The sequence below is a fragment of the Nicotiana sylvestris genome, chromosome 4, assembly GCF_000393655.2.
Source record: "Nicotiana sylvestris chromosome 4, ASM39365v2, whole genome shotgun sequence".
In the NCBI taxonomy this organism is placed as follows: Eukaryota; Viridiplantae; Streptophyta; class Magnoliopsida; order Solanales; family Solanaceae; genus Nicotiana; species Nicotiana sylvestris.
Window position 1 is genome coordinate 138518199 of NC_091060.1, and position 72089 is coordinate 138590287.

Below are 72089 nucleotides of genomic sequence, written 5' to 3' on the forward strand. Positions count from 1 at the left end.
TGGTCCAGATCCCATTCGCCGGAACTTTCAAATTTGGGCCTAAGAACGAGTCCAGTTTTCAGAACCTTGTAGTTGCTGAGTGTAGGACTCAATATCGAGTCCCCACAATGCACAAGCATATACAAACAACCTTTGGAATCATCTTTAACTGATCGATAGACAATTACACGCATTTTTAATAATACTTGATTTCGAAAGCAATGGAAAATCCAATTTTAGAACCTAGGTAGTAGGAAGCTGTAACTTTCAAATCTTCAACTGATTTGAAATAAAGACATGAAAATTTAACCCTCAACTAAATCGCTCTAATAGAGCCTATTCTACACAAGCAAACCAACAACTTGCCATTTTCAGCAAGCTTAAACACAACTTCACACCAGATAACACCAACTGATTTAAGCCCAAAGCTAAACAAGGTCCAAAATTCATAACAAATCAACATAAAACTTCTGCAACTATAACATTAAAAACACCTAACCGAATTCAAACTTACTTAAGGACTAAAGTCCATAGTTCACCCAATATTACAAAACAGGTTTAAGGCTAAACAGCCAAGAGTAAACATGATGAAGGGGAGATCAAACTACTCTACAAATCTGATGATTTCCAAAAGACATGAGTGGCATTTTATGAACAAAACAGAAATACAGCTAAGCTATAAAAATGAACAAATTTAATGCACTGCTTCAAAGTTCCCTGTCCATTTCATTCATCAAATTTGGATTCACATACTGCAGGTCTTAGAATAAGTACCTGGATATTGAAAGCAAAGAACAAAGTGAGGAGTCAGCAGCAGTAATCAGCAGAAAGCACCAGCACACCAATGCAAGCCAGAAAAATGGATACGAAGCAGTACAAGACAGTCTTAATCGAACAATAACCCAAAGCAACCTCAAACCAGACTTCAAACACCCAAAACTCAATTCATTTCAGCACCAGATTAATCAGAAATTCTTCAGAAGTTAAAAGTCTTCGAAATTATAGAAGAGAATGCAATGGAACAGTAATCTTTGTTCTTGAAGTCTATTAAAGTAGTAAAATTTTTGCAGTTTCTGTATTTTTGGATTTCCAGCACTCAAAAATCTCTGCCTTGAAAGGCAAGAAAAGAAGCTTTTATAGGCAAGGCACAAGGGCAGCTAAAGGAGGATCAGATTTGCACCTAGACCCTTTTGCAATTTTCATTTTTGCTTAGGAAACCTTAGTCTAAAAATCAGATCTTCAAAGTTAGCCCCCACTCCAGCTTCCTGGAAACTTCCTCAATCAGTTTTCAAAGATTTCCTAAACCAGAATTCCTAACTTACCCTTTAGGACCCCTGCTATTACCCCTGGGCCAGGCAGAATATGGGCCAAATTGACCCAATTTAGAGTGTTAATGGGTCTGTTAAAAAAAACCAATTCGATTCTCTTTTGGGTTCTCTGATTTCCCAACTCAAATCAAGACTGAACACCCAGAAAACTCTTGAATAATCAATTACAGAGTCTTAAGGATTGAAAAGTTTAGGCCCAACCAGAAACAAAACCTAACACCTCTGAACTTAGCACCAGAATACAAATAATAACTAAACATATCCCAAAACTAACATGCAAGTGGACGGTGTGAAGAAAATGACAGAAAGATGGGAAGTAAATTCAGAAAACTAACAGAACAAGTAGAAGAAGATGAGAAAAGAAAACAAAAATTTAAATAGCAAGAAGGTAAGGAATAGAAAGAAAAACGACCTAAACAAACCCGGACCAGTAGAGAATGGCGACGAGTCTTCAAATCTTGCACATTTCCAGGCTAGACCCAAAATTTCAACAGAATCTCGACTTGCAATTTTTAGGGCTCCTTTTTAAATCCAGATTCGATGAGTCTGGTGAGGATTCGAGGGAAACCAATCAGGGATTTAGAACTAGGGGGACGTGGTGGTCTTGTGGTACAATTTTGGAGTGGTTTGGGAAAAGTTAGGTTTTTGGTCTAGTTTTCGATTTAAGATTCGAGACGAACCAGTGGGATTCGAAGGACATAGGTTAGGGATTTGGGAAGAGAAGATGAAGGAGGTCTTGGGGTGTAAGTTTGGTGGTAGTTTGCAGTGGCTCCGCCACCGGCGGTGGAGGATTTGGGGGAGGCTAGCTAGGGTTAGAGGTTGAAGACGATGAGGATAGAGAGAGGGGGGTTCTGAAGGGGGTAGGGCTGTTTTCGGATAGCTTTATAGTCTGGGGGCAGTTCTCGATCCAACGGTTAAGGTGAGATAGGGAGAAACGTCGTTGTTTGGCTTAAAAGGGGGCGGGCCGGTTTTTGGAGTGGGTTTTGGGCCGGTTCTGGACGGGCAAGGGGTGGATTTGGCCCAAAAATTTGGGTCTCTTATTAAGACCTTTTGTTTCTTTTCATTTTTTCATCATTTTTTTCCTTTTTCTTTTTGATTTTCAGAATTTTATTAAACACAAATTAAAATAGAAAAACCTGATTTAATTTCAAACTAAACTAATTGTTTCCTCAAAAATTAATTAAGTCCTAATTTAAAAGAAAACTATGACAAATTCGAAAAGTAAAAATTAAAGATGCAAAGTGAACTATTTTTTGTGATTTTCCTTCATTTTTGGTAATATTAAATAACTAATTATCCTAATAAATATAAAATTGGGTCCTAAAGGCAAATGCACTATTTTTGTATTTTTATGAATTATATAAATTAAATATGCACACAAAATGCAAATAAACACAAAATCATGCAATTAATTCCTAAAAATCAAATAATTAAAATCAAAATCCTAATTTTGGGAATTCTGTAGGAGCAAATCATGTGAGGCAAAAATCACGTGCTCACAGCTACCCCCTTTGCTCGGAAACACGAAGAGTTTTCGTGCAAAGATAAAGTGAGCGTATATGAGCGATTTTTGCCCGTTTGAATACTCCGTGGGAAGCATTTTTGAAAGATTTGGCGGCACCCTGCTTCCAAGGTTGCCTACATATCCTTGGCTATAAAGGAATCAAGTCAGTGTAGTTCGGGAAGTTTTGGTAGATGGGACTACCATGAAGCTGTGATTTCACTGTTGCTGCTGCTGCTACTACTGCTTACTGAACCCCCTTATTACACCATGATAAAATGAAAAGAAGCTAGGCTAGACTATGATCTACGCTTTACAAAATCCTATCTAGATCTTCAAACTTGCTTTTGTATTTCTTGTTGCCTTGTTGTCCTCTATTCTCTCGATGACATCCATTTGTGCCACCTTGAATCGTAAGTTGAGATGTTTTCCCCTTCTTCAAGTGGGTGCCTGACTGCTGAACTTGATATGTATTCCCATGCTCTCCAGGCGGGCTCCTGACTTCAAAACGTGAATGTATTCCCATGCTATCCAGGCGGCCTCTTGACTTCGAAACGTGAATGTGTTCCCATGCTATCCAGGCGGGCTCCTAACTTCAGCAAAATAGACAAAACAAAGAAAGTTTTCTGGCCCAGTTTGGGTATGTGGGCCCATGTGTAAGTGTAAAACGAATCACATTACCGAAAATCAAAGAATTTTGAAAACCAAAACTTGAATTGTACTCCCTTGTTCTCCAGGCGGGCTCCTGACTGCTAACTTGAAAGTATTCCCTGCTCTCCAGGCGGGCTCCTGATTGCTAAACTTGAATGTATTCCCTGATCTCCAGGCGGGCTCCTGACTTCAACTTGAAATGTATTCCCTGCTCTCCAGGCGGACTCCTGATTGCTAAACTTGAATTGTACTCCCTTGTTTTTCAGGCGGGCTCCTGACTGCTGCGCTTGACTGTATTCCCTACTTTCCAGGCGGGCTCCTGACTTCAGCAAAATGACAAAAACAGAGGAAATTTTCTGCCCCAATTTGGGTATCTGAGGACATATGTAAGTGTGAAACGGATCACATTACCCACTATCAATAAGAACTTGAAAGCTAAAATTTGAATTGTACTCCCTTGTTCTCCAGGCAGGATCCTGACTGCTGACTTGAAATGTATTCACTGTTCTTCAGGCGGGCTCCTGACTACTGACTTGCAATTCTTCTCCCTATTCTCCAAGCGGGTACCTGATTTCAACAAAATAGACAAAACAAAGAAAACTTTTTGCCCCGGTTTGGTAGTTGGACATATATGTGAGTGTTAAAATGAATCATATTATCACATATTACTAAGAATTTGAAAGCTAGGTCCCATTATCCAGGAGGGTCTTGACAATTCTTACTTAAACGACAATTTTAAATCTAAGTTATATCTTCTAAAGGTGTAACCTACGCTAATCTTGTTATGTAAGAGGGTCTTAAAGCTACATCCCATTATCCATGAGGGTCCTGAAACTCAAAATCAAATCTTGTCCTAAAAAAAATAACACTTTTACGACTGAGTTATATTACCCTACGGCAGAGCTTACGATACATCTTGTGATCTAATGGAAATCTTAAAACTGAGTCCCATTATTCAGGAGGGTCTTGGAAACTCCTAATTGAATCCTATCTCAAACATGCAAACTCATAAGCTAACTTATATTCCTTTTGGGGTACATTTATGCTAGATTATGCTATTTCTGAACTTTAAGCTAGGTCCCATTTTCCAGGAGGATCCTGAAAATCAAAAATCAAACCTGTTTGGTGACCGCCTTTCTCCGCAGAGGGTTTCTCCAAAACAACCGAAATTTCCTGCCCCTGTTTTAATCAAAGAAAAATTTTGTCAGTTTATAATATGGTGGTTGGTTGATGGCATTCTTTGCTGAAGGTCTCTCTGTTGCATTGTTTTGTTTTGACTGGCTTCCCCGAAATGGCCCTGAATCGCTTGACTTTCCGACTGACTTTCAAAACCCATAACTTGAATGACCCGAGTGTTCTATCCCCGAAGCGTTGTTTCACATCTCTGAACCCTTTAACTGAACCTCTACATCTCTCATTAAATTACCAAATCATTTTGCCGATGGAAGTCTTGCTGGCATTTTATCCCCTTTTACATCATGCTATCTTTGGTATGCTCTGGCCGCACTGTGCTTTGCAATCTTGAACCTGGTAGTAAGCTTTGAAATTCCTTCTTATTTGTTTAAACAGAACTGACATTGGGAACATCTTAGAGAAATAAACCCAAAGAAATGAAATGCAATAACTTTCAGAGTTAAGGATAAGGAAGTCCAAAACTGGAGGACTATCTGAAGAGAAAAAGAAAAGAGACTTATCTGAGTGGAACAGCCGACACCAATGATCATGACATGAAATTTGGATTAATCAGCCCAATCTGTCCAACCAATCAACTTTCAGTTGCCATACTTTGTTGCCCTAGAATTTCCATAACCTGATTTCTTCACCTCAAATCCCAACCTTGTTCATCCTGCGGTGCCTTGAAAAGTTTCACCAGCAGACCTCTCTCATTCCTTCATCTGTCAACTCACTTTCGCCTTAAGGTGCCCGTGAGGGTTTTCACCAATAAGACTCTCATATTTTCATTTCTCTCTGCTCTCGTCGCCTTACGATGCCCGTGGGAGTTTCCACCAATAAGATTCTCTCATTTTTGGTTTCTTTTCCCTATTCAGACCAGAGTGTTGCCCCATGATATGAATCACCTTTACCTGCTCGACTTGGCATTTCTCTAGGACTGATCAGAAGATCTTTCTTTGGACCGTAATGTGGCTTTTGGATGGGCTTAGAAAGAAAGGGTATGAAAAGCTCAAAACAATTCGAATGGGTCCAAAATTACAATTTTCGGAATTAGATTTCTGATAACAACCACAACTTCTGCCCCAGTTTCTTACTTGGGGACTTTTGGATTTTTATTTTGATAAGACCAAACCGTGAGGCTGCCTACGTATCCTTAAAAGGAATCAGGTCAAACGTAGTTCATGACATAGGAATTACTTTGTCTGTTGTGATTTTTCTTCTCTTTTTCTTTCTCTTCTTTTCTTCTTTTGTTTTTCTTTTGTTGTTTTTTTTTCTTCTTTTCTTTTTCCTTTCATTCTTTTCTTTCTCTTTCCATTCTTTCTTTCTCTTTTCATTCTTTTTTTCTTTTCTTTCTATTTTTCTCCTCTTTCTTTACTTATCTTTTACACTGGTGTTTCTGATATTTGTTACTGATTCCGAAAGAGGGGTATGAAAGAAAACAAATAAGGCTCAAAAGGGGTGACAAGGGATAAAGTGCTTAGATAGCAGAACAAAATGTCTTCGTCATTTCAATATTCGAGACATGCCAAATACAAACAAGTACAATCAAAGACAGAAATCATATATAGTATCTCTTGACTACATCAGAATTGATAGCCATTTCTACACATTTGCCTTCTTCATCTGTCAAATACAATGCACCATTGGACAACACTCTAGTCAGAATGAACGACCCCTGCCAATTTGGGGCGAATTTTCCTTTTGCTTCAACTTGATGAGGAAGAATGCATTTCAACACTAACTGCCCCACTTCAAACTTTCGTGGACGCACTTTCTTGTTGTATGCTCTTGCCATTCTCTGTTGATACAACTGGCCATGACACACTGCTGCTAGTCTCTTCTCATCGATCAAACTCAATTGTTCTAAGTGGGTTTTGACCCACTCCTCATCATCGATATCAGCCTCCGCGACAACTCGAAGGGATGGAATTTCCACTTCCGCGGGTATTACTACTTTAGTGCCATACACCAATAAATAAGGAGTCGCCCCTACTGAAGTACGGATAGTAGTGCGGTAACCTAGCAATGCAAATGGTTGCTTTTCATGCCACTGCCTAGAACCCTCCACCATTTTTCGAAGTATCTTCTTTATATTCTTGTTAGCCGCCTCAACTGCTCTGTTTGCCTTGGGGCGGTACGGGGTAGAATTGTGATGTGTTATCTTGAACTGCTGACATACCTCTTTCATCAGATGACTATTGAGATTAGCCCCATTGTTTGTAATGATCACCTTTAGTATCCCAAGCCGGCAAATGATATTTGAATGCACAAAATCAACCACCGCCTTCTTGGTTACAGACTTGAATGTTTTAGCCTCTACCCACTTGGTGAAATAATCGATGGCTACCAGAATAAACCTGTGCCCGTTGGACGCTGCTGGCTCGATTGGTCCAAAGACATTCATTCCCCAAGCAACAAAAGACCATGGTGCAGACATTGTATGTAATTCAGATGGTGGAGAATGAATCAAATCTCCATGCACTTGGCACTGATGACATTTACGCACGAAACTGATACAATTTCGCTCCATAGTGAGCCAATAATAACCTACCCAGAGGATCTTCTTTGACGGCACATACCCACTCATGTGCGGTCCACAGACTCCAGAATGTACTTCGGTCATGATAGTCGTGGCCTGTCTGGCATCTACACATCTTAATAACCCGAGATCTGGAGTTCTTTTGTACAAAACTCCTCCACTGAAGAAAAATCCACTTGCCAAGCGACGAATTGTTCTCTTTTGATCACTTGTGGCTTGTACCGGATATACTCCCTTTCGGATGTATTCCTTGATGTCGTGAAACCAAGTCTCCCCATCGAGCTCTTCCTCCACCATGTTACAATAAGCATGCTGATCACAGACCTGAATATACAATGGGTCAACATAAGCCTTATCTGGATGATGTAACATCGATGCCAGAGTAGCCAAAGCATTGGCAACCTCATTGTGGATCCTCGGAATATGCCTGAACTCTATTGATTGAAACCGTTGACAAAGATCATGCAAGCATTACCGGTACGGTATGAGTTTTAAATCTCGTGTTTCCCATTCTCCCTGAATCTGGTGTACCAGAAGGTCTGAGTCACCCAAGACCAAGACTTCCTGGACACCCATATCCACAACCATCCTCAAACCCAAAATGCATGCCTCGTATTCCGCCATGTTGTTAGTACAATAGAACCGAAGCTGTTCTGTAATAGGGTAATGATGTTCTGTTTCAGAAACAAGTACCGCTCCTATTCCAACGCCTTTCATGTTAGCAGCCTCATCAAAGAAGAGTTTCCATCCTTGCCTTTCAATCTGTTCCAACTCATCAATGTGCATTACCTCTTCATCAGGGAAGTAAGTCTTCAAGGGTTCGTATTCTTCATCCACAGGATTCTCAGCCAAATGGTCGGCCAATGATTGTGCTTTCATTGCGGTCCTAGTCACATAGATAATATCAAATTCTGTGAGCAAGATCTGCCACTTTGCGAGCCTTCCTGTGGGCATGGGCTTCTGGAAGATATACTTCAACGGATCCAAGCGAGAGATGAGGTAAGTAGTATAAGAGGACAAATAATGTTCAGCTTCTGGGCTACCCAAGTTAGGGCGCAACACGTCCTCTTAAGCTGAGTGTACTTAACCTCGTAAGATGTGAATTTCTTACTGAGATAATATATGGCATGCTCCTTCCTGCCGGTGATGTCATGCTACCCCAACACACATCCAAAGGAATTGTCCAAGACTGTCAAATACAGAATCAAAGGTCTTACTGGTTCTGGCGGGACCAACACCGGTGGGTTTGACAAGTACCCCTTTATTTTATCAAATGCTTCCTGACATTCATCTGTCCACTTGACTGCAGCATCTTTCTTTAACAACTTGAAGATAGGCTCACAAGTTGTCGTGAGCTGAGCAATAAACCGGCTGATGTAATTCAATCTTCCCAACAGACTCATCACCTCAGTCTTGTTCTGTGGAGGTGCCAATTCCTGGATGGCTTTTATTTTTGACGGGTCTAATTCAATACCTCGTCGGCTGACTATGAATCCCAACAACTTTCCAGACGGAACACCGAATGCACATTTTGTAGGATTGAGCTTGAGATTGTACCTGCGAAGCCTTTGGAAGAACTTTCTCATATCTCTAACATGGTCAGACTACTTTCTAGACTACACAATCACATCATCCACATAAACCTCGATCCCCCTGTGTATCATGTCGTGGAATATGGTCGTCATTGCCCTTATGTAGGTTGCCCCGACATTTTTCAAATCGAATGGCATAACCCGATAGCAGTACGTTCCCCATGGTGTGATGAATGCTATATTTTCCGCGTCCTCCTTATCCATTAAGATCTGGTGGTAACCCGCATAACAATCCACAAAAGAATAAATTTCATGTTTGGCACAATTGTTGATCAATATATGGATGTTCGGTAGTGGGAAATTATCCTTGGGACTCACCTTGTTGAGGTCTCGATAATCAACACACACCCTGGTCTTGCCATCCTTCTTCGGCACAGGCACTACATTGGCTAACCAAGTGGGATACCGAGTGACCCGAATGACCTTGGCCTCAAACTGTTTGGTGACCTCTTCCTTAATTTTTACACTCATATCAGTTTTAAATTTCCTTAGCTTCTGCTTGACAGGGGGGAATGCCGGATCAGTGGGCAATTTGTGAACCACCAAACTAGTGCTTAGACCTGGCATGTCATCATAGGACCATGCAAAAACATCTTTATACTCGAACAGTGTTTTAATTATCTCCTCTCTGAGTTGTGGTTCAAGATGGACACTTATTTTAGTTTCCCGAACATTATCTTGGTCCCCTAAATTGATTGCTTCTGTGTCACTCAGGTTAGGCTTGGGTTTTTCTTCAAAATAGCTTAATCTTTACTAATCTCTTCAAAGGCTTCATCCTCGTCATATTCCGATTCAACATCACACTCTATTTCTAGAATTACTATTTCAGGATTAGATTGGCTTTTAAGACTGGGCCGGAGATTCCGCATGCATGTCATATCATTGAAGCCAGCATAAAAAGAACTGTACAAGGAAAAAAAAATAAAACTATCAGGAAGAGAGGAAAAGAGAAACTGCATTTCATTGAAATTAAAGATAACGGGGGTTTATACATCCAAACGGACGGAACATAGAATCTGAATTACAACCCTGGAATAATCCAGATAAATTGAAAAAAAATCAAAGCAAACTACCAAAACTCCCTCCTGGTAGGGAGAAGAGTAGCTTCCCAATTGTTAATCTTTGCACCGGGCCCAACAAATTGCACATCCGCCTTGCTAGAACCCTCTCCAGCTTCCAACACGTTCACATCGGTGAATATCCTCTCAAACCTTTCAATCAAATCTTCATCCACATCAACCACTGAAATGGGAACCGCCATCACTGGGCGCTTTCTGGTACCAAGCCTGACAAATAATCGAGAAAGACGCGGGACTGGCTTTGGAAGGGTCCATGCTCTTTGTTTCATTTTTCTGGCTCTTCTCACGTCTGCGACTATGGGCTTGAACCCCAGACCAAATGTATCCAAGTTCTTAGGAAGAGAAACCGGTTGTACGATACCCTGCAGAGATGCACCCAAACCTTTGCCCAGTACAAAACCATTTTTCAACATTTCAACTGCTACCATGACTGATGCAGCAGCTACCCTTGGAGTCGGCACGCACTTCCCTTTAGGAATTTTCTTTACCGCTTCCGTGTCAAAAACCTGATAATCCCACGACCCCTTGTCATCTTCAAACTCTATGAATGGAACAATGGCATCACTAGGAACACACAAATTGTCTTCGCCATGCACAACAATTTCCTATTGATCTCATTCAAACTTGACCATTTGATGTAGAGTAGACGGGACCGCTCTGGCAACATGAATCCAAGGTCGTTCTAATAGCAGATTGTAAGAAACAGCCACATCGAGTACCTGGAATTCCATAGTAAATTCAATTGGTCCTATTATAAGCTCGAGCACTATGTCCCCGACTGAATCTTTCCCTCTACCATCGAATCCCCGAATGCAGATACTATTCTTGTGAATTCTTTCATCATCCACCTTCAACTTGTTCAGAGTGGAAAGAGGACAAATATTTGCACTGGAACCGTTGTCAACAAGTACCCGCGTAACCACAAAATCTTCACATTTCACCGTCAGATAGAGGGCTCTATTGTGCTCGGTACCCTCTATGGGCAACTCATCATCAGAAAAAGTGACTCTGTTTACCTCAAATATCTTATTAGCTATCTTTTCCAAGTGGTTTACTGAGATTTTGTCAGGAACGTGGGCTTCATTCAAGATCTTCATCAAAGCCCGACGATGCTCGTCTGAATGGATCAATAATGACAAGAGCAAGATCTGAGCCGGTGTCTTCCTTAACTGCTCCACAATAGAATAGTCCTATACTTTCATCTTTCTCAGAAATTCTTTTGCTTCTTCCTCGGTCACCGCTTTCTTCACAAACACTGGATTATCTTTTAAGGTCTTAGCTTTTCTCAGCTCTTCGGGGGCAAAGCATCTCCCCGATCAAGTCAGACCATGACTCTCGCACACTTCTTCTTTAACCTCTTTCCCCTTGTAAGTCACTGTCACTCGTTCATAATTCCATGGGACTGCCTTGCTGTTGACTATGGGTAATTGAATTACCGGTTTGATAATGATAGGATCTGTGCGGGCTCCCTTCATAATTACTACAGGCTTGTTCGTCACTCCTGGCACAACCACTTTTGTTCTTTCATGTTTTCCTGCAACGTCACTTGAGGACCCCTTCTTGACCTTCACGGATGGTTCGTTATTTGCCCCGTTCAACTTGATCACAGACTTCTCACTTGTTGACTTTTCAAATGGCTTGGCTTCACTAGCCCGAATCATCATGATGGTTTGCGAAGGCTTCTTAGGCTCCCCTCCCTTATGCACTATCTCAATCATATTAGTCTCATGATGGGCCGGCAATGGGTTCTGGTTGATGTTGGGTGCCTCCGGGGCTTGGACTTCAATCCGATTAGTATCAATGAGCTCTTGAATAACTGTTTTTAACTTCGAGCATTTCTCTATGTCGTGACTCAGGGTCCCTGAACAATACTCATAACTCACCAAGCAGTCAAGATTTTTGGGAGGGGGATTCGGCAGTTTAGCCTCGATCGGATTCAACATACCCAACTGTCTTAGTCGACGGAATAGACTAGCATATGATTCTCCCAAAGGAGTGAAGGTCTTCTATTTTTGCAACCTCTCATTATTAAAGGCTTGATTTGGCCGGAAACCTATTCCAGGGGGATTTCTATAGGCTCTTGGGGGTGGATGAGCATTTTGTAGAGCTAGGTATGGACTTGGTGGAGCCGGTGCACGCCATTGTACGTGAGCGGAAGGTTGGGTATAGGTTTGTGCGTGATGGACGGAAAAGTGGGGATCTGGCGATGGGTAGTAGTGTTGTGGTGGGCTATATGGAGTGTGGGGGTAAGTTTGGTGATAGGGTCGAGGTGGGTTGTAGTAACGTGGAAGGTTCCTGGAACCGACCCAAGCTCTTGACTCAATTGTAGCAACATCCTCTTTCTTCTTCTTCCCGAGTACACCCCCAGTACTATTTTGAATAGCCTGGGTGGTCGCTTTGATTGCTAAATAACTCATGATCTTGTTAGACTTGAGTCCTTCCTCAACCATGCCTCCCATTTTTACAACTTCATTAAAGGACTTGCCTACTGCTGACACCAAGTGACCAAAATAAGTGGATTCCAAAGCCTGCAAGAAATAATCAACCATCTCACTCGCTGCTTGCTCTCTCCAACGGAATCTATATTCCCTGAAGCTCTCACCGGTCTTCTTCTCAATCTTTGTCAATGACAGACAGTCTGGGATAATTTCGAGGTTGTACTGAAAATGGCAGGCAAAGGCTTGGGCCAAATCATCCCATGTGTACCACCTGTTGTGATCTTGTCTGGTATACCATTCTAATGCCGATCCACTCAGACTTTGGCTGAAATATGCCATTAGAAATTCATTTCTTCCACCTGCTCCTCTCTTCTTGCTACAAAATCTTCTTAAGTGTGCTACTGGGTCACCATGCCCGTCGTACAGATCAAACTTGGGCATTTTGAACCCAGCTGGTAACTGAACATCTGGGAACAGACATAAATCCTTATAGGCCACACTTGCTTGACCTCCCAACCCCCTCATATCTTGGAACGATTGTTCAAAGCTTTTGACCTTTCTGATCATCTCTTCATGCTCGGGATTTTTGGGTGGCTTCTCGGTCTCGCCGAAAGATCAAGATGAGGGGTGTAAGAATATGGTTCTGGAACTTTGAAGGTGGGTTCATGGGGATAGTACTAGTTGTCGTGAGTTTGGAACAGAGGTTCACTGGAAGATCGGTGTAATGTAGCAGGTGGAGGTGCCACAACAACAGGTGTAATTGGTGGGGGAGGGTATGGGACTTGTTTGGGTGGTAGAGCTTGAGAAGTATGGGAAGTGGCACCATAGCATTGTTGGTAGAGGGGAAAGGCTGGAGATGAGTTCACAGTGGGAGGCTCCAGAGGCTGGGCTGATGGTGGGATATAAGTAGGGTTGGCGGGATAAACCGATGGTGGATGCCCCTTTGCCCACACTTGGTAAATTTCAGTCATCTGCTGCTTTAACTTATACATCTCTTCCTTCATTGCATTAACATCTAGTTCTTCCACCTCTTTTGACGGGTCAACAATACTTGTCTTCGGTTCTTGGTTGGCCATATTCAGCCTGTCTTTTGATCGGGTGTTGTATGAGTGAGTTGCTAGAATGCCAATCAACTAACCACCTGCCTGAACTCAACACATCAAACAACAACCTTGTTAGCGATTAGGCTTTAACAGATTGGTAACCGCACATTGGGCATAAATGTACCTAAGCAGTTAACCATCTCTATTATGTATTTGATCGGTTGCATGCGTCATCCCGGCCTTTTCTTACTTTCAATTGCAAACTTCCCCCTTTTTCTTTCTTTTTCTTTTCCTTCCTTTCACTCTTAACTCTGTCCGCTCTTTGTTTTTATTCTCTCTTGATTTCTTATTTTCTCTCTTTTCTTTCTTGTTTTTCCGCTCTTTTTCTTTTCTTTACTCTCTTGTTTTTCTTTCTCTTCTTCTTTGGTTATGGTCGAATCTTATGGAGATTGCCCACGTATCATGACCCCGCATGAATCAGACCAAGCGTAGTTCTTAGAGATAAAAAATAATAAAACATTTTTGGAAGTTTCAAATTTTTCATAATAAGACTCGGAAATAGACTTAAACAAAAAACTAACAGACTCTGATGAAAGACGAAATACAGACTCGAAAAACAAACAACCCACATATTCTAATAAAAGAAATACAGACTTCAATACAAATTGGCAGACCTTAACAAAAAGAAAATACAGACTCAAGAAATCATGAATACATCAGTGCCTCAAATGCCCCCGGGACCCGCGGGGCATCATTCGGCCTCGCCGCGGGCCGACTTGCTAAATCCCCTTGGAGGTGGTAGAGATCTTCCATTACCCGACGAACAAAAATCATCACAGTAGCGAAGAACATAGATCTAGTCATATGCTCACAGCTACTGCACTTCATCGCGATATAGTTGGCGACCCTTTTGACTCGCTCTCTTATGACGCCCTTCTTTTGCAACAAACGCCCAATCTGTTCGGTTCTGGCTTCCAAAGTTTGTTCGGCCACCTGGTTCTGCTCTTGGAGTTGTTGCAAGTCTTTTCCTAGCCGTGCCATTGCCGTATAACACTGTTCCCTTTCAGCCTTGAAGTCTTTCGCCTGTTTGATCATTTTGTTTTCTGTGGCGATGGCCCTTTTCTTTAATCCCGCGACCTCGTCATCGTACTTTTCTTTCAGCTGCTTAACCAGGCATGCTCGTTCATATGCATTTTTAGCCAACTGTTTTCGAGCCTTGGCTAGTTCACCTTCTACTTTGTTCAAATCAAAACTATAGTTACTCACTTTCTGCCTCAAGTTAGCTATGAGTTTCTCATCTTTGGCACTTCGGGCTGGGTTTTCTGCCGCTATTTTCATTTTCTAAATTTGGGATCGAAGGGCCTCATTCTCTATGGGTAGCTTTTTCTCTTCTCCTTCGTCCGCCATGGTTTGCAAGCTATTTTTAAACTGAAGGTCCCTGACTTGTTTTTCCAATTTGCTTATGGTAGCCCTATACTCGCTTTCTTTGGCCAACCAGTCCCATTGTTCCTCTGATGCCTCGACAAATTTTTGAAGATGGGGTCTTTTAGCCGGTCTCCCAAACTCAATTTCTCTCCTATACCAAGCAAGGTACCCTGGTGAAACCTCACCTTTGGATCGATCACGCACACAGGTATTGGCCGTTAAGTATTGACATTCGCTCCAGATTTGGCGGACTATTGCTTCATGAAATTGACCGTTAGGTCCGATCTCGACTACTTGGGCACTAAGATCTTCATCTCTCGGAACTATCTGGCATCTCCCCAGCTGCCTCAAAACCCGATATGGAGCATAAGGCTGGATACTCCTGAGTCCCATCAAGAGGAAATGAGGCCCGGTGGCTGGCATGTATATGACCTCATCCACAGAAAAACATCCAAACGTCCACTCTATTTGGTTTGCAGTGATGGAACGGAGGCACGCTTCCCACTCTATGACCCCCTTCGGCAGGCTGATCTCGTTAACCCTTGTGTAAAATTCTTCTACGCATGTCTTCTCTGTCGACCCATAGCTCATAAATTGAGGACGATGGCATAAGTGTTCGATCATCCACATCTGCAACAACACATTGTACCCCTCAAAAAAGTTTCCTCCGGCTTTGCGGGCTGTAAGAGCGCGGAAGATTTCAGCTACTATCATGGGTGCAAGGGTGTTGTTGGCCTGAATAAGTAAAGTACTGACAACTCCGGCTATTCGTATGTCAATATTTCCGTCTTTTCTAGGAAACTCCAAAATCCCAAGAAGACCACCATAAATGCGAAACACCTGTGTTCTTCCCACTTTAGGCGGTTTCCTTTGCTACAGATCTTATTTTCCGGCTTGTTGAACCCTCCTACATGACCATATCTATTGTATATAAACTGCAAAGTACAAAAGCCAGCTGCCAAGTCTAGGTTGTGGACCCCCTGCTTATTTTCAAAAAGTCTAAGAACCTGTGGATGGCTATGGCCCTTGGAGCAATCAGGTACTGGTGTCTCAGGGGAACTTTAGGATTCCCAATATATCCGGATATTTCTTCCAATATTGGGGTAAGTTCAAAATCTGAAAAATGAAATACGTTGTGGGTCGGGCCCAAAATGTAACCAACGCCTTTATGATGTCCCCCCTAGGATTAATCTTCAACAACCCAGTGAGGCCTCCCAAGTATTGATTGATCGTGTCTTGTCCCGATTTACCCAAATCATCCCACCATATATGAAACTCCAAAGGGATCTTATTCACGATTGTTATTGGCAAATTCCGACTTGTGCTCATTCTGCACATTTATTAGGGTGGTTAAGCAAAAATCACGATTCAATTGACTCAAAAACAAATTGACACTTTTTCATTTTAAAAATAAAATCCGGTTTTGTAAATACGGCCTTTCAGCACCTCGAAGTCGAAGATTTTAAGGCTGTGTTGGCTAACCGGTGATAACCTTGAAAAAATGACCACATGTGGCTATTCTTGCAAAAACAACCTTTCGGCGCCCTTTTAGGGACATTCGGCTATTTCTGACAAGAATGGCACCACCCTAATTATTTTTAAAATAAAAGCAAAATTTTTGTTCTTTTGGGCTATTTTTGCAAAAAAGGAAGTTGGACCCGATGGGGGTTGCCTACGTATCCCACATCCGGTGGAAATCAAACTGGCGTAGTTCGGACAAATTTGTCAAAATAAAACCAACTATTTTTCCTTTCTAAAACACAAAGATTTTCCCCTTTTTTTCTTTTCTTGAAAACTACAAAATTCTCTCTTTTTTTCCAAATTTCGGTAGAGTTTCGGTATGTTTGAGACATTGGTTTTTCAAAACAGACACTTATCCCTCTCAACCATCTCATTAACCCTTCTAATTTTCCTTATAAACCGGTCTACATGCAAATCCGAAATAAATGAATGCACAAGTAGCAAGTAAGATGCATCATAATGGTCTTTATATTTTGGGTACACCTGTCCTAGTCAGACCCAACCCCTGTGTTGAGTCTCCAAAGTCAAAATGCACATGATGCAAACAAACATTACTACTAGGGATCCGGCATGAGGCTGAGTTATTCTAGGTTCAAAACCTGGGTATATGTTCTAGACTGTGTACCCGAGCGGACAACTCGAGCCGAGGAGGGGGCTACGTACCGGGAACCAAGAGGCCATCCGGCTTAGTAACTTGTCCGAGCCTCTTTCTTATTTCAAGGTATGACACTAACAGAATAGGGAGTCTCGACCAGTGAGCACATCCCCGAAGATGAGAAGAGAAGGGTTTCGTAGCAGTTTATATACAGTTCAGATAATATCAAAGCGGTAAAAGCAACATTTAGCACATTATGCCCCAAAAAAATAAAATCAGATAATAAATAGAGCCAACTATAACAATTCATCTAAGCTCGAATTCTGAACCCTGAACCAGAGATTCTGGGTTCGGTCCCCAGCAGAGTCGTCAGAGCTGTCACACCTCCTTTTTACATACACCCCCCAGAAGGGAGTATAAAGGAGTTTTTTCCAACTAAAGGACAATCGAAACGGGATTACTTATTAAAGATTCAGAGTTGCCACTTGGGATAATTTTATGGTGTCCCAAGTCACCGGTTTAAATCCCGAATCGAGGAAAAGATTGACTCTGTTTAACAGTCCGCAAACCAGAAATCCGAGTAAGGAATTCTGTTAACCCGGGAGAAGGTGCTAGGCATTCCCGAGTTCCGTGGTTCTAGCACGGTCGCTCAACTGTTATTATTGGCTTAATTATCTTATTTTAATACATGTTTTAGCCTATGGCGCAATTTTAACTTTTTAACCGCTTTTGTTCAATTAATTTAAGAAAAATTCAACGTTATCAAAAATACGTCTTGAATCACGTCACATAAATGCACCCATAGTCCGCAACATATTTTATCTAACATTGTTGAGATTTGGATTTGGGTCACATAAATGCGCACCCGAATTTAGGAAAATAATTTTTAAAATAGCGCGCCTAAAGCAACTACGCACTTCCAACTTTGCGAGGGCCATGAAAAATTCGCTAAATGGCACGCCTCGAGGTCTAAGGATAAACAAGATTAATTAAACGAGGGCCATGCATTTGAGATTTTATTGGGCACGCCTCGACTTGCTCACTCTATTTTAAGGACTTCTAAAATTAGTTTCGAGGGCCATAGCTATTCGTGTTATCTAATATGGCTCACCTCCACCAATTAATGGGCCTAATTTATTAAACGCTAAATGCAATTAAGAGTTTTACCCAAACTAACTAAAAGGGTATTAAATAAAGAAAAGTTAATCAATTAAACAAGGGGGTTTGAATTAGCACAAATAACTAATGGCCCAACAAGAAATAAATGGTCCAGATCCCATTCGCCGGAACTTTCAAATTTGGGCCTAAGAACGAGCCCAGTTTTCTGAACCCTGTAGTTGTTGAGTGTAGGACTCAATATCGAGTCCCCACAATGCACAAGCATATACAAACAACCTTTGGAATCATCTTTAACTGATCGATAGACAATTACACGCAATTTTAATAGTGACTTGATTTCGAAAGCAATGGAAAATCCAATTTTAGAACCTAGGTAGTAGGAAGCTGTAACTTTCAAATCTTCAACTGACTTGAAATAAAGACATGAGAATTTAACCCTCAACTAAATCTCTCTAATAGAGCCTATTCTACACAAGCAACCAACAACTTGCCATTTTCAGCAAGCTTAAACACAACTTCACACCAGATAACACCAACTGATTTAAGCCCAAAGCTAAACAAGGTCCAAAATTCATAACAAATCAACATGAAACTTCTGCAACTATAACATTAAAAAAACCCTAACCAAATTCAAACTTACTTAAGGACTAAAGTCCATAGTTCACCCAATATTACAAAACAGGTTTAAGGCTAAATAGCCAAGAGTAAACATGATGAAGGGGAGATCAAACTACTCTACAAATCTAATGATTTCCAAAAGATATGAGTGGCATTTTATGAACAAAACAGAAATACAGCTAAGCTATAAAAATAAACAAATTTAATGCACTGCTTCAAAGTTCCATGTTCATTTCATTCATCAAATTTGGATTCACATTCTGAAGGTCTTAGAATAAGTACCTAGATATTGAAAGCAAAGAACAAAGTGAGGAGTCAGCAGCAGTACTTAGCAGAATTCAGCACCAACAACACCAATGCAAGCCAAAAAATTGGATACGAAGCAGTACAAGACAACCTTAATCGAACAATAACCTAAAGCAACCTCAAACCAAACTTCAAACACCCAAAACTCAATTCATTTCAGCACCAGATTAATCAGAAATTCTTCAGAAGTTAAAAGTCTTCGAAATTATAGAAGAGAATGCAATGGAACAATAATCTTTGTTCTTGAAGTCTATTAAAGTAGTAAAATTTTTGCAGTTTCTGTATTTTTAGATTTCCAGCTCTCAAAAATCTCTGCCTTGAAAGGCAAGAAAAACTGTCTTTATAGGAAAGGCACTAGGACAGCTAAAGGAGGATCAGATTTGCACTTATACCCTTTTGCAATTTTCATTTTTGCTTAGGAAACCTTAGTCTAAAAATCAGATTTTCAAAGTTAGCCCCCACCCCAGCTTCCTGGAAACTTCCTCACTCAGTTTTCAAAGATTCCCTAAACCAGAATTCCTAACTTACCCTTTAGGACCCCTGTTATTGCCCCTGGGCCAGGCAGAATATGGGCCAAATCAACCCCATTCAGAGTGTTAATGGGTCTGTTAAAAAAAAACAATTCGATTCTCTTTTGGGTTCTTTGATTTCCAACTCAAATCAAGACTGAACACCTAGAAAACTCTTGAATAATCAATTACAGAGTCTTAAGGCTTGAAAAGTTTTGGCCCAACTCGAAACAAAACCTAACACCTCTGAACTTAGCACCAGAATACAAATAATAACTAAACACATCCCAAAACTAACATGCAAATGGACGGTGTGAAGAAAATGACAGAAAGATGGGAAGTAAATTCAGAAAACTAACAGAACAAGTAGAAGAAGATGAGAAAAGAAAACAGAAATTTAAATAGCAAGAAGGTAATGAATAGAAAGAAAAACGACCTAAACAAACCCGGACCAGTAGAGAATGGCGACGAGTCTTCAAATCTTGCACATTTCCAGCCAAACCAGATACCGATCGTGTGTTCTTATAAAGAACACACGAACAAAATCATGCTAGACCCAAAATTTCAACAGAATCTCGACTTGCAATTTTTAGGGCTCCTTTTTAAATCTAGATTCGACGAGTCTGGTGAGGATTCGAGGGAAACCAATTAGGGATTTGGAACGATGGGGACGTGGTGGTCTTATGGTGTAATTTTGGAGTGGTTTGGGAAAAGTTAGGTTTTTAGTCTAGTTTTTGATTTAAGATTCGAGACGAACCAGTGGGATTCGAAGGACATAGGTTAGGGATTTGGGAAGAGGAGATGAAGGAGGTCTTGGGGTGTAAGTTTGGTGGCGGTTTGCGGTGGCGCCGCAACTGGCGGTGGAGGATTTGGGGGCGGCTAGCTAGGGTTAGAGGTTGAAGACGATGAGGATAGAGAGAGGGGGGTTCTGAAGGGGGGTAGGGCTGTTTTCGGACAGCTTTATAGTCTGGGGGGCAGTTCTCGTCCGTTGGATCTAGTTGATCCAACGGTTAAGGTGAGATAGGGCGAAACGACATCGTTTGGCTTAAAGGAGGGCAGGCCGGTTTTTGGAGTGGGTTTTGGGCCGGTTCTGGACGGGTAAGGGGTGGATTTGGCCCAAAAATTTGGGTCTCTTATTAAGACCTTTTGTTTCTTTTCATTTTTTTTATCATTTTTTTCTTTTTCTTTTTGATTTTCAGATTTTTATTAAACACAAATTAAAATAGATAAACCTGATTTAATTTCAAAACTAAACTAATTGTTTCCTCAAAAATTAATTAAGTCCTAATTTAAAAGAAAATTATGACAAATTCGAAAAGTAAAAATTAAAGATGCAAAGTGAAATATTTTTTGTGATTTTCCTTCATTTTTTGTCATATTAAATAACTAATTATCCTAAAAATATAAAATTGGGTTCTAAAGGCTAATGCACTATTTTTGTATTTTTTATGAATTATATAAATTAAATATGCACACAAAAATGCAAATAAACACAAAATCATGCAATTAATTCCTAAAAATCAAATAATTAAAAGCAAAATCCTAATTTTGGGAATTCTGTAGGAGCAAATCACGTGAGGCAAAAATCACGTGCTCACAATGACTACGGTCACAACGCTCCGACCAAACTCACGCAACTCGGGGACGCCTGACCGTTGCTATAAAATCACAGGCCTTCAAATTACTTCAAAAATACTTCGAAAAGAACCGGTTAATCGGGCTACCCTCGGCATAAGCAAAAGCGCTTCAACCATGTCAGCTCCAAAAAACAGGCTTCGAAACGATTCAACCATCAAGTAAAACCTCTTGAGGTGCTTATTTCTCGCTACATAACGACTTACAATCGAGGTTCTTATCGAACCGTTGAAGAGTCGGGTGAACACAAAAATTTCAAAAAGTCTTTAGCGAGGGAAAAATAAAGCTTACATAAGAGGTCGTACCGACCTAGCGCGTAAGAGCCCCGACACCAACCTATATTAAAGAGGTCGTACCAACCCAATGCGTAAGAGCCCAGATGCCAGCCTATATTAGAGGTCGTACCGACCCAACGTGTAAGAGCCTAAGAACTAACTTAAAATTCAAAAACTTACGGGTCAATGAGCTCGAGTCGAAATCTGACTCGAAGACTGAGCCCGAAACAGTTAACTAAAAACGCCTAAAGGCAAATGCGTAAGAGCCTACGAGCCAGCCCAACAAGCCTCAGGGCCGATTTGCACACCTAAGAGTTTTACCTCAAAGTCCAGTTCACTTGGCCAATCATCAACGAACATATAAATTCAAAATAAAATGTGCACAAGCAAAGGGAAATGCATGAAAGATGAAACCGGAAGGTTTCCTTTTATACGTATGCGTGAAAAAAATACAAAAGCTCTATTTACAAAGTTATCTAAGAACACTGTACAAAGAATCAAAAAGAAAAAGGTCTAATTTATTCTCCCTTAGGGGACTGCGGCCCCATCGGCCTCCTCTCCATTATCTTCGGCATCAAATACGAGGAATTGGCGTCGTATTCATCTGCCTTGGCCTATGCTATCTCTTCCGAGAGATCGAATCCCCTAACATGAATCTCTTCGAGGGTTTCCTTCCGAGATTTGCACCGGGCATATTCATCGCTTATGCTCTCTCAATCGGAAGCACCTCTCAACTCAGCCCGAGCTTCGTCAACGTCTTTTAAATAGACGGCCACTTTCTTGTCAGCCTTAGCCTGAATCTCTTCAGCTTCAACCCGGGCATCCACGACCTCGACCTTCATCTCCAAAAAGTCAGACTCGAGCCTTGCAATCTTGCTCATTTGAACCAAGTTGTTTTCATGGGTGTTTCGGAGCTACACCTTGAGGGCAGAAACCTTGGCCAAAGCATTCTTCTTGGCCGCAACATGGGCATCTATCTGAGCCCTTAGCTCGTTACACTCATACTTGGCATAGCCAACCTCGCCCCAAAGGCGTTCCAGATCCTTTGTCTTGCTCTGCAACTGAAGTATTAAAATATTAGCCTCCGAGGAAAAAAGAAGAAGCATGCATCCCCTCGGAGCAAAGGTTACCTATTTCTCAAGGTGGCTTACGTAGTTCATGCTTCGATTCGCCTTGTACCGAAGGTGCCTCAATTCTTTTCCCCTTTTATCACAAAGAAGCCTGAGGGATTCTCCCCATCCAAGGCTTTCCTCAACCTGGCTTCACAGCGGAGCAACTCGGACTTGAGCTTATCAAAGGCCTATTAAAAAGAAGCTCAATGAGAAAATGAAAATGTAAAATCAAAAGACCAACAAAGTCAACCAAAGCTCACCACAGAACAAATCCGCTGAGCCTCTTCAAAGGTTGGGCGTGCATCTACTGGCCTGGTCTTACCGTCCCCAGTTGAACCGATCTCGGTGAGGACATGGTTTCTCGAAACCCCGCTTGATTTAGGTGGCCCCTGGTCTCGAACATCCCTCGAGTACCTTCGATAGGAGGCGAGGATGACGGCTGAACACATGTATCCCTCGAAGTACCTTCGACGGGAAAGAAAGACGGCGGTAAAGGAGGAACCATTTTTCTGAGGCTAGAAGCCTCAGATGCCGCAGGCCCAGCTGATACATCTCTTTTGAGCCTCCGAGCAAGGCTTGCCTCACTATGAGCACCCTCGTCCTTTGAGGACTCCTTCCGTTTGTTATCAGTCCTCGACCTCGAAGCCGACGATCCTTCCTCCTACCCAAGGGGACACGATCTCATCTCAGAAAATTCCCCAATGCCTGCGATGACGGAGTTAATACACATAAAATAAAGTACCTTTCAAAGAAATCAAATCATACGGCACGTACCATGGTGTTTTGCCTCCCATCTACCCTTGGACAAATCTTGCCACTTACGCTCATCATAGTTCGAGCGGGCTGCCAGCTTCCAAGCCTAATCCGTCAGGTCGGGGACCTCGTATGTCATCCACAAGACTACTGCAAAAAAGAAAAGGAAAGTGTCTTTACAAAGTCCATCTCCATCGTGAGCAAAAACAATAAAAACACAAGTGTACCACTTACGTGTGACATTCCATTTCTTAGGAAATGACAGGAACTCTACGGGGATAATATCGACAGTCCTTACTAGGATGAATCGATTCATCGACCCTCGGTCCCCATCTTCTTCATCATCGACAACAAAGGGCCTGGTGGATCGACATCGCAAAATTATCAGGCCTTGGTGATGAAAGGACCGATACAACCTAATATGATGGCTAAGGGTGAATTCAAGCCCGGCTTCCTCCGCGAAGAACCTCATCATCAATACTGCCCTCCAGAACGACAGGTGGACCTGTGCTAGGGTAGCTCGATATCTTCGACAGAAGTCGAGCACAACTTTGTCAAGAGGGCCCAACGTAAAGGGGTACGTGTATACGTTCAAAAACCTCTCTACATGAGCCATGATGCTCTCTTCCAGGGAAGGTACCTGCAATACCACCCCTTCTCCCCATCCGCAGTCTCTCCTCACTACCTCAAGGTGTCCCTCCCCTATTGATGAAATGAACCTCGATGCATACTCCCAATGGCCCTGAACATTGGTAGGCCTCTCTAACGTAAAATCCCTCTTCGAGATAAAGCCTCTCGGTGTTATCTCACTGGATGCCAGCGGCGTACTACCAACCGAGCGGGAGGCGGAGTCAGAACTCTCCTCTTCTAGGTGAACAAGTTTGGGAGTGGCAGCCATAACTGTGGTGGAACAAGAGAAGGGAAATAAGGACTTAGGCGAAAGCTTCGAATTAAAGAGGTGAAAGAGCTGAAGCAAGGAAGAAGAACTCTATGAAACAAGATAGTTGCTCAAAGTAGTCCCCATAAACCTAGCCTCGAAGAGGTACCCTATCTCGAGAATCTCAGCTATTACAAGTGCGGGTCATTCACCCGATCCTTCGGCCCTCAGGCCACCTAAGTCCAAGTCAGTTCTCACTTGAGAATTATTCATAAAGCCTCAGGGATATCTCTACTTCGAGCTCGAATCGACGCCTACTCGGGTGTCCATTCAAATCGGTTTATCAATAAATCGAATCTATTATTTGTTATCGGTTTATCGATTTCGATTTCGAAATTTTCCTTAACGAGTTTTCGATTTCTATTTCGATTTTGTCTTCTTCGGTTATCGATTTATCGATAAACCGATAAGATATACTAAAAGACAAAAAAAATGTTTAATTTTTTTTACCCTTATTCTATAATACCCTTCCCTTTACCCTAAGTCCCTAACCATATTATTTCCTCTACCATATTTAAGGAATGATCATATTTAAAGCTCAAGGGAATGAAGTTCAAATTAATGGAAAATAGAATTAGCCGTGATTATGTTTTTTTTATACCGTTGGAGTGTTGGTGGCATACATTTGATCCCTTACTTTAGTTTCGTTGCATGTGCTTGTTGACACAATTTTTATGTTATAAACGGTATTCGTCTTATTTTAGCTTCTTTTTGTCCATATTAGTTAGGCATGTTTCTAGCGATATACTTTCCGTGGAATCCTGCAAATTTTTTTATTGGTGTAATTGATAACCAATTCAATAAGCCCCAAAAATCGATAAATCGAAATCGAAAAAGTCGAAACCTTATTGAAACGATAACGATAAGCATATGTACAAATCGATAATCGATAAGTAATTATCGATAAGGGTCAAAATCGAATCGATAAATCTAATGCACACCCCTATGCTCGGCTATTAAGCCCAATGGCTACCCGAGTTTGAGCCAATTCCCACTCGAGGGCCACTTGAGTTCGAATGCATCCGCGCTCAAGAACTATCTACAGCGCCTTAAGGATATCTTCCTTTTAAACTCAAGGCCAATTTTCTCTCAACTGGAGGCCACCCCAGTGCAAGCAAACTCTCACTCGGGGACTATTTGTAAAGGCCTAAGGGTTATCTTTATTTTCAGATGATTAAGCAAGCTCTCGCTCGAGGACTAACAGCGAGGCCTAATGAGGATAAGCCTCATTCTAAAGAAAATCGAGACCATGCTCTCACTCAACTTGAACTCAGAGGTTCCGACACCCTAGGTTCGTATCGAATCAATCCAGGTTTGGTCCAAAAGTTGGAAAGGAATTCTTAAGAACACCGTATTAATCACTCATGAACCAAAGGAATTCCTATGTCCAGGTCCAGTATTTGGATCGATCAATAAAGTCACATGCATGGATTTTTTCACAAACACAGGCAAAAGGGAATCCAACACAAGTCAAAAGCAAACTAAAGAAACTTTTGTATTAATTTAACGATGATTAGAAAAACCCACGAGGGGTCCTTACATAGAAACAAAGGAGCAGAAAACAACAGTCTAAAGCCTAGTCTACTATCGTAGGTACAACCTCGGGAGCGACATCTACAAAAACAGTTTCTTTGGGAACCCCATTTCTTCCAAACGACATTTTTTAGAATCTCCTCCGAAGAAGAAAAGATGAGGAAGCTAGGCTGTAGCCTATCAAAGAGCAAAAGCTCTCAACAGGCGGGGAAAATTGTGGCTTGGTGAAAAATTTGGCGAGTATGGGTCTCGCCAGCACTACTATTGGGAAGCTACTTCTTGAGATATTACACCGGTGTAGGATGCAAAAGTTAGCAGATGGCACCACCGCACTCTATGGAAAGTAAAAGGAGTGAAGTGCCACATCAGGTTGAAGTTAAGAGAGATGCAGAAGTTCATGGTCCACATGTCCTCTAATACGAGAATAGTTTGAAGCCCCTCTCTCATTATTTCGGGCCAACAATAACGACAACAATTAACCAGTACGATCCCACTCAGTGGGGAAGAGCTCTAAGAAAGAGCCATGACATAACTGGCGAGACCGCTGATGTATGACCTTACAGTCACGGGCTTGAAACATGGAAAATAGAGTTTGGATGAGGATGAAGAGAAGAAAAAGAGTTAAAGGCTGTTGAATAATGACTGGATGGAGTTTTGGTTCAAGGAAGCTCCCATTTATAGAAAGACGGTAGTGTAGCCGACGACGCAATCAATGCCTTTGGGAAACATATCGACAGGCGCAATCAATGATTTTTGGGAGACGGATCGGCAGCGATATTATCGCTTTGAGAAAATAAACCGACGGTGCATTGAACACTTCTGGAAAGATGAACCGATAGGACGTTTCAGTTATCACAAAAGCTTACATCATAAGCATGACGTCATCATGAGAGGCTCAAGGAAGTCGATGTCAAAATCATTTCATATCATTCTATTCTAAGAAATACGGGGACTATCTGTATACGCCTAAAATCGGGGAGTTCGATTTTGGGATCACCACAACTTCCCATGGCCCGTCTTCAGAAGGGCCCGAGGCACAGTTCGAGGCTTGACCCCGAAGGTTCTCAATGTTCGACCTCGGGGCAGTACAAATCAGTAGTTATGATGGAAAAAGGGGAAGTTCCCAAGGCACGTGATTAAGGCTGACCCAGTCTATTAGGCTAACACGAGCCCGTACCGTGGCATTAAATGGTTGTACCATCCATATATCTTTGTAATAAATGTATTTGTACTATGTTGGGATTCCCCCTCATATATAAAGGGGACCCTTGTTATTTTGTAAGAGGATATCCAGTACAACATTCAATACAAGAACATTCTCTGCTCTTTAACTTAAACACATTCTCCCGTGATTCTATTACTTACATGTATTGTGTTTCATTAATTGTTCTTTATTTATTACTCATTATTGATCATAAAGAGCTCTTATCAAAGCTCTCAAAACTGTTATTACTTCATTGACCGGGCACAACCTAACGCTTAGCTCTACCTCGAGGCCTCGTATAGGCCAGCTCGAGGCCCCGAATCCCATACACTCAGTTTGCTCGACACACTGCCTTCAAGCTCTTATCATATTTTCTAGTTTCACACTTAGCATCTACTGTCTAACAACTAGCATAAAAATAAATCACGTATTTTTAGAACCACAAAATCAAATCTAATTGTAATTACCATTTTCAAGGTAAACAGAAATATAACAATTCATATTGTCACGCATAATGTTATCAATAGTCAATACAAAATATTACTGTATAGAATAATTCATATGAATGAAGATGTTTTTAATTTGAGGGCAGGATGCATATAGTCTTCCAATTGGCTATACTTATTGCCTGGATACCATCATTGCTTCTTCTCGAGGAAAAGAAGTTCGCGACCCATGTACCTTTTACCTCTATGCGACACTGCTTCGTGAGTCTTTCGCCCATTTTCGAAAATTGTTAACTGCTACTAAAAGATTTTTCTTTGAAGTATTTAAAAGTTATTCAACTTGAGTTATGAGAGTATGAATAGTTTCTTTTTCATTTTTAGGAATAACGGAAAAAAAGATTTAGCTAGTGTTTGGTCATAGATTCCCAAATTTGTTTTAAAAAATCTGATTTGAGTGAAGTTTGGTTTGAAGAGAAAAATCTGTTTGGACATAATTTTTTAAAATATATTTCATTTTTGTTTTGAAAAAATATGAAATGTGACTTATACCCATAAGTTTTAAAAACTATCAAAAATACCCAACAACTCCAAAGAAAATTCATACAAAACAAGCGAAACAAATCTGAAGAAACTTCATACAAAATACGCGAAACAAACCTGAAGAAAATTTATGCAAACATTAGCAGATTTTAGCAAATTAATTTCAAATTTTATCTTTGCGATGGATTGCCACAGATCGGCACAACAACTTTGGTGAAAGTTTTCTTCTATTTATAGAGAAGGGCAAAGCCGCATGAGTTTAATAAAGAAAAAGTAGGTAGATATGGATTAGTTGGATGACTTGGATCATAATAACAGAAAGTGAGCTTTTTTATAAAATACAAAAGTTTAGGGCGATTTTTGATTTTTTTATAAAATCAAATAGTAATATTTTGAGCCAAAAATAGCTCTTGAGCTGGTTTTGGGATTTAAAAATTGTCAAAATATGGATAAAATCTATAAACAAATAGGCACTTGCCGAAAAAGATTGAAAAAAATTGCCAAAATCTATGGCCAAACGGGGTTAGTTTCTTTCAAAGTAGATACCTGAATGCCAAGATTTCTAATTAGCTATTTTTTAATTATTGCTAGCTTATTAATCTTATTGATTAGCGTACCTATTATATTTGGTCCTCCTGATGACGTTTTCCCGGGGGAAGGGGGTTCTAATTTGATAAGATTCGAAACTGAAGGTTCATTTAAATTTTGTGAGGGAGAAAGAGAGGAGATGAGGAAGGTATACTAAAGAGAGGAATTGAAGTATTTAAGTAGCCAATTGAACTAATATTGGTAGTATTTATGAGTAATTGGCTAATTTTGATAGTATTTTATGTTGATAGCATTTTTGCTATGATAAGCTTAAACAAAGTGGTTTTCTTTATATAATAGTTTGAAATTAGAATTAATTGAGTGACAAGATCATTAAAAATTCATATAATCAACCGTGAGGTTGAGGTATTGTCACTTTTTTTTGGTCGCTCTTTGTTTATAAAAAAAAATGATTATTTCTAACCCTATACCTATTTTTTTTTTTGTATCAATTAACTTTTCTTACATAGTAGAATAGAATGATCATGTTTGTATGCGCTTTTAGGGGCTTCCAAAAGTGATGAAGAAGTGAGGTCAATCAAAGTGATTAGTGTATATAGGTCTTCATGTTTTTATTAAGTTAGTGGTAGAATTCATAAATAGCATAAAAAATCATTACCAATATTTCATCAAAGCTTTACTATTCGTTCAGATTAACATTAATAAAAGTAGATTTCATTCCTAATCAACGTCATAAAAGTAAAAAATTATTGACTTTTGAGGGTTTTATATTTGGGTGAGTACATAAATAATCCTTAAAGTGGACGATTTTAAATTTTTGTTCCCATTTGCCCTATGGGCAGAATTTAAAGTTTAACAAGTGTTGTCCTTTGCTTGCCCTATGAGCTAACACTTTCAACTTTTAACCTTTATGCTCATGGGGCAAGCAAATGTCAAAAGTAAAGACCACCTAAAAAGATAGAAATGAGACCAAGTATCCACTCTAACAGACTTTATTTAGGAATCCTGAATTTTAATCTTCTAGCCAATGAATTAGCCAATGAATCCTGAATTTTAATTTTCTAGTTCAACTTTCAAGATATAAATATTCTGAAATTAAGATTTCGTTGAAATTTTAGGACAAAATAAATACTGACTAATCCTTTAAGAGTGGCTATTTGTGCACTTCGTCCCCCAAAAAGTGTCGTATTTTCTGCTTATATTTTTTACAAGCTCCAAAGCCTCAAACGGGTCGTAATAGCCACACGCAAGGCACGTGACAAACTCGACGAATTTGAATTCGTTCGGACCTAAGCGTCTTTGTTTCAAATTCAGTTTAATTTATTGTAACGTTGGGATCCTCATTTTGAATATATTGCCCTTCAAAAACATCACACTTTTGTTCCAACTTTTTTCAAACACCACACTACTACTCCCCTCTTCTCGAACCCTTAACGGGCATCTCAAATCTATCTTCTCAACCTCCGGACTGACTTCATTTGAATCTCTGATTCGAAATTTGTATCCAAATTCCTTATTATAATATTCACTAGGTTAGTTCTTTTGTGTTTTTGTATAGATGTGTGGAGGTAGAATTAGGTCATTTTTTAATGTGGTTTGTTTTGGAGCCTTAACTAGAAGGCTGATTTTTTTTTTTTTTGAATCTACGATTTAGCATTTTTGTGCTAATTGCTGATTTTAAGTTATGAGTGGAAATTGTTTTTGTCTTTGTATTTTTAGTGTTTATATGCGAATGTGTGGTAGGAAAATGTAGCTTTTTTTCTTAGCCCTACCTGGACTGTTATGATTTTTCCAGTGGTAATCTGCTTGAATATCCAATTGAACATTATCAGCATTTTTTATTGTATTAAAGAGTTCAAATTTGTCACTGTTAGATGCACAGAGGTATAATTTTTGGTTATTTATTCTATTTTTCGTGATTTATTGACTGCCGATAAGCAAAGGTGGTTTTGAAATTTTATTTGGAAATTTTGACTGTTTCAATAGGTTATTTTATCGAGGATCTTGTTTTTTGCAGATGTTTATATGTGGTCTTCGAACTCTAATTTTTGTTTCATTCCTTGTATTTATCTTCGGAGATTGAATCTCAAGTGAAAATTTATGCGCCTCCTTGATTGATTCATGAAATGGAGGTAGAATATTGGTTATTTATTGTAATTCTCCTGAATTGTCTGTTCAAAGATGGAAAATGTGGTTTGAAAACCCCAACTGTAACCTTTGACTCTTTCAATTGGTAATTTGTTTGAGGAACTTTTGTTTTGCTGCTATTCATTGTGTGGTCTGATTCAGAACTGGGTTTTTAGGGTTGGCATTGAGTGGCAATGGAGACTTCCGAGGGCAAGGACACATCACAGTGCGTGAGAGTTGCCGTGAACATCAGACCTCTGGTTACTTCTGAGCTTCTCATTGGATGCACTGATTGTGTTACAGTAATCCCTGGTGAATCACAGGTGCTCTTAATTAAATATAGATTGGGAATTCTGTCTGTATTGTACAATATTTATGTGCTTAATGGTCATTTGTTCTGATGAGCATTTTTAATTTTAAATAATTGAACTTATTGCATTTGCAAAAGTTTTAGTAGTTCAGTGTTGAATTATTAAATTATCATATTTGATTGTACAATGTGGTGGATTAATGAAGTTTAACTATCATATTTGATTGCATCACGAGTATGCTCTGTAAACTGATTTGGCTTTTGTTGATGTTCTTGACCACAAACAGGTGCAAATTGGATCACATGCCTTCACATTTGATTATGTATTCGGGAGTGGGGGCTATCCATCTTCACGTATTTATGATGAGTGCGTTTTGCCACTTGTGGATGCCTTGTTCCACGGCTTTAATGGAACTGTGCTAGCTTATGGTCAGGTAAGATGCCAGTAATTTTGCTCATTTCTTGGTGGTTTTCCTAGGTCTAGTCTTACTTGCATTTTATCTATTTTACACAACTCTATTTGATATGGTTATGTCCTTGGATTGAATGTACTATCTTGACATATGAGACTAACAAGCATGCATTCTGCAATGATGTGTGTTGAAGACGGGTTCTGGCAAAACATATACAATGGGAACAAACTTTAATGGTGAAGAGCAGACTGCCGGAGTAATTCCAAACGTTATGAATACTATATTCTCAAAAGTGGAGGTGATGAAGGAGTCTACAGAATTACTGATCAGAGTATCCTTCATTGAGGTGTAGAAAGAGAACTCTGGTATTTCATTAGATATATGTCCTCGCAAGATAAAAATGACATGCTGATCATCTTAAATTTTTTTATTCTTGCAGATTTTTAAAGAGGAGGTGTTTGATTTACTGGACGGGCCGGCTAGGGTTCCCATTCAAATACGGGAGACTGTTCATGGAGGAATTACGCTGGCTGGTGTGACGGAGGCAGTAGTTAGGACAAAAGAAGAGATGGCGTCCTTCCTGATGCGAGGATCCGTGTCTCGTGCCACCGGAAGCACCAAGATGAACAGTCAGTCAAGGTGTACATCACCTTACAAATGATTTTTTTTTGGTGGAAATGGATCCCACTTAAGTTTCTATTATAATAAATTTTGTGGTTTTCTTCATCTAGTCGTGGAGTTACATACCTTCTGTTCTTTTTCTTTCAACAGTCGATCTCATGCCATATTTACAATTACATTGGAACAAAAGAGAATGGCTAATTGCTCAATGAACGATGATGGTGATGACATATTATGTGCCAAGCTTCATTTGGTTGACCTTGCTGGTTCAGAGCGAGCAAAGCGAACTGGAGCTGATGAGATGCGTTTACGAGAGGGTAATGACAATTATATTTTTGGAAATTTGACTGAACTATTTATTTATTTTGTAACACTACCATTTGTGTTGAGACATTTCTGACTAGATGGATAATCTCTCATATAACCCCAGCTACCAGATTTTTGTTTCTTCAACTATAGCTCTCAAAATAAAATGTGCATATCCAGTATTCATCTTTCCGGTGCAGGTATTCATATCAACAGGGGATTGCTTGCTCTTGGCAATGTAATAAGTGCCCTTGGTGATGAGAAGAAGCGGAAAGAAGGTGCACACATCCCATACAGAGATAGCAAGCTGACACGTCTCTTACAGGCACGGATTTCTGCAGCCCTTGCTGGTTTCTGCTTTTTACTTCTTAAATCTTTAATTATACTATCAGTTATAATTACTTTCTGGAATGCCTTCTTTTAAATGTAATTATATACTAAGCTGAATCATATTGGGTGCCATCAGTCAGTAACCAACTCTTAAATCTGCTTGTCCGTTTGAAGACAAAGAACAATTGAAGATTTTTTTTTGGTAACACTAACAAACAAATTAATCAATACACCTAGGGAGCACCTAGTTCCACAACCATCTTCTAGCTGTAGGAAGAGTATTGTAAAACACTAGGCCTCCAATTGCAAGCTAATTACAAGTGATCCTCTGAATTATATTCTGACATCTACGAGCTTTTTTAGACAATTGAGCTATCCCTATTCTCTCTATAGTCTCCTCCTTTATCTGTGTCAGAACTAACTCTGTATTTACAGTTTTTCCCTTGAAAATTGTCCAGTTCCTTGCCTTCCATGCATGATATACCATTGCACTCCACTGAACTCCTGCTAGGAACATGGTAGACTTTTCCATGTTAGCAACAAGTCCTGTCACCTCACTAAAATGTGTTAATCTGAAGAGAAACCAAATGAAAGAAATATAGCACAAGAACTCTAACTCAGACACTTGTATAAGGAGGTTCTCCTCAACGAGCAACCGATACTATATGATTGCTAGTAATTGGACTTAAATGTTCTGACAAAGTAATTTGTGCATACAATTGTTTCAGGACTCACTTGGAGGAAACAGCAAGACGGTTATGATTGGTATACTTTACTATTAGAGGCAGTAAAATTTATTGCTTGATTTGTTTACTTTACTAGTTCTTCATTGTAGTTGTGTTAATATATGTTTGTAATTAATGTTGTTCTTGTTCTTCTTAAATGTATGAAGCTTGTGTCAGTCCTGCTGACAGCAATGCAGAGGAGACCCTTAATACTTTGAAGTATGCAAATCGTGCTCGCAACATCCAGAACAAAGCTATCGTAAGTTCCAATCTACTTAACAAGATCATCATAAGTTTCGTATTGTTTCTGAACGTATCCCTGTTTTGTAGGTCAACCGTGACCCAATGGCAGCCCAAATGCAAAGAATGAGGAGTCAAATTGAACAATTGCAAGCTGAGCTTCTTTATGTACGTGGAGACTGTGGTGCACCTCTTGAAGAACTCCAGGTAAAATATTCCTTAGTGAGCAAAGACTGGTGTTTTCAGCATTTCCTAAGATCATCTGTGCGTAGTGGAGACAATTAGTACTATTCATGACGTTTTACTATAATATCTGTCTGCTCCAACCCTTTCAAAGAAACAGGATAAGGGGCCTGGACGGATGTGCTTGGCAAGAGATATTTGACGTGTCAGTACTGTCCTTTGATAATGTTGAGTCTCTGTGTTTGTTGAGCAGATTCTCAAGGATAAGATTTCTTTGCTTGAAGCAAGCAATGTAGAGCTACGGAAGGAGCTTAAAGAACGTCGGATTAGCTGCGAACATTTAGCAAAATGTGCTGTTGATGCGCAGGTTTGTTTAGTTAACATTAGCAAAATATTTTAACTTAATTGTGAAATGGCTCGATGCTAGAAATGTCTAATAAGGATCTGCTATGACAGGTTGAAAGGGATAGACTAATTTTGAAGATCGAATCTGCAAAAAATGGTCGACCTTGGAATGAGATAGACCATTCTGATCAGGTTTGGCTCAATTTCTACTGAAACTTTTTTCGTGTTATTTGTAAATTCACAGAATTTCTGATTTGGGTTCTGGAGGTCCCTTTCTCCAGGATTTGGACTTGGTCAAAAAATATGTGACCAAAATTCAACAACTAGAGGCAGAGTTGCTTCACTTACAAAGCTCTAGTAGTTCAAAGCATGGTGAACCTGTTGACTATCTTGGATTAGACTATGCTGAGCTTCTATCCAAGGATTCATGTTCGGAGGATTCTGACATTAAAAGTGTAGATACTAGTGGTAAGCAGCTTTTAGCTAATGCGTGATAGGCAATAACCATTCTGAGTATTTTTCCCTTTGCTATATATCTTTGTCTTGTTTAATTCCAATAGTAATTTCTTTCTCCAAGCCCTATGAGGTAACTAATTGGCTGATGCCAAACTTGCTGTGTAAAGGTGAGGCTGAAGTCGAGGAGAAAGAGCTTGAACATTCTTCTCTTCAAGAAAAATTGGATATGGAGCTCAAGGAGTTGGACCAAAAACTTGAACAGAAGGAGGTAATTTTGCTAATCCTGATGCGGTTTTATAGTTACTTTCTGGCAATTCAGTAAGGAGCAGAACAATTTCTTTTGATAATACTTGCTCTTCTATTGCTGGTTCTTTAATTATGTAGTCTTTGCTAGAAAATCAAGCTGCCTAAGCTTAATACTTTGAGAAACTTCTGGGACTTAAGAGAGGGATCTCCCTAAGATGGTGAAAGCTAGAGAGATCTAGTAATGTCCTCAGCTGTTTTGACAGAACATTCTGTATGTGCCTAGTTTTGACTAATGACCTACTGTGCTTGAATATGTTGTCAAACTAACCTATCTGATAACATCATGATGATGCTGGTCTTTCTTAATTCTTAGTATCATTGTAATAGGTGTTATCTTTAAAGGAAAGGTGGTAGGACTTGACTAATTCGTACTTCTGTTTAAATCATCAGACAGCATTTAAGAGGGAGTAAAGATCGTAAAGTGGAGATAGGTTTATTCATTTATTAGTTTTGCAAGCTTTTTGTCCCTTTAAATTTTTTATTGGATGTAACTCTTGGGTTCTAGTGTGAACAACAATTTCAAAGAAATATATTCACTACTTGTCATTGCTGCTTAATAAAGTACTTTCTTACTTCCCTCTCCTAACTTATTGTCTCATCCACTAAAGGCTGAAATGAAGAGGTTCACGGCAATTGATACCTCAGTTCTTAAGGAACACTACGAAAAGAAAGTCCATGAGTTGGAAAAAGAAAAGAGCGTTCTGCAGGTAAAATGCTCTATCTGTTGACACCGAAAGTTTATTCATGATTTGCCCTTGTCTTACTATTGATTTTCCACTCTGATCCAGAAAGAAATTGAAGCTCTTCAGCGCAACCTTTCTAACATTTCATCAAATTCCGATGAAAGTGCTCAAAAGCTGAAGCAAGACTATCTTCAGAAATTAAATCTTCTAGAAGCACAGGTAGGCTTATTATATATATGCACCGATCAGTGAAGACATTAGCTCTTAGATGCGGCGATGGTTTATTATCTTTCTCTTCAACTCAATCCTCCAGCCACCTAGCAGAAGGGAAATAACAGAAACTGTGCAATGATACATACTGCCTCATAATTCATTGCATCTGCAGGTTGCTGAGTTGAAGAAGAAGCAGGATGCTCAATCACAGCTTTTGAGGCAAAAACAGAAGAGTGATGATGCAGCAAAACGTCTTCAGGATGAAATCCACAGAATTAAGTCACAGAAGGTACTAACTATTATATATATCAGGAACTTTTGAATGTAAAAGAACATTTCTTCTCATGCAGCTGACTCATTTTTCTGCATCTAGGTTCAATTACAGCAAAAGATAAAACAAGAATCTGAGCAGTTCAGGCTGTGGAAAGCATCAAGGGAAAAGGAGGTCCTTCAGGTATTATTGATTTAGTTATGAGTCTATAATTCATAATTTTATGTATGAAGCTTGCATTCGTTTTAAGCTGTAATCCTAAATTTTCTAGCTGCCCATGAAAATTCAGAAACACACCTTTCATAAATAAATTCGGTTCCTGCAGTTAGAAGTAGAATATCTGATCCTCTGCGTGTGTGTATGTGTGTATGTGTGTGCGTGCATGTGTGTGCATGCTGCCATTTTGAATTATACATTCTTTTTCATTGTTGGACTGATTAGGAAATATCACAAGTCTCTCTTATGTTTGATAGGTGTCTAACATCCCTATTTTATTTAATCATCTAATAGAGCATATTCTCTTTTAATTAACGTGCAGTGACTTTTTTCTTTGACTTTAATTAACGTGCAGTGACTTTGTCCTTCTATATGAGAAACTTTGTTCATTTTCTTGCTTTTCAAAGAAGATAGATATAGCATAATATCTTGTCTCCAGAGGGTAAACTTCCTTTTATTGCTGTGAAGTTCATGTTTTTGTGACTAACTTTGTCATGTGTTGTCTCAACAGCTTAAGAAAGAGGGAAGAAGGAACGAATATGAGATGCATAAGCTCATGGCACTGAACCAGAGGCAAAAGATGGTAAAGATTTCCTCTTGGAGTTTGTTAACCATGCAGCTCGGAAAGTATTACATGGCTTACCTTTAAATGGTATACAGGTGTTGCAGCGGAAAACTGAAGAGGCTGCAATGGCCAGTAAACGACTTAAGGAGTTGCTAGAGTCTCGAAAAACATCACGTGATATGGCAGGTCATGCTGCTAGTGCCGCAGGATTCCAGGTATCGGTGCCCAGAACATGTTTTTCATCATAAATTGTTTGCCATTTAAAACTATCTTCAAATCTTTCTACAGAGAATTTACAAGTCCATTCTTCTTGTTCATAGAATCTATCATCAAAGACCTTGGGAACCTAAGCTTTTGCAACCAGTTAATTATTTGTTTTGTAATACAGGCATTGATGCAAGCAATTGAACATGAACTTGAAGTTACTGTACGGGTGCATGAAGTGCGATCCAAATATGAGCGTCAGATGCAAGAGTAAGTTCGTCAATTCTTTATGATTGGATGAATTTGTCATACAAAAACACTAATTATCACTAACGAGGCTTTAATGATAATTTGTGAACTTTTTTAATCTTAGACCCTTTTATTATTTATTGGGTTTAACCGTCAAATTTTTCTATTTAGCACTTGAAAGTTTTTAGGTTGTTTCCTTTCTGCCCAGATTGTATGCATGTACTATTTTCAATCTTTTGCATTTAAGGGAATCCATTTTTTTTGGATAGTATCAATCAACTACTGGCTGATCTCACCATTTGATGCATCTTCGAAATCCTCCTGTAGTGGGAAGGTGCAATCAGGACATCAATGACTTATGCATAATATAGGTTTATAAATTAGAGTTAAGGTGTTGAGGGTCTATTGGAAACAGTCTCTCTACCTTCACTAGGTAGGGGTAAGGTTTGCGTACATACTACCCCCAGACCCCACATGTGGGAATATAGCTGGTATGTTAGATGATGTTGTTGTAAATTAGAGCTAAGGTGATGGTAGAGATAGTAGCATTAGGAGTTGTAGCATTTGAAATGTTCACAAGTGATCAATCAACTTGGCAGTTAGGGCCCCTAGGGCTTAGTTCAGGTCACAAGGGTTGAGGGAATTGTGACTTGGTCATAGGTTCGAGTTCTGTGCAGTGGAGAAGGATAGAGGGGCAGATTCATTATTCTCGAGTTTCTGAGGCTGCTGTTGGTCCTATCCCTAAACAGATTTCTCGGTTATTAAAAAATAATCAACTTGGCAGTTAGGACAGTTGACATCTTTATGTTTCTGAGAGCTAGCATTTGGTGAGTGGTGCAATGTCTGGGTTTATCATGTAAAGTTCATGGGATGATCGTTGGGACTGGGATTTGTTTTCTTTTTACTTAACACCCATATCACATAGTAATACCAAGATGATCTCTTACTTTGTTGGGGAAACAGGAATTGAATTGGCCTGTATTTGTTCTGTCCATGGGTATCTAAATGGACAAGATTCCATTCTTACCAACCACCCACTTCACCATTATACACGATCTTAGCTCCTTCTTGGTAGTCCGATATTGTTCTACTTATGTTCAGTCAATTACTCTCTCCTTGTCAAAAAATATTCAGTCATATTCAGTCAATTACTCTCTGCATTTGGAAACTATATCAAGTCTTAACTTGCCAAGATTGGTGCAGGATATGAAGGCTCAGCAATGGCTATGATCTTTGAATATTTCATGTTTTTTTTTTTTGTATAAATTTCATTTAGTGATTATAGATCAGTATATAAAAGTTAGATTCATAGTGTAGTATATTTTATAGCATTGACACCAAGGATTCAGGGATTCAGTTTCTCAACACACTATTTCATATTCCATATTTCTATTAGCAGTGGTATTTCTTCAGTATTTGTTACATAGCTTGGATATCAGAGATAGCAGTGCTCTTTATTAAATAAATAAACTAATAAAACAAAACATTAAAATTAGATATAGCAGTGCAACTTTTGTTTCTTTTGATAATTTTATGTGATATTTTGAACTGCAGGAGATCAAGAATGGCCAATGAGGTTGCAGAGTTGAAGTTGCAAAACTTGAGGTAAAACTTTTAATGGCAGTAATTTCTTTCAACTGCATTCGTTCTGAATTTATATTGTGTATGGCCTTATTAACATAATTACTCCTATGTAATTGCTTTCACAGTGATTGCATGTCTCCGAGTGTAAGATGTTCCAGGATAAGTGCACTTGAAAACATGCTTGCCACTTCATCTAGCACACTTGTTTCCATGGCATCACAGTTGTCGGAAGCAGAAGAGCGTGAACAACGTACCTTTAGTGGTAGGGGAAGATGGAACCAAGTTCGGTCTCTTGCTGATGCAAAAAATATTATGAACTTTTTATTTAACCTCACATCATCTTCTAGGTAAATGCATTTAAAATTTGCAGGTTTTTGCTGATGCTAACTTTCCTGAAACAGATTGTAACTGTTGTCTTGGTCTTGGTTTCCCCTAGATGCCAGCTAAGGGATAAAGAAGTTGAATGCAGAGAAAAGGATGCTGAAATCATGGTGTCGAAGGAAAAAGTCGTAAATTTGGTCAGACAGTTAGCGTCGCAAAAGAGTGAACTGAGACAGCTAGAGTTGCAAAATAGTGAACTGATTAAGCAGGAGAAGTTGATGGTCAGTACATTTTTTAATCGAATTAGCATAATTATTTATTTTTCAAGTCTAGGCACTTGCTTGACCTTAAGTATTGAGTTTATTAATTGTTGAATCTTTTACTAAGGCGAGTTTTAATATTGTCAAGGTTTCTTTAATAAGGAAAGTCTTTATGTTTGAAGTCCCTGCACTCTTTTTTTCTCACTATTATTTTCCCTGGGAGGTTTGCGAGATGTAAGCTATTTTTATACGGAGTACAGATGTTGAAGGATTATACATCTCTTGTTTAGCAGGAACTGATGAATATGAAAGAGTTTAAGTGGAGAATGTTTTTTGAGCAATGCATCGTCTTCATCTTAATTTGCTTAAATTTGCCGGTCTTTTTGCATTTGCATCAAACCAGACCTGAGTAGCATACTTTGTTATGTCTGTGCCAATTGAGTTACCAAGAAAACACGTTTACAATGCCTACTGAATAACAGGAACTTCATACTGTATCTTCCTACATGTTGGGAATAGGGGGACATGAATATAGATTATAATTCTACTTAGTAGCATACTAAGTATGTCTTCATCTTAATTTGCTTAAATTTGCCGCTCTTTTTGCATTTGCATCAAATCAGACCTGAGTAGCATACTTTGTTATGTCTGTGCCAATTGAGTTCAAGAACGTTTACAAGTGCCTACTGAATAACAGGGAACTTCATACTGTATCTTCCTACATGTTGGGAATAGGGGGACATGAATATAGATTGTAATTCTACTTCCTGTGCAAGTTGGTAGTCTTCAGAAAAGTATAAAAGTTACAGATGTTTGATTGGTGAATGTGCTGCATTACTGACAGAGTTGTTTTCTGCTCTTGATATGACCTTTACCTTCTCAATTGGGATTGTGACAGAATTTAAAAGCATAATATTTCATATTCCTGCATTAAATTGTTTTCTTGTTTGGATTGCTTACAGAAATTGGCATTAGAACACCACAAGGGAAGGACAAACAACTCCGGCTGTAATGTGCAAAGTAACATTGACGGTCATGGTTATGACCTGAGACAAAAGGCATATATCTCGGACTCTTGATAATTTATCAGTTTTGGGTGTTCACAAATTAGGAGTTGCTAACCATGTGTCTTTCTACAGGGAAACCGGAGTTCCTTACTGTACAGTGGGGGATGGAACCTAGAAGATATGGATACATCGGATTCAGACTGTGACCAGGGCAGAACTGGCACTGATTATGGTACATGCTGTTCGTGCAGTAAACAGTCTGAATGCAAGACATCTAGATGTGAATGCCGGGGTGAAGATGTTTCCTGTGGGGTATCATGTCGTTGTCTCCCTAACAAATGCAGCAACAGAGTGGTATCAAAGGAGGACAACCAATTGCCCTCTTTGGATACTGTAGGTGACGAGGGAAACACATTGGAAATTGATGAAACTGAGAAGCGTCAAATGCTGGCATCTCAAGGTGCCATGCTTCTTCAGAATGCCCTTTCTGAAAAGCCTACGGAGGCAAAGGATAAGGGTGAAACAAGAAGAAAGGCTCTATCAGATATTGGAAACACCTTGGTAAGCAATCCTGTAACTCTCTTTTTTCAGTTTTTGTTCTTGGCTAGAAGCATGTATTCAAGTTCCTTCTACAGAATAATGTGGATTCATGCAATTTACCTTTTCTTACTTTTGCAATCCTACAGGCGAAATCAAAAGCACCAAAACCTGACAAGCGGAAGAAATGGGGGAAATCTGTTATCCAACTTGTTCCTGCTCCTACAGCAAGTAATGCAGATGCCCCAATAAAACCATCCCAATCGGGCAGTGCTGATGCATCAGTAACAGAAAACAAGGTTAATGAGATTGATAGTACTTCTCCATTAAAACTACCTAGATCCATGCGTTCTGCGTTAACAAATGGAAACAACACTTTGAGAGAGAGGAATTCTGAGACTAGTGATCCATTTGACCAGATAACACATCCAGCTTCTGCTACAAGTCCTCACCGGCCGGCAAACACATCGGATGGAAAAGAAAATTGAGTGAATGAGTTCTGTATTTTTTCGACTCAAATTGTATGTATAGGTTGATTTGATCACGATGTTCTGCCACTTGTTTTTCTTTTTTAATGGCTAATCTTTTCCTAACCTGAAAAGGAGTTGCCTCAATTGATTGGGAGGTCTCTAATCTGAAGAGCGTCTCTGTAGTGATCCTCCAAACTTACTCCAATATTTAAGTGAAATTGATTGTTTTTTCAGTGTGAAGAAGCTCAAGTTTTATTTCACATGAAGCAACATAACACCTAGTTTTTGTGCATGTTAAAAACAAGTTCTGGATAATCAATGTTCGTAACATTATCTCAAGGGAAGTTAGACTGATTTCTAGTAATCTGATAAATTTTGTAGTTTTGACTTCTTGCTATCTGATACTATAGATATCCATGGTGAAGTATTGTAAAAAAAATCTGATTTCCAATAATTTATATCTCATACGGTAATAAAATTCTACTTTCTTTTTATATCTCTACTGATTTCCAATAATTCAATATTCTTTTTGCTTGCTCTCAATTACTAGTATTTCAAGTGAAAGATAATCACATAAATACATCTCTAGTGAGATTACAAAATTCTGTTAGGGAAACAGTAGCTATGATCGCTCTTCGACCAAGGCCTCCAAAATTCTTACAAGCTGCGACGAGCTCTCCAAAATTAACTCTCTCTGCTGATATTAAGCTTATCAATCCAGTAATCAAGCTGACCAGCAACGCATTCTGAACCAGTGGAGCCATATGATCTGAATTTCTTTATTGAATTTTCAACCCCCAGAAACTCGTAGACATCCTTGTCAAATACCGGACTTAGACTGTTCAACTCGTCAAGGCTAAGGTCTTGAAGCTCACAGTTTCTGGAAACACACAAAGCGACAGACCTCCCAACTATGTCATGAGAAGTTCTGAAAGGTATTCCCTGCAGGAAAAATCCCAACTTCATCATCATTAAGAGAGAAAAGCTAAGCTGAAGGATTTCTTATTCTACAAATAATTAACTGCTGCAACAAACTAGGAAAGAACCAACTAGTTCTACCAAGTGACGAGTTTATTAGTCAACCCAGAGGTATGTACTAATTTGTAAATCCACGAGGGGAACAAAATGCCAAGGCTACTCTTAGTTGGAAAAGGAAGGCCTATGTTTGATGCACAATTTGTAAAAGACGTTCTGGATACTAGAGGATGCTGAAAGGGGACTCCAAATGAAAACCTCGTATTCCATTATCTGAACTGAAGCCTCAATTTGAGTAAAGCCAAAAGATATTGATTCATTAGGAAAAATTTGGCAAAAGTTTCCTTCTGTCATGGGCTAAAAGCCACTTCAGCATAAGAACTACTTCCTTTACAATTGTCATCTATCTCCTGACAGGACTGTAGTTTTAGAAAGCCACTAATAATGATAGATCAAAGTAACAAGGGAAAACGTAGAAGTCAAGGATCCAAAAATCACTTGCCTTTTTCACAAGGTAATCAGCTAGTGTAGTGGCATCAAGATGACCAGCCGGTAGAGCCTTTTGTATTCTCTCTCGGTTAAAGGCAACATTCTGTGCAAACTCTGCTGAGACCTCGAGCATCCCAACTATTGTCTTGACACTGTCAAATACGGGCTCCTTATCTTCCTATTTAACATAAAACGAGGAAAAATAACTAAAAGTGAGAATTATGCAAACACAGAAAATATTGTCAAGATGTATATACATATGTGCATTCAGAGGGGAGACGTGGTGTAACAGGAACTTCCTAAGAAGTGAAACTGCTAACGGGATTTTTTCTGACCATCTATCGTTGGTGCAGAGTTTCCAGGAAAGCACTTTACCTGCAAATCCCGGTTGTACGCATGAGGAAGTCCCTTGCACAACACAAGAAGTGTAACTAAGTCCCCTATGACTCTAGCAGATTTTCCACGAACAAGCTCCATTGGGTCTGGGTTCTTCTTTTGAGGCATTATACTGCTTCCAGTGGAAACAGAATCACTAGGGGTCAAGAAGCCAAATTCTTCAGATGCCCATAATACCCATTCTTCGCCCAGGCGAGAGAGATGGACGGCAGTGATGGAATTAGCAGAAAGAAGCTCCAGCACAAAATCTCGATCTGAAACTGCATCAATGCTATTGCACATAAACATTGTCACCATAATTGAAAAATCCAGATGTCAATAGCAAGAAAGAAATTAATGTGATTGCAGATTAATCTAACACACAAAGTAATGGTAAGAAATAGAGAGGAAGATAGATGATGATATTCTTTTTTTTTTTTTTTTTTGAATTGGTAACTATTGTATATATTAAAAACATCAGTACATAGGTTGCACTGAAAACCAAATTTACATGGAGAGGATTAGTAGATGTTCTAATTCGAGACCTAGCAAGATCCTACTATGTCTATGATTGTCAATGTATCTTCTATGTAAATCTGTTTGCACCAAAAACAAAAAAGAAGAATACAATTGAGTTTGATCTTCTGCACTGGATTGCTTCTATCTTCAAAACATCTAGCGTTCCTTTCCCTCCAAACTGTCCACCAGATACAAGCCGGGACAGTCCTCCATCTATCTCTACTAGTTGCTTCAGCTCCAGCTTCTTCCCAGCTATAAAGGACATCTTTAAGCATGTATGGCATTGACCATGAAATACCCCTAAGACTAATAAAGATTTTCCATAGTTGGTCTGTAATCTTGCAATGTAGAAACAAATGTGTGACAGTTTCAGCATTTTCCCCGCACAGAAAACATCTTGAGCACAGAGAAATTCCCCTTTTTATGAGATTATCCTGGGTTAATACCGCCTCCTTTGCTAGTAGCCAAGTGAAGCAAGCTACCTTGTATGGAATCTTTGTTTTCCATATATGTTTCCAAGGCCATGGGTCCACCTGTTGATTATTATGATTCAAAATCTTATATGCATCCTTCACCCGGTAAACCCCTCTGTTGTGCCTCTTCCACCAAAGTGAATCAAAACCTTCCTGTAATCCTTTAAATGCTTCCAGCTCTTTGTAAAGGTCAGCTAATCTTGTTATCTCCCGCCATTGTGAGTGTCTTCCATTTAACTAATTGGAAGACCTTTTTCTCCTTATTACCTTGCCAAAGGAATGATCTTCGAAGTTTGTCCAATCTCTGTAAAATGCCTGCTGGAATTGGGAACAAAGACATCATATAAGTAGGAAGTGAGTCTAATACTGAGTTGATTAGAACTAGCCTGCCCCTCAATGATAGGTATTGTGATTTCCATCTTGACAGCTTCTTCTCACACTTTTCTATGACTGAATTCCAGATTTCTTTTGACTTGGATCTTGCACCAAGAGGCATCCCAAGATAAACAGTTGGTAGGGACCCAACTTCTCCTCCCAATATCTGTGTCAGTTGCTCCATGTTGTTAACTTCATTAATGGGAAAAATATTGCTCTTTCTCCAGTTGATGTGTAATCCTGAGACTCCCTCAAATAAGACCAAAATGATTCTTAGGAATCTAAGTTGGTCCTTTTCGGCATCACAGAAGACTAGAGTATTATCAGCATATTGGAGATGTGTGATCTCTAGATTGTTTGTCCCACTCCTGTTTACCTCAAAACCTTTAACTCATCCACTGACTTTAGCCGTTTTGATCATGTTGTTCAATCCTTCCATGGCTATAATGAATAGAAAGGGAGATAAAGGATCACCTTGTCTTAGACCTCTGTGTGAATGGAAAAAACCTTTAGGAGATCCATTTATGAGAATGGAGAATTTTACGGTAGATATGCAAAATTTCATCCATCTATTCCATTTCTGCCCAAAACTCATTAGTTCTAACATTCTGAGTAGGAAGCTTCAATTTACATGATCATAGGCCTTCTCAATATCTAATTTGCATAAGATTCCAGGTTCCTTCTTTTTGATTTTTGAATCCACAGCTTCGTTGGCAATCAACACTGCATCTATTATTTGTCTTCCTTTGATGAAAGCCATTTGTTGAACATCGACAATTTTCCCTACCACCCTCTTAAGTCTTTCGGTTAAGACTTTTGAGAGCAATTTGTAGAAGCTCCCTATCAGATTGATCGGTCTGAAATCTCTCAATTCTTTCGCACTTGTCTTCTTTGGAATCAAAGCTATATATGTTGCACTGAAGCTTTTCTCAAACATCTCCTGAGAATGGAAGTTGTTGAAGGCCGCCATGATGTCTTCCTTCAAAATGTCCCAGCACTTTCTTGAAAAACCCATTGTGTATCCATCTGGACCTGGGGCCTTGTCACTTACACACATCTTCAGACAGGTCAAAACTTCTTGTTCCTCAAAGTTACTCTGTAAAAACTCCCTTTCTGATTCAGAAATTCTTGGGCTATTTTCGAAATTGACCGTTGGTCTCCACTCTTCAGGCTCTTTGTATAACTCCTTGTAGAATTCAGTTATCTCAATCTCTATTCTGTCTGGATCCTCGACTACTTCATGTCGAATCATTAGTTGATCAATATTGTTGTTTCTATTGTGTGCATTTGCAGTGCGATGGAAAAATTTTGTATTCCTGTCCCCTTCTTTGAGCCACAGAGCTCTTGATTTTTGTCTCCATACAATTTCTTCATTCTTGAGTTGTTCCTCAATCTCCATTAGAGTAGCTGCTTTCTTCACTGATTCCTCCTCTGTCAGCGCTCTTAGTTGTTGTATTGTCTCAAAACCTGCTAGTTGACTTAGCAATTTTGTTTTTTGCAGTCCCAAATTACCTTCATAAACTCTGCTCCATTCTTTTAGCTTGCCCTTAAGAGCTTTTAACTTGCAAGCTAAAATGTAATCTGGTCTTCCTGAGAATTCAAAAGATGTCCACCAGTCTCTAATTCTGTCATCAAAACCTTCCACATTCAGCCACCAATTTTCAAACTTAAAGTATGATTTAGCTTGTTCCCACGCACCACAGTATAGAGCCACAGGTGAATGGTCCGAAATCAACCTTTGTTGGATAGTTTGCTTGATGTTTCTGAAGCTTTCATCCCATTCTTCTGAAATGAGAAATCTATCAATTCTTGAAGCGGCTGTATGATTGTCCCCTTTGAACCAAGTATAGTAGTCTCCTTCAAGTCGTAGATCTATCAACTCCATATCTTCTATAAAATCCGAGAATTCCACCATCGCTTTGGACCTCCTTGAACATTCCCGTTTTTCAGAAGGGTACCTTGTAACGTTAAAATCGCCACAAACCGCCCAAGGACCTTCCATCAATCCCCTCACTGCACCAATTTCTCTCCATACTATTTTCCTTTCTATTCTACAATTTGGGGCATACACTCCTGTTATGTGACATTGAAAATTCTGTAAAAGAGCCTCGAACTTGCAAGTCAAAGTGTATGCACCAGTCTGTAACACCTCCCTTTCCATACTCTGCAATCCCATAATAACAAACTCCCCCCTCTCGTGCCGCTAGCTTCTAAACTTGCATACCTCACCCATCTACCACCCCATATTTGACTGATTATTTCCTTAATATCCCCCTCCACTTTTGTCTCTTGCATGCATATAATGTCTGCCCTCCAGTTCTGCACTTGACTTTTTATGATCTCCCTTTTCTTCTTGTCGTTTAAACCCCTTACATTCCAGGAAATTACTTTGATCTTCATATTGAAATGATTGATAGATCTCTTCCCCTACTCCTTTTCCCGTCACTCTTGAATTTGACATCAAACGAAGTTAAACCTTTTAATTCCAGTGATCCTTTGAATCTTTGTTTCTTCACCTCCAACTCTGTCTCCACCCTTCTAACCTGTCTGCAACTGTAAATTTGCATTAACAACTCCAATGCTTCTTCTTCATGGCCTTGAAAATCTACTCCAAACATTTTCCTCAATTTGATCATATTTTGATGGACCCATAGTGTTGCATCCATGTCTTTATCCATTAATGGATTGTGTTGTTGAACTGCTATAGGATTCACCTCCTCGATTTCTCAATCTTGGATAGAGCTAAAGTGCTTTAGTTGTTCCAAAACACTTCCAACTTGATCTTCCCCCATATTTGTGTTTATGCTCTGCTCCCATGCCTTCTGTTCCAGTCTTGCTATCTTTGCTCCACCTTCTGGCTGACTGCAGCTGTTGAATGTTGCCTTTGGCATACTTTCAAGGTTTTCATTGGGGATTGGATCCCCTGGAGTGGACTCTTTTGCCCCCAGGTAAGAAGGTCCTCCCATTTCCTCAATACAAGGCTTCAGCCTAATATCATCAGAAAACTCACACGAGAGATCACTAAAAATGACTTGTGCAGCCAAGTCGGAGTCATAGGATTTCAGCTCGTTGTTTGTCACTTTACTGCTCTGATTCATCGAACTCGAACCTTGTGTAAGTTGCACACTTGCCTTTCCTTTATCAGTGTTTTGCAATATGGTGCACCCCACTTGATTGTTCAAATATCTCTCTATTTCAAAACATTGTTTGTTTTCTTGCATCTTCAGCTCATATCTTGTTTGTCTTTCAGCCCAGATTGGGATGAAAAATTTGATACAGTCTCTTTCAATCCCAACCTCATTGGGAGTCTTTCTGTCATCACCAACAATTTTAATTCTTGCCCACTTAAGATGATTTTTGAGATCAGTTTCTTCTTCAGTAGCTATCCATCCCCCACAGAGATCTCCTATTTCTTTGAAGATCTTTTGTGACCATAGATGTAAAGGAATCCCCATGGCTCTAATCCAGCATGTTTCCTCGATTTGTGAGTTTGGAATGCATCCAGCAGTATGACTCCATCATTCCAGATGAAGCTTGAACTTTTTCCAACTCCATTCTCCTTGCATAATCTGCTCCGCCATGAATCTGTTTGGAAATTCAAAAAGAAACATGTTGCCTGTCATTTCATACATGTTTACTCCATATGCTTTGTTCCATGACGCACTAGCCCATCGCCTTATGTCTGCTAAAGTGGGTCTCTCATTGATTTCTTTCCCAAAAAACCCGACAATGCATCTTTTTAGTAAACCAGAATCCTCGCTACCTGTCGGTTCCACAACAGAGATATCTCCATTGTTTATGCTGACCTTTGCCTCTCGAAGGGTATTGGATTGTCATTTACTCTCCTTGATTGCTTTGACATAAGGGTAGTTGTCCACCGTGATTCTAGGTGGGACTATGGGATTCATTTTGGGGGTCTGATGTATGAATCTTTCTATCTTAGCTGCTATGTCTTTCCAACCTGCATTCAAGGCTAACTCTGGAATTATAATAACAGACCTCCCTTCTCCCTTCAGTGACAGAATGCTCATGTATCTTCCATGAACATTGAATTTCCTGGTACAGAAATGTTCTGTCATATGTTCCTTGCACTTCCATCGCTTCACTAAATTCATTTGATCTTTCGACGCTTCTTTAAATACAAAACAAATCCATTCCATTACCTTTCTGCCCATGGATGAACGTCTCATCATGCTGCGGCTTCTCTCCACCCATTCGAACCATACCTCTTTGTTGGAATTCCATCTGGTGATGTCAAAAGATTTGAATCCTGCGTTGAAATAAATTTGGTTGTCTCCCATATTGTACAACCCAGCTGTTCAGGTTATGGAAATTATAAGGAGTATTTGATGGTCATCACAGTTGAGCTGTTGAGGTAAAAGAAACTGAAATTTGGGCCAAAACAGAGGTTTCCCGCTCCCGCAAAAATAAAAGTCGTCGGAAATCTGAAAAAATTGTAACAATCTGGTCGGAATTAGCAATAAAGGAAGCTGTCCAAAAATTTTTTTTTGAAAAGCTGCCGGAAATTGGCTCACGCGCCCGGCGCGTGGGGGAAAGGTCGTCGGAAAGGGCCTCGCGTGGCGGCGCGTGGAGGCTGCTTCGTCGGAAAAGATTCAGTGGAGTGGTCGGAATTTCGAGGGATGTCTAATGGTGTTCATGGAAAGCTAAAAATTCTTGTACTCAGGCTCCTCGGGGAGTGTGCCTGAGAGCTAAAAAGTAGCTTTCTATTCTTTCTAGGTACGGAATATTAAAGTAGTGCTTTTTATATGATATTCTTTTACTTAGCTGGAAAAAGTGCATAGCAGTGTAATAGTGTAATAGAGTCTGATTATCCATTTTTGACAGCAAGCTGGCTTGTAGCTTAGCTGTGGATACTTATTGGTTACTTGGTGATTGATACAATTTAGTTACCCAAAAAAAAGGGTACTACGTCAAGTCTATTAAACAAAGTCAAAAGACAGAGAGGATTTACAGAGGATAAGAGCAAATATTACAACAGAAGCACGAGACAACACTGTAACATTAAGTGTTTCTTCTTCCAAAAATCCTCATGGAAGCACACTGGGTTTTCCCATTGCTCATTAGTTTACTGACGTCAATTAGCTTGGGACTTTAGCTTATCAGGGCCAAATTCGGTAGGCCACTATCAGTTATATCTTGATTCCCTAAGTATAAAGATTAGTACAGTACAATTCCTTCTCTTTCCCCACCCCCTGCAGCAACCCTTCTGAAGAAAAGGAAAGAGAAAGAAAAGTACGTCTGTAACTACAAAGTAGAGGTTCAATAAAGGTTGCAAGTTCCATTGCTATTAAGCATGTAATTAGATGCAATATATCTATCATACATTAGTACCTGTTCCTCATTGGCGCAGCGAACCCCAATGAATCAGAAGTCATAAACCTATCAATGGGAAGACCAGTGCCAGCTAATGCACATGCACCTAGAGGGCAGAAATTCAGCCTTGCTCTACAATCTAACAAGCGGCCAGCATCACGCTCAAGCTACAAAGAAATCATTCTTCTGTCGTCAGCAATATGTAGGTTTAATATTCTTAAACTCCAGCACAGCTAAATGAAGCTATTGAACAAGCCGGCTCACATGAGATCCAAAGGGAAGAACAACAAAGCAAGTACAGAAAGCAGTGACATATACAATCAGCAAAGTGATATTTCTACCATTTGGCACTCAAAAGGATCTTCTCCTTAGGAGAGGGGAAAAACAAATGTCTTTAAAAATATCCAAAAAAAAAATTAGAAGGAAAAACAGGTAAAAAGAGAGAAAGAAAAGGAAAACAGCTAAAAAACAATGGTTGAAACAGTTTGCACAACATCATCAAGAAACGACCAGATACTTCCTTCACAGAAATTCTAGTCTGCAATTATGTTGAGGGCCTCATTGGAACAAGCAAGTGAGAGGTACACTTGCCAATGGAGGAAAAAGGCCCTCAACAAACAAGTAGGAGAAAATGCTCCACGTGGTACTGTCAATGCAAAATGGATTTTTCTTTTTGAAAGATCTGATACTCTGTCAGCAAGCTAATTCAAAATTTCAAATGGACAGGTTTTAACTATTTCAAAATAAATAGAAGTCTGTGAGGTAAAAAGACAATAAATTGCGAAGGGAAATGGATGTAAATGTTCGTGGTATTGTCTGAGGCTCCACTTGTCACAAGCAAGAATTTAAAAAAAAAAAATCTCTTTTCATGCATAAACAAGAGTTTCAAGTAATCGATCTATCAACACTTCTTCACTTACTCAGGCTTCCTATGATGATAAATGTAGCAAGTATATGACATTATAAATGATAATTGATAGGCAATTCTACTTACCTGTTCAACGTATGCTAAGAGAAGGTGTTGCAACAGAACAGGTTGTGCCCTTTGCAGATGAGTATATCCAGGAACAATAAGACCCTCATTCTGGAGAGCTAGTTTAACCAGTGCCGTCTGCAGGTTATGTTGCAATAAAAACATGAGTGCATAATAACTTTTCAGCACCACACAAACTGTTCAATTTTGCTGCCAATTCACCATTTCTTCCCACAATATGAAGAATCATGAGAATACAAACTCATGGTTGCTGACCATATACAGCATACAAACTCACGGCTATATGTTGAACTTAATAGTGTTCCTATTGGACCTCCAAAAGATAATAATTGACAAAACAGACAAGAAAAACAAATGACCTGAAGATTCCTAATGCGTGAAATGATGCTGTCAATAGCATCACGGCACCACAAGCGAAAGTCAGTAGCAACTTGATCGTTTCTACTCCTGGCAGTATGTAGCTTTTTGGCAGGTTCACCAACTAAATCAGTAAGCGCTGCTTCAATGTTCATATGCACATCCTCTCTATCCGTCCTCCATAAGAATTCACCTGCCTCTATTTGCCTCTCTATCTCTTCAAGACCTTTTAGGATAGTATCTCTATCACTATCACTCATCAATCCCTGCAACATACAAGTAAATTACTAAATTTGCATGCATATTAAGACCCCTTTACCCCTCACTGAAATAAAATAACACAATTAACCAGCTCGTCCACCCCCCAACCGCCAAAGTAAAAACATCTCTCTTTTTTCACTTCTTCACTTGATCCATTATTAGCTCAAACCTTCCCTAAAGAAGGAAAACAAAGGGATAACATACAGATACATAAACTGGTAATTGTAGTACTCAACAGCTAAATTATGGATGTTGTAAAGTAACCCACTTGATTTTCCAACAAATCAATCAACTTGTACAATAAACAGAAATTATTGTCAGCCTCTTCTATCATTTTCTCTTTTAGGATGACGATGGTGATTGCGCCAGTTTGTGCAAATCTCGATTATTCTACCAGATACCTGCTATTCCTCCCACCGGCACAGGTAGCCGATAAGTTTGTCCACCAAGCGTAGGCAGATGTGAATAAAACCACCAAGTGTTCTTTGTTCTCTGCTAGCATTTAAACCCGAGACTTCATGGTTCTCGTCAAACTTCATTGATAGTCTCTTCTACTTTTAGCTCACAACTTCCGCTAAAGGAAGAAAAACATACAAAAACTACGTATTTATAGTACTCAACTGCTGCTCTTTTATGTTTTAAAATAGAAAATGAGAACACAACATCGATAAACCACTTGATTATCCAACAAATTAATCAACTTTAACAAAAAAATTCAATCTCGATAGTATCCATTAAAAGAAAAAAAGAAGAAGAAAATTTAGCCTGTTTTGCGAGCATTGATGAATGAGCTTTACTACCCAAAAATGCTAAAGATTGATTCTTTTATCGTAAATCCAGATAAATTACAAAGTAACACACTTGATTATCCGACAAATTAATCAACTTAAACAATAAAAGAATTAATCTTGGCAATACACATTAAAAGAAAAATATACTATAATTTATGTAACCCACTTGATTATCCAACAAATTTATCAACTTTTACAATAAAAAAATCAATCTTGGCAATACACATTAAAAGAAAAGTTAAAAATTTAACCTGTTTAGCGAGCATAGAGGCATGAGCTTTACTACCCATAATATCCTGTTTATAAAGAGCCTTATCAAAGGAAATGGACTCAGTGAACTTCTCAACGGCATCTGTAACACTCTCCTCGAAACGGCCGCCCCATAATTTCACCTCCTTTGCAGCCGCCGTAGAGGGTGGTGGAGAGTTGTTCATCTGCTGCGCGGCGCAGGTGAGCAATGCTAGGCGAGCAATGGAGTTAGGGGAAGAGAAGGAGAGGTTTTGGGATTTAGGAAGAATTAGGGCGTGTTTGGTTGGAGAGGAAATGGGGGAGATTGACAAAGAGGAAGAAGAGGAGGCTGGGGAAGAGAGTAACAGTGACTCCATTGATTATCCCCCGGCGGCGCAATTTGACACCAACAAAACTATAACTGCAGTCACAGTCTATATGTATGTATAAATAAGTTGTGTTTTTTATTCCAGGTACAAACAACTTTGAACTAAATACCTTATTACAAGTACAAGAGTAAACATTAAATTTAAGAATAAATTATAAAATTTTACGTTTTTAAAACTATATAAAAAGTACAACCAATCTTAATTTTTCATTATTAAATTTTTTACAAGTGTTATACAGTCTTAATTGAATTAAAACTTTGGCTCCTAAAAAAGGTTAAGAGAGTCCTATAAGTAAGATTTGAGAAGTATATGCTATACATTTCATACTTCAGTTTTATTGTTATGATTCAATTTTCCAAATTAACAATCATTGCTACATGCATTTGTGCTATGCTCCCTCATCCCATGTATCAACAGTTTTTAGTAGGAAAACTTACGCGACTCAAAAACATACATTATATTTATCATTTATAGCTATACATTCAGAAAATTACCATTTGTATTCTTGTATATATCGAATAGAGACTCACTTACATGCATACACTTAGAGATTTTTAAATTTTATAGCAAATCCACATGTAGTGCTGAAACAAGAGATTAATTATTTTGAACTAAAACAAGATAGCATCGAGCTCTCATAGCCCAGTTGGTTAGAGCACCCACTTAGTAAGTGGAGGTCTTGAGTTCGACTCAACGAGAGCATTCTATTTTTCTGTATTTCATCTTGGTTGTATTCATGTGAATAAGATGATAACAATTGAATATTAGCTACGAATGATAATTAGGCAAATTATAATTACTTATGGTAGTTAGGCTCTAAATTGTAGTGTTTTATGAAAATTCCTATTTTTATTATCAATTTTATAATAGAAACCAATCTGATTTTTCTAACCGAAACTGAAGCATAGATATCTATCTATTATTAAAAGGAAAGAAGTCAACCATGAGAATTTGCCATGTGTCGCGTTAAGAAAATGCCATGTGGAAATTTTAGGAAATATTAGTTAAATTAGGTAAAAATAGTTTTTTCTTTAATTTGAATTTCAAAAAAATAAAATACTATTCTGAAACCAACACATAATATAACTCCTTACGCGTCTTTGACCTAATAAATATCAATTTCTACCGTTTTCGCGCTTCAGACCCACGATGCTCTGACATCGCAAACTCAAACTGCTTAGTAAAAACCGTTTTCCTCTTCCCAACAAAAGTCGATCTTTTTTGAACTCCCACTTTATCTGTCAAAATCATGAAACCACTTCATCTTCCTACTCATTTCTTTCAAAAAGACATAGTAATCCACTTTCACGGATTCTTCTCCATGGAGAATCAAACAACCCCCCTCCACATCAAGCAGATACATTAATCAGAAACGGCGCAAAAAAACTTCAATTACCAAAGGTTAGTTCTTTCATCATCATTACTATCTCTTAAAATAATTTTTATGTATTTTTTATTTGCAAGCAAATAACTATTCCACAGGCTCTATAACTTCTTAGACAAAGTGGATTCAACTGCTTTTCTTTTTCAAGCACAATAAAACTTCAAACTAAGTTCAGTTTGCAATTTGACATGGAAGATCAGAAAAAAATTGTAAGAAAAATAAAATAGATTTACGGAAAGTCTTAACTACTTTTTTCTTTTCATCCGATAACAATGGTATGAACTTTTGCCCTCTTTTTTCTTTGTTTGGTTTACATTAAATTTTTCTTCTGTAGTACTTTTTAGATATGTTCTATATTGCCAGGTTATGACAGAAATTATGAACCACAAAAATTTATGTCTAACATTTTCCCAAGCAGAAGGAGGTAGACCGAAACTCTTACCATGTAGGCATATAAGTGCTTTGTAACTGTTGGATATTGGGTTTGGGTCACGGGTCGCCCATATGGACTAACCATACCGATTTAGAGGAGATAAAACCTAAAAGAGGTTACCCAGGGAGTTAAATATAGATAAATAAAAAAACTGCTGCACGTTAAAAACATAATGGGAACGTGCAATTGTAAGAGCAGCAGTTTTTCCTTTCTTGAAATCTATCTCTCTCCTATATATATCTTCCTTCCTCAACAGAGAAAGATACGACGAAATGATTCTCCCTAAAAGAAAAGAAACACAGTGTGATAAACAAAGACAAGGTATTTAGTTCGTGAACAAGGATTTCATTTACAAGAGAGACGAAATTGGATTCGGGCAAATGAACAGATTCTGCAAAATCTTCCTTTGTTGTTAACAGGTACGCAAATTCGAGGTTTCTGTTACTCGATTTTAATTATCAGTAACTATAGCAATACTTAAGTGTTTTGTAACTATAGCAATATTTACAAAGGAAAAGAACTTTGTAATAGAAAGATTTTAACTTGAATTGTGTTTTAGTCCCTAACAAGAACAACCGAAACTTGATTAAGAAAAAATATAGTTTCTCTTAATTGTATTCACGTTCAAGCTCATTTTTTAAGAATGCGTAATCAATATCTTTTATTTTACGGAGAATGTTTGTCTCACAATTGGTAGAGGGAATGGTCTCGAAAAGGATAAAACAGTTCCTCCTTTGTCTGATATAATAAGTTATAAATGGTCAGTTTCAAATTACATATAAGGTTGTTAATCATTAATTCAAGTTTGCGTTATAACATGATTCCCTTAATTTTGTGATAATCATGAACAATTGTCAAGTCCAGAATAAGTTATTGTTTCTTCATCACAAGTCTTCACCTTCTTTACCCGAGAGTCTATCGGAAACAATCTCTCTGCCCTTCTAGGATAGGGGTGAGACCGCGTACATCCTACCCTATCCAGACCCCACTTGTGGGATTATATTGGGTGGTAGTTGTTGTTGTTGTTCATCACAAGTCACAACCACTTGCATATAAACCAAAGTCCCTTCCCCTACGATATTTACGAAATAGTTTGCTATTTCTTAATTTCTATCTAATTATTATCTATAATTATTTGGAAGAGCTAGAATCTTAAGTTAAATGAAAATCTTAATTTCTTTATCGCATACTTTGGAAGTTGTTCATCTTCAAATACAAAACACGGCAAGGGTAAAGGCCAGTTGGTTCACGAGAACACAGTTTCAACTCATTATGCAATATAAAACATTAAGTCTTAAAATTGCTACTTCAAAAGACCATTTAAGTTGTTTTGATAAGTGCTCAAATCTTTTGAATAATTTAAAATAGATTAACATAAATTTGTAAAATATAATTTAATGTAGGTGGAATCCAATAGAATTCTTAGTGATTGCCTTTGATTAAGACATTATTTTGGTAGAATAATCTTCAGAGTAAGATTCAAACTTGTGATTTAATTTTTTCTACACTAATGGGAGGAAAAGTTGATGTTTATGTCAACCAACGAAGGGACCGAGAACATTCAGAGTGTCTAGGCAGAATTATCATCAACTCGAAAACTTATTACAATTAGATGGATCTACTCCAAAATTTTCACAATTGTACATTTATGATACAAAAATGACATGAAAAATAGAATTCATACTATCAGGTTAGTAAAATCCAGTGCTAATTTTTTGTATGGATAAAGGCTTAAGAAGCCATTCTGACCTTCTTTTCTTGAATTCCCTTAACTGTGAGGATGCCTATTCTATTGGGTGTAGCACAAAAGAGCCTCAACTATTTTCTATGAATTTTTCTATTAAATGTATTTATTATATTGTTATTTTTTTATCAGATGTCAATTTGTGTCACAAGCGATCCTTTTCAACATTATATCCAAATACATGTCCATCCTTATTAAATTCAAATACATATTCCTTAATCCTCTAGACTCTTGGTGAAAATCAGTTATTTGCGATTCAGCATATGCTTTAAGTATGTGCCATTGACATTTCTTTCTGAAACTTGTGCTTTTAAGGGACATAAAATGCTTATTCAAAATGCAAGTTTATTTTCATGCATCAAATTCACTCTCACAAGCTTATACGGTAGAATCACTTGGTTGACATTTCCAAAATGATAAGTTTGTCAAATCCTGATCTTTAAAGAAACAACAACCAATTATTACAGCTATTGGTATATAGTAGAAACCCAAAACATGAGGTAGGTGTAAAGTTCCAAAAAGTATGCAAAAACTTTGGGGCGAGACAAAAATTAGCAAATTATGCAGTACAATTTGAGCACAGTTGGTGTGTATTTGGATTTACTTTCTGTAAAATTAAAATTGTATTGATTTCAATTTTTTCTTATACCTTTTTAAATTTTTTACAGGTGAAAACTATTACATTTGCATAACTCAACACATTTCTATTTTATTTATTTTTTCATCTTGACAAGCACAAAACAGAATACCGCGTTGGTCAAGAGCAAGAAATAGAGATGCCAAGGTAAATTTGATTGACATCAAGTCTATAAGTTATTCTTAAAATTTTCAATAGTCTACAGGTCACTAACATTTTTATTTCTTCGCGCAAGTGGGCAAAAACTTATCTAAGAATGTAAAGCCCCAAAAATTTGCTTTACTGCATTAGTTTGAAGCTTTAAGTAAATGTTATTTATGCTATATCGTGATTTTCTCTTTGTTTGAAACATACAATATGTGTGGATTATGCACTCAAATATTATAAAGACAAAAAATTTCATAATATATAACAAGCCAATAAATATTATAAAACCGAATTTTATTATGCTTCTTTGTGACTACCATATTATTCAAGTAAATTTTGTTACTATTTTTTATTTTCATAAATCTCCGCGCAACGCGCTGTTACAAATACTAGTCTTATGAAAAGCAAGAAACAAAGAAAAAATGTATGAAAATTACTGAACGCAAAAGCCGTAAAACCATTTGAGGGGTTTTGTATCTATATCCGGTTTTGGAGTCACAATTGACATTATACTCACTTTGAATTTATTTTTGTAAGCCTACCCACTTTACGATCAACTTCAGACTTATGGGGTCTGAAGTTTAAAAAAAATTAGTCTAAAGTGAAAAAATTGCACTTCAAATATACTTAAGGCCAAATAGGTCTGAAGTGGAACCAATGATTTCACACACTTAAGGCCAGTAAGTCTAAAGTGAAAAATTGCAATTCAGATACACTTAAGGCCTAAAGGCCTGAAGTGCAACAAACATTTTCCTACACGTAAGGCCAATAAGTTTGAAGTTAAAAAAAATAGTCTAAAGTGAAAGAATTGCAATTCAAATGCACTCAAAGGCAAATAGGTCTGAAGTTTTCAACTAATGGTTTCATGCACTTAAGGCCTGTCACACCTCCTTTTTACTCGCGCCACCGCAAAGGGGCGTAAAGGGAGTTTTTCCAATTAAAGGACAATCGAAATGAGATTTATTTATTTATTTCAGAGTCTCCACTTGAGAGATTTATGGTGTCCCAAGTCACCAGTTTTAATCCCGAATCGAGGAAAAGAATGACTCTGTTTAACGGTCTGCGCACCAGAAATTCGGATAAGGAATTCTATTAACCCGGGAGAAGGTGTTAGGCATTCCCGAGTTCCGTGGTTCTAGCACGGTCGCTCAACTGTCATATTCGGCTTATTTATCTGATTTTTGATACATGTTAAATCCATGTGCAAATTTTAACTGTGTACCGCTTTTATTATTATTATTTTTTACCGAAAATTTGCAACATCGTGAAAATACATCTCGAACCACGTCACATCAATGCACCCGCGGTTATTGACACATTTCAACTCTGTTGAGATTTGGATTTGGGTCACATAAATGTGCACCCGAGTTTAAGAAGATAACATTATTAAATACGCGCCTAAAGCGACTAGCGTGTCATTATTTTGGGTAGGGCCATGAAATTTTGATAAACGGCCCATCCTGAAGTCTAAGTAACTTTACCAACGCGTATAGAGGGCCCCGCAGCTTGTGTATTTTTGTTTGTCGAGGCTCATCTCATTCATTATTTTTTAAAAGGAATTTGCAACGTCGTGGAAATGCATCTCGAACCACGTCACAATCAATGTACCCGTGATTAATGTCACATTTCGACTTTGTCGAGATTTAGATTTGGGTCACATAAATGCGCACCCGATTTTACGAAAATAACTTTATTAAAAATCGCCTTAAAAAGCCACTACGCGTTTTTAACTTTGCGAGGCCATGGAAAATTCACTAAATGGCACACCTTGATTTCTAAAGGATTAAAGTTAATTAAGTGAGGGCCATAATTGTTGGCCTGGCTAATATGGCACATCTCAAACCAATCGTAAGAGTCTAATTAATTAAGAAGAGCTTAAAGGAATTCTAATTATTTTTAGGCTAATGTTCAAGCTAACTTAATAACTATTGGGCTTGTGTTAAATTGAAGCTAAGCGTTCAGCTGAAATGGCATTGGGGTGGCAGCTGGCCCAAATGAGTTGCAAGGCTATACATTCCTTGTTTCACAATGGCCTTATGGCTTAAACAATTATCGAAACGGCTCATTAACAGAATAATTCGGAACCAAAATCAGCGCAACCAAACAAATATTATATGACATCATTCAAAATCTCAAGTTCGTTCGCCTCTGTTTTCGTCGCTTATTAGACATGAGCTTTTTATAACAATAATCAACTAGTATTCAAGCACAAAGAAGTGGGTTGTTATATTTTCTTTTTAATGGATTTTGTTGCCTGGACTTCTAGAAAGTACATGGTATAGAAATAGAAGCAACACATTGTACTCTTTGTCAATTAGCAGTAAGCAATAAATCACAAACATATTTCAATCAGTCACCAAGGTGGAGCCATAATAGGAATCAAACTTCCAACTAATCAAGAAGGCCAACAAAACCTTATAACAATTGAGTTCTGCCTTAAGATCACCAACAAACAGATACGCTAAACAATGGCTGAATACGTTCTAATGCCAACAATTACAAAATCATTCTTTAAGTAAGCTCACTCCTAAAATACCGACGCAGCAGTTATAACCACAAACTCTAACTCAAATCATGTTTAGGTGAGGCGAACTGACAACCTAGCAGCTCAAATTTGTAAACTAATAGCATGTCAACATGAGCATATCAGTTTAAATTTGTAAATTAAAAGCATGTCAACATGAGCATAGCAGTTTAGTTAGCTCTTAATTACAATCCGTATGTCTCCACTGTTCACATAATACAAAACACATAACCAATACCGACTAGGTATAATTAACTAACAATTCATCTAATTGTAAACAATAGGCAGCCTACAAATGAACACAAATCTGTGAATATTTCCATTTTTTGTGAACTTCAAGGAACTACATCAAGGGAGTTCGAAGCATGCACCTGGTATTGACAATACAAGAAGAAGAAGAGGAGAGTCAGCAGCAGCAGTAGTAGCAAACAGAAGTTGCAACAGCAGTGCAGCAACAAATAACCAGCAGCTATCAACTTCCCCAAGTATAGAGCAGAAGTAAAAGGAAGAAAGTTCTACCTATTTCAGATCCTAAACCAGGCAATAAAAAATAGTAGCTATCCCACTTCACCTAGCTCTCAGAAAATTTTTTCCAGTCCCTTTCTACAGACCTCATTCCACCCTCTTATACAGACCTGCCCTCCTTTCAAATTTACTGCCCGACCTCCTACTCCCACTAAAATCTAAATTTTTCCACTCAAAATCTCACTAAGGAAAACTTTTCCTTATTTTCAGCCCCTCATTCCCTTTTGTTCCCCATTACCATATTAATTTAAAGACATTAATATCCCACTAACAAAACACTAACATAAAAATATTATCCTAACTGTTACATTCCCAAATCACCCCTGAATACCCTTAATATTACTGCCCCTAATACAATTATTCAACTGTATTAAAACTTTTAATTCTGAAATCTGTTCAAGCTATCAAAGATTTAAAAACTAAATCTGACTAACAGCTATAACCAAACTTATTCACAGCTAAATGACTAAGGTTGAATTCCAATTGAAACAAATGAACTGAATTTAAATCACCACACAGAACTCAACAGAATCATTTAAACTGAAATTAAAAATTGAATCAAAATGCACATGAATGCAGGTAACATGAATGCAGGTTCATTGTCAGCCTATTGACAATGCCCTGAAGCTAAGTGTCCACAGATCAAGCATACACAACAACCATTTGACAAGCTTATTGGTTTACAAACAAGAACGAACTAATCGACGAAACTATTTATAACCTATGTTATTAATCGACAAAACATAAACTGATGGAGAAGAAAGAAAATAACGGACAATAGACGAATTATAATGAGCCTAATTTAGATAAACCAAGAGTTGATTGAACTACTCAAACAGCATTGGAATATTTAATCTAACCAAAATCAGAAGAAGAAATAGAATATATATACTGGATTAACTTAAACTAAAAAACCTAAAGAAACGACTAATCACACAGACAAACAAACACATAGAAAAAAGAAAAAGAAGTTAAGAAGAACTCACTGTTCTTTTCTCGGATTTCAACCATATGCCCTTTCAAACTTGATTTCCAGTTAGTATTATACGTCTATTTCATTAGAAATAGACTTATAATACTAACCAGAAACCGTTCGACCCTGACAGCTTCAAAACAATCTCGAACTGTCGAGCCCTAGATCCGTCATTCGATGAGTTTTTACTCGGATTCGAGCCCATCTGGTTAGGGATTAGCGACGAGGAGGTCAAGGGGATTATTGGGTGTGATTTTGGGGTTAAGTGGACAAACTAGGGTTTGGGACGGGGTCTTCGATCGAAGATTCGAGAAGCTGGGGTATGATTCGAGGTTAATGGAGTATGGAATCGTGTTGAGGGTGGTTAGGAGGTTCAGGGGTGTTATTTTCACGGCCATCGGAGCCGGCGCCGCCGGGTTTACGGTGAAGGGATAGGGTGGCGGCTATTAGGGTTCCTCGTCTCTGAAAGAGACGAGGTTTGGGAGAGAATGAGAGGGGGGGCTTGGTTTGGGGGCGGGGTTCGTTTGCAGGACTTATATACGTACGTGGGGATTGGATCCAAGCCGTTCGATCTGATGAGATCAACGACCTGGATTGCTCATTTAAGTGGAACGGTGTCGCTTCGTTTACCCTCGAGACCGGATCGGTCTTGGATGGGAACGGGTCGGGTGACGGAGGAGTTGATCTGGACCGTTGATCAGCTGAGATCAAAGGCCCAGATTGAGCGCTACTAAACGACGTCGTTTGGTTTGCCCCTGAGATGGACTAGATTGGGACGGGTATTGGGCTATTATTTTTTATTTTTTTTGGCCAGGTTTGGCTGTAAGGATTTGGGCTTGGCCAAATTGGCCCAACTGAATCTTCCTCTTCTTATTTATTTCAATTATTATTCATTTCAATTTTTCTTTTCAACAATAAAACTAAAAGTCCTAATTAAATTATAAAATCGACAATTAACTTAAAATATTGACTCTTAAAAATAACTATCACACGAAATTAAACATCAAATAAAGATAAAATTACACAATTCGGACATTAAATGCTAAAAATGCAAAGCATATATTTTTTGTGATTTTTTCTATTTTTGTAAAACAAACTTGCTTAATTAAATCATAAATTGTAAAATTAAATCCTAAATGCACATGCAACACATATTTTTGCATTTTTCTCATTTAAAATAGAAAATAGACAAAATACACATAAATTACAAACAACACAAATCCATTTTATTTTGAATTTTTGGGAGTAGTTCTCATAGGGCAAAAATCACGTGCTCACAGCTGCCCCTCTTTGTCCGAAAACACAAAGAGTTTTCGTGCAAAGATAAAGTGAGCGGATATGAACGATTTTTGCCCGTTGGAATACTCCGTGTGAAGCATTTTTTGACAAGATTTAACCGAACCTTTGCTTCAAAGGTTTCCTACATATCCCTGGCTAGAAGGGAATCAGGTTAATGTAGTTCAAGAAATATTGGTAGTTGGGACTACCATGGGACTGCCTTTTGCTGTTACTGATGCTACATGCTGTTGCTACTGCTTTTCGACCTCCTTATTACACCATTGCTGAAAGATAAAGAAGTTATACTAAGTTATGATCTATGCATTACAAAATTTTATTGTCAAACTTGGTCATGTGACTGGTGTTGCCTCATTGCCTTGTGTTTCCTCTGATGTTGCTTTCACTTCTGACTTGACTTGTATTCTCCCTTGATCGCCGATCTCGAACTGTTTATTTCCTTCTTGTGAGCTTCGCGTTATTTTCCTTCGAATCTTGAACTGCCTTCCTCTGCTGGGGATTTTGTTGTTTCCCGTTGCTTTACTGACTTCAACAACAATTACTTCTTAAAATATAACACCTCCATTCTCCAGGCGGGCTCCTGACTTCAATAACTTCTTAAATGTAACACCTCCATTCTCCAGGCGGGCTCCTGGCTTCAACAACTTCTTAAAACATAACACCTCCATTCTCCAGGCGGGCTCCTGACTTCAAATACTTCTTAAAATGTAACACCTCCATTCTCCAGGCGGGCTCCTGACTTCAAATACTTCTTAAAATGTAACACCTCCATTCTCCAGGCGGGCTCCTAACTTCAACAACTTCTTAAAATGTAACACCTCCATTCTCCAGGCGGGCTCCTGACTTCAACAACTTCTTAAAAATGTAATACCTCCATTCTCCAGGCGGGCTCCTGACTTCAACAACTTCTTAAAAATGTAACACCTCCATTCTCCAGGCGGGCTCCTGACTTCAACAACTTCTTAAAAATGTAACACCTCCATTCTCCAGACGGGCTCCTGACTTCAACAACTTCTTAAAATGTAACACCTCCATTCTTCAGGTGGGCTCCTGACTTCAACAACTTCTTAAAATGTAACACCTCCATTCTCCAAGCGGGCTCCTGACTTCAACAACTTCTTAAAAATATAACACCTCCATTTCCAGGCGGGCTCCTGACTTCAACAACTTCTTAAAAATGTAACACCTCCATTCTCCAGGCGGGCTCCTGATTCAACAACTCCTTAAAATGTAACACCTCCATTCTCCAGGCGGGCTCCTAACTTCAACAACTTCTTAAAAATGTAACACCTACATTCTCCAGGCGGGCTCCTGACTTCAACAACTTCTTAAAATGTAACACCTCCATTCTCCAGGCGGGCTCCTGACTTCAACAACTTGAATCATCTTCTTTCAGAACTGCTTCCCTCAAAACTGGTGTTTTATTCCTCTGAAAACTACTGGGGATAACACCAATATTTTATTCGCAAATATGTTATTTTCCTTTTTCAAAGACTACTTCCTTTAAAGCTGACACTTTCCTTCCACTGGAATTACTTCTCTCCGACTGGTGTTTTCACTTCTCTGAAACCTGCCGGGAATAACACTAGTGGGGAATTATCTTCCTTTTTTAAGACTAGTTACTTTCCTCCCTTTAACAATGGTGTGGATGATACCGATTCAAAGACCACTACCCTTAAACCTGGGTTATCTTGCTTTTTCCAAGATTGCTTTCTTTAAAATTTGTATCGCCTTCTCTCGTATACTGCTTGGGATTTCACTTTCTTCAAAACTTGTGTTATCTTCCATCTTCCCCAAGTGGGTATCTGATTTCAAGAAAATTTTCGCAATGAGAGAAAATTTTCTACCCCAATTTGATAATCTTCTTTGTGGCCATGTCTTCCTACTGTCAATAATATTTCCTTTCCCTGCTTCAAATCAAAGAAAAATTTGTTAGTTTAAAACGTGGTGAGTGGTCGTTCCACTTCTGCTGGGGATGGTTTTTCCCTTTTTCCTTTCCCTACTTTGCTACAAAACTTGCTGGGGATGATATTATTCGTTGGGGATGATATTCCTGCTGGGGATGGTTTTTCTTTTTCCTTCCCTCCCCGCTCTGTGTTGTCCGACCATTGCAGAACTTGGTCGAGAATCTGTCGGAGTTGTTCGTGTATCTCGCAAATCTGCTGGGGATCCTCATAACCTTTTAACTGTTGCTTCTCCGTTTTTCTCCAACTTCCCCCGAAAATTTGGTCCTCTTGGGATCTAGACCCATTCATCATTTGGTCTTACGACAAACTCTTTTTCGCTTTGTCGCCTTATTTTTGGCCCGTCCTACCCACATTGTGTTTTTGCACCATCTTGGCAACTGATAATAAGCTCTGAAAATCCTTTTAAAAAATAAACTGCTGGGGGGGATAAAGTCTTTAGACCAAGAAATGAAAAAGTGATGATTTCAAAAAATAGAAAGAGAAGAAATCTTTCTGAACAAATGCTGGGGAAAAGGAAAGAAAAGAACTTATCTGAATGATGTAACCGATCCCAACGATCATGTCGTGCTTTCCGAATTAATCAACCCGGTCTATTTATATCAATCAATCTTTCGGACGGCCTCATCTTGCTGGGGATAAACAGGCGCTCAACTCTTTGTCAAATGCGGATCCTTTCCGCCAATCTTGTCGTATCGCCTCATAGTGTCCTTCGAGGGGTTTTCACTAACAAGACTCTCTCATTTCTCTTAGTTCCCGTCGCCTTATGGTGCCTGTGAAGGTTTTCACCGATAAGACTCTCTCGGCTTATTTCTCAACTTACGTCACCTTATGGTGCCTGTGGAGGTTTTCACCGATAAGACTCTCTCATTTTATTTTATTTTTTCAGCTGGGGATCGGAGTGTTACCGATATGACTCTCTCTGCTGGGGATTTTTTCGGCTATCAATTCATTTCCAGCTTATGATCTTCTTCTTTGCTGGGGATCAGAGTGTTATCCCCGACTTCCGTTTGCATAACTTGGCACTTCTCGGATACTGATCGGGAGGTCTTTTTTGGACATCAATATGGGTTTTCGTGTATGGCTAAAATAAAAGGGGTATCAAAAGGGTTCAAAATTATTTTGATGGGTAAAACATTACAACTCTTGGAATCGAACTTTCTTCCCAAAATTACAAACACAACCTCTGCCCCAGTTTTCTTGCTTGGGGGTTTTATTTTTTTGTTACACTATGTTAAACTATATTACACTATGACCGAGCCGTGAGGCGCCTACGTATCCTTCTTTGAGGAATCAGGTCAAACGTAGTTCCCAATTCCTTTGTTTTTCTTGTGACTTTTCTTTTATCTTTATTATAATTATTTTCTTTTCTCTTTTTCTTTCATTTTCATTACTGATTCCAAAAGAGGGGTATGAAAGAATAAATAAGGCTCAAAAAGGGAAGCAAAGGTCAAAGTATTTGGATAGAAGAAAGAATTGCCTCCGTCATTTCATTCTCCGATAAATGCCAAGTACAAACAAACAACAATTACAATCAAAAGAAATCATACATAATATCTCTTAACTGCGTCAGAATTGATAGCCATGTCGACGCATTTCCCTTCGATATCTGTTAAACATAGAGCGCCATTGGACAACACTCTGGTTACAATGAATGGCCCTTGCCAATTCGAGGCGAACTTGCCTTTTGCTTCGGCCTGATGTGGTAGGATTCGTTTCAACACCTGTTGTCCTGCTTCAAATTTCCTGGGATGCACCTTCTTATTGTATGCTCTTGCCATCCTCTTCTGATATAACTGGCCATGACATACTGTTGCCAATCTCTTTTCATCAATCAGGCTCAACTGCTCCAATCGGGCTTTGACCCATTCATCATCATCAATCCCAGCTTCAGCGACAATCCGAAGAGATGGAATTTCAACTTCCGCCAGTATCACTGCTTCATTTCCGTATACCAACGAATAAGGAGTTGCACCTACTGAAGTGCGAACAGTAGTGCGATATCCCAACAATGCAAATTGTAGCTTTTCATGCCATTATCTCGAACCTTCTACCATCTTCCGAAGTATCTTCTTTATGTTTTTGTTGGCTGCCTCAACTGCTCCATTTGCCTTGGGACGATATGGGGTGGAATTGCGGTGTGTAATCTTAAACTGTTGACATACCTCTTTCATCAAATTGTTGTTAAGATTGCACCATTATCCGTGATGATCACCTTTGGGATTCAAAATCTACAGATGATATGGGAGTGAACAAAATCTACCACTGCCTTCTTGGTTACCGACTTGAAAGTCTTAGCTTCAACCCACTTAGTGAAATAATCGATGGTGACCAAAATGAACCTATGACCGTTGGAGGCTGCCGGCTCAATCGGTCCAATGACATTCATTCCCCAGGCAACAAATGGCCATGGTGCTGACATTGAATGCAATTCTGTCGGTGGAGAATGAATCAAATCTCTGTGTATCTGACACTGATGGCATTTCCGCACGAAACTGATACAATCACGCTCCATAGTGAGCCAATAGTACCCTACTCGAAGAATCTTCTTTGCCAATACATATCCGCTCATATGTGGCCCACAAACTCTAGCATGTATCTCTGTCATAACTGTCGTGGCTTGACTAGCATCTATATATTTCAGCAATCCCAAATCTGGTGTTCTTTTGTACAACACTCCTCTACTGAGGAAGAATCCATTTGCCAATCGCTGAATGACTCTCTTTTGATCTCTGGTGGTCTGCTCTGGGTATATCTCCATCCTGAGGTATTCCTTGACATCATAAAACCATGGCTCGCCATCCATTTCTTCCTCTATCATGTTGCAATAAACATGCTGATCTCGAACCTGAATATGCAATTGGTCAACATGAATTTTGTCTGGATGGTGCAACATTGATGCTAAAGTGGCCAAGGCATCGGCAACCTCATTGTGAACTCTTGGGATGTGTCTGAACTCCACTGATCAAAATCGCTTGCTCAGATCGTGCAAACATTGTCGATATGGTATGAGCTTCAAATCCCGTGTTTCCCATTTACCCTGGATTTGATGCACCAGGAGGTCCGAGTCTCCCAAGACCAAGACGTCCTGGACATCCATGTCTGCAGCTAATCGTAAGCCCAAAATGCACGCCTCATATTCAGCCATGTTATTGGTACAATAGAAACGTAGTTGTGTCGTAATAGGATAATGATGCCCTGTTTTAGAAATAAGTACCGCTCCTATTCCAACTCCTTTCGCATTTGTGGATCCAGCAAAGAAGAGCTTCCAACCTGGTTTTTCAGCCTGTTCTAGTTCATCAATGTGCATCACCTCTTCATCGGGAAAATAAGTCCTCAGTGGCTCATACTCTTCATCGACCGGGTTCTCGGCCAAATGATCGGCCAATGCCTGAGCTTTCATTGCAGTCCGAGTCACATAGATTATGTCAAACTCTGTGAGCAAATCTGCCATTTTGCCAGTCTGCCTATCGGCATAGGCTTTTGAAAGATATACTTCAATGGATCCAAGCGTGAAATGAGGTAAGTAGTGTAGGATGACAAATAATGTTTCAACTTCTGTGCCACCCAAGTTAAGGCGCAACATGTCCTTTCCAGATGAGTGTACTTAACCTTATAAGCTGTGAACTTCTTGCTAAGATAATAGATGGCCTGCTCCTTCCTGCCGGTGACGTCATGCTGGCCCAGTACACATCCAAATAAATTTTCCAAGACCGTTAGATAAAGAATTAATGGTCTACCCGGCTCAGGTGGAACCAATACAGGTGGATTTGACAAATATGCTTTAATTTGGTCAAATGCTTCCTGACATTCTGTCGTCCACTCTACCGCAGCATCTTTCTTTAGTAGCCGAAAAATAGGCTCACAAGTTGACGTGAGTTGCGCAATAAACCTGCTGATATAATTCAACCTTCCCAACAGACTCATTACTTCTGTCTTGTTCTTCGGCGGTGGCAAATCTTGGATGGATTTGATCTTTGACGGGTCCAACTCAATGCCTCGCCGACTGACGATGAATCCCAACAACTTTCCAGATGGAACACCAAATGCACATTTGGCTGGGTTGAGCTTAATATCGTACCTTCGAAGTCTTTGGAAAAACTTCCTTAGGTTTGTGACGTGGTCTTCCTGATGCTTGGATTTTATGATCACATCGTCCACGTATACCTCAATCTCTTTGTGTATCATGTCATGAAACACAGTAGTAATTGCTCTCATGTATGTTGCCCCAGCATTCTTCAAACCAAATGGCATTACCCGGTAGCAATACGTTCCCCGTGGCGTAATGAACATCGTCTTTTTCGCATCTTCTTCATCCATCAGAATCTGATGATACCCAGCATAGCAGTCCACAAAAGACCCGATCTCACGTCCGGCACAATTATCGATCAAGATATGGATGTTGGGTAATGGAAAGTTATCCTTTGGGCTTGCCCTATTCAGATTGCGGTAATCGACACACACCCTGATCTTCCCATCTTTCTTCGGCACTGACACCACATTAGCCAACCAATCAGGATATCGAGTGACCCGAATAACCTTTGCTTGCAGCTGCTTGGTTACTTCTTCTTTAATCTTCACACTCATGTCTGTTTTGAACTTCCTCAATTTCTGCTTGACGAGAGGGCATGCCGGGTCAGTGGGCAATTTGTGAACCACTAAATCCGTGCTCAACCCCGGCATGTCGTCATACGACCATGCAAAAACATCTTTGAACTCAATAAGTGCTTTGATTAGTTCTTCCCTGATATTTGGTGCAATGTGGATGCTTATTTTAGTTTCCCGGATATCATCTGCATCCCCTAAATTGATGGCTTCTGTGTTATTTAAGTTGGGCTTGGATTTCTCTTCAAACTGGCTTAACTCTCTGTTTATCTCTTCGAAGGCTTCATCCTCATCGTATTCCGATTCATCATTATAATCGACCTCTTGTATAATTAGTTCGGAATTAGATTAATTTTTTAGACTAAGTTGAAGATCCGTTGTGCATGCCATGTCATTAGAACCAGTATGAAAAGAACTGTTCAGAAAGAGAAAAGAAGAAAACAAAGTTAAAACAAAATAAAAAGAAAAAGCTTTCACTTTATTAAAATACGGGATAACAGAGTTTCACACTTTGTCGAATACAAAACAAAACTGGATTACAACCCTGGAATAATCCAAAATCAAGAAAGAAAAATCAGAGCCCACTACCAAGACTCTCTACGAGTAGGAAGGGGAGTAGCCATCCAATTGTTGATATTGGCCCTAGGCCCCACAAACTGTATGTCTGCCTTACTGGAACCTTCTCCAGCTTTTATCATGTTGACATCAGCGAACAGCCTTTCAAAGCCTTCATTCAAATATCCATCTGGCCCAATCAGTGGTCTGAGAACTTTCGGGACCGACAGCTTTCTGGTACCTGCTTTGACAAATGATCTGGATAGGCGCGGGATTGGCTTGGGAAGGACCCAGACTCTTTTCTTCAACTTGTGGGCCCGTCTCACATCCACTGCGGTAGGCTTGAATCCTATCCCAAAAGTATCCAGGTTCTTAGGCAAAGAAACTGTTCGGACAATACCCTGCAGATCAACCCCCAAACATTTTCCGGGTACAAATCCGCTGTTTAACATTTCCGAGGCTATCATGAAGGTCATAGCTGCGATTCTGGGAAGTGGAAGGTCCCCGCCCTTAGGAATTTTGTCCACTGAGACTGCGTCAAAAACCTGATAAACCCATGGGCCCTTGTCATCGTCGGTTTCTATGAAGGGCATAATGGCATCACTGACGGTGCCTGTACCGTCATCTCCGTGTACCACAATCTCTTGTCTATCCCACTTAAATTTAACCATCTGATGTAGTGTAGAAGGCACTGCTTTGGCTGCATGGATCCAGGGTTGCCCCAACAGAAGATTATACGACACCGCACGTCTATCACTTGAAATTCCATGGTGAACTCGACCGAACCAATTGTCAATTCCAGCATGATATCACCCACTGTGTTAGTACCACCCCCATCAAAACCTCGTACGCAGACGCTGTTCTTGTGAATCCTATCATCATTAACTTTCAGTTTGTTCAGAGTGACCAGAGGACAGATATTGGCACTGGACCCATTATCAATCAGTACTCGAGTGACCACCGAGTCTTCGCATTTTGCAGTCAAATAGAGTGCTTTATTGTGTTCTGTACCCTCTAATGGCAACTCGTCGTCAGAAAATGTCACTCGGTTTACCTCGAAGATTTTGTGCACTATTTTTTTCCAAATGGTTCACTGAGAGCTTGTCCGGAACATGGGCTTCGTTCAAAATCTTCATTAATGCCCGACAATGATCGCTTGAATGGATCAACAAGGATAACAACGAAATCTGGGCCGGAGTCTTGCTCAACTGCTCTACAATGGAGTAGTCCTGTGCCTTCATATTCAAAAACTCCTCTGCTTCTTCCTCCAACACTGGCTTCTTTATTGTTATAGGATTGGACCTTCTCAATTCTGCGGGAACAAAACACCTTCCCGAACGGGTTAACCCCTGGGCCTCGCATACTTCTTCCACAACCTCCTTCCCCTTATGCATCACCGTCACTTGACTGTAGCTCCTAGGTACAACTTTCTCACTTGTTATCGGCAACTGCATTACTAGCCTGATAACAACTGGTTTTACGCGGGCCGCCTTCACAACTAACACTGGTGTGCTTGGTACTCCCTGCAGCACTACCTTGACTGGCTTTGGCTTCTTCGCAACAACAGACGAACATTTCCCCATTACCACAACTGGCTTGTCTTTTACCCTTCCCAACTGTACCACTGCCTTCCCACTGGTCGGCTTTTTGCTTGGACTGGCACGAATCATTATTACCGTTTGTGAGGGTTTCTTGGGCTTCCCTCCTTTGATATTGGGTGCATCTGGTGCCTAAACTTCGATCCTATTTGTGTCAATAAGATCTTGTACAGCAGTCTTCAACTTCCAACACTTTTCAGTATCATGCCCGGGAGCCCCCGAACAATATTCACAGCTTACTGAGCGGTCCAGATTTTTGGGAAGGGGATTTGGTAATTTGGGCTCAACAGGACTCAATAGGCCTAATTGCCTCAATTTGTGGAACAGAGTAGTATAGGTTTCTCCCATCGGAGTGAATGTTCTCTGCCTTTGCACCATGTCATTCCTGAAAGCCTGATTTCCGCGGAAGCCTGGCCCTGAAGGATTCCTATAGGCCCTTGGTGGTGGATATGTGCTTTGTGGAGGTGGATATGTATTCTGGAGAAACGGCGCACGCCATTGTGGGCGAGCCGGAGGCTGGGTGTAAGTTTGGGCGTGATGGACGGAGAAATGTGGCTCTTGCGATGAATAATAGGGTTGTGGAGGGTTGTATGGAGTGTGTGGGTAATTTGGGTGATAGGGTCCGGGTTGGTAGCGAGGGGAAGGACCTCTGGATCTGGACCAAGTACCTGCTTCGACTGTTGCGACCTTTTCTCTCTTCTTTTTCCCGAGCGCACCTCCCGTGCCGCTTTGGATAGCCTGAGTTGTGGCCTTGATTGCTGAATAGCTCATTATCTTGTTGGATCTGAGTCCCTCTTCAACC

At 39.3% G+C, this 72089-nt stretch overlaps 2 protein-coding genes across 4 annotated transcripts; one reads left to right on the forward strand and one right to left on the reverse strand.

The window, feature by feature from the left end:
* The first annotated feature begins 29727 nt into the window (after positions 1-29727).
* On the forward strand, positions 29728-41575 carry LOC104213353 (kinesin-like protein KIN-4C). 3 transcript variants are annotated; one of them, XM_009762849.2, is made up of 28 exons: positions 29728-29932; positions 30418-30532; positions 30704-30850; positions 31125-31271; positions 31444-31596; positions 31690-31889; positions 32022-32188; positions 32378-32502; positions 33236-33272; positions 33400-33491; positions 33563-33679; positions 33909-34022; positions 34112-34192; positions 34282-34468; positions 34624-34724; positions 35371-35469; positions 35551-35664; positions 35831-35947; positions 36032-36112; positions 36657-36728; positions 36806-36925; positions 37099-37184; positions 38718-38768; positions 38873-39094; positions 39184-39349; positions 40291-40386; positions 40468-40896; positions 41022-41575. In XM_009762849.2, exons 3-28 carry the CDS (start codon positions 30722-30724, stop codon positions 41358-41360), a joined length of 3642 nt encoding a protein of 1213 aa, XP_009761151.1. In that variant the 5' UTR covers positions 29728-29932; positions 30418-30532; positions 30704-30721; the 3' UTR covers positions 41361-41575. The 3 variants fall into 3 exon arrangements, with proteins under 3 accessions (XP_009761151.1, XP_009761152.1, XP_009761150.1); XM_009762850.2 differs by lacking the exon at positions 30418-30532 and having other exon boundaries at positions 30690-30850; XM_009762848.2 differs by lacking the exon at positions 30418-30532.
* Positions 41576-41812: 237 nt separating this feature from the next.
* On the reverse strand, positions 41813-52936 carry LOC104242916 (argininosuccinate lyase, chloroplastic). The gene is made up of 7 exons (XM_070172260.1): positions 52537-52936; positions 51236-51499; positions 50877-50993; positions 49901-50049; positions 43182-43473; positions 42820-42984; positions 41813-42284 (listed from the first exon to the last, which is right to left on the reverse strand). Exons 1-7 carry the CDS (start codon positions 52888-52890, stop codon positions 42027-42029), a joined length of 1599 nt encoding a protein of 532 aa, XP_070028361.1. The 5' UTR covers positions 52891-52936; the 3' UTR covers positions 41813-42026.
* Between the last annotated feature and the right edge of the window lie 19153 nt (positions 52937-72089).

Excerpts from the sequence above, each read along its gene's own strand:
- LOC104242916 (XM_070172260.1), bottom strand. The coding sequence starts at position 52,890 with ATGGAGTCACTGTTACTCTCTTCCCCAGCCTCCTCTTCTTCCTCTTTG. Across the intron at positions 43,474-49,900 it reads GCTGCGCCAATGAGGAACAG|CATTGATGCAGTTTCAGATC; the intron begins GTACTAATGTAT and ends TATGTGCAATAG. Across the intron at positions 42,985-43,181 it reads CGTACAACCGGGATTTGCAG|GAAGATAAGGAGCCCGTATT; the intron begins GTAAAGTGCTTT and ends TATGTTAAATAG.
- LOC104213353 (XM_009762849.2), top strand. The coding sequence starts at position 30,722 with ATGGAGACTTCCGAGGGCAAGGACACATCACAGTGCGTGAGAGTTGCC. Across the intron at positions 33,680-33,908 it reads CACCTCTTGAAGAACTCCAG|ATTCTCAAGGATAAGATTTC; the intron begins GTAAAATATTCC and ends TTTGTTGAGCAG. Across the intron at positions 35,665-35,830 it reads TAAATCTTCTAGAAGCACAG|GTTGCTGAGTTGAAGAAGAA; the intron begins GTAGGCTTATTA and ends TTGCATCTGCAG.